Source organism: Equus przewalskii, chromosome 2 (assembly GCF_037783145.1).
Source record: "Equus przewalskii isolate Varuska chromosome 2, EquPr2, whole genome shotgun sequence".
NCBI lineage: Eukaryota > Metazoa > Chordata > Mammalia > Perissodactyla > Equidae > Equus > Equus przewalskii.
The window spans coordinates 93,205,699-93,277,787 of record NC_091832.1 but is presented as its reverse complement, the minus strand read 5'-3'; positions in this window follow the sequence as shown (position 1 = coordinate 93,277,787).

The following is a 72,089-nucleotide window of genomic DNA, read 5'->3' as shown; positions in this document are numbered from 1 at the left end:
TAAATGTTACTCACAGCACCTTCCAGTAAATCATGATTTCTGAGCTACTGGTTGACATTACACATTTATTTTCTATGATGGGTATAAATCGATAATTGGCAAATTTCTATATTACTGTGTTTTGAAATATTTGGAAATAACTATTAACTTAAAGCTTCTCAAATTACTTAAACATCAATATATTTTAATGAATAATATTTCATATACTTATATGTCAATGCTCAGAGATATGTGAGATGCCATTTACCAAAGATAAAACTGAATCAAAAGTTCTTTCTTTGTTTACAAGTGTTATTTAAGTGGCAGAACTGTGTCTTCTCATCTTTGAGAATATCGATTGGATCATAATGGCATAGTAGCAGAAGCGCCAGAATTCAAGCAGTTGGCCAGGAGCGGTGCTGCCTCATCAGCCCCTCAGAACTGACGCAGGGAACTGTCAGCAGAACTGCTCCATAGTTTGCTTTGGAAGGCAGCTAAGTGGTCCCTCAGGTAAGGAAGTCTCAGACAATAAGGCTTTACAGACTGCAAGCAACACCTTAATTGTGTTGGAATGCGAACAGGAAGTCGAAGCAGTTCTCTGCTGTAAAATGTAATCTCTTAGTAATCCAAACTGAGCATGTGCTTTATTCTGTACCCTTAAAGCTTCAGAATAGACAATAACAGGGTATCAATATTTGATCATCTTTAATATTTCAAAAACCTTAATTTGAAACAATCAAGATACACATAGAATATATTATCTTCCTGAATGTTTGTAATATTTTTATGCTATAACTGAGTTTGTGCTTATCCAGATTTAATGAGATATATTGTACGTGAGGAGGATGGCTACATATGAAAATATTCTATCTCACTTTAACACATACCATCCAAGTCCTTCCTTTGCTATATTTTCCACTGTTTTATGTTATGGAACTAGTTATAGATTTTGCTTTGTTTAAAGATCTTTCTTATCAATTGGGCTTAAGCTCTTTGACGTCAGGGTCTCTGCTTGCCTAGGTTTATTACCAAATAATCAGGAACCAGTTTAGTCTCTGGAATTGGAGGGATTAACAACTACCAGTTGAACGCATTAATGCTCTTTTAATATTTTTTTCAAAGGTGTGGGGAAGATAGTTCTGTTTGATTAAGTCCTAGAGCATACAGCACAGTGAGGAAATACACCAAGTGCTGTTTACTTTTAGCATAGAAATAGTATTAAACCAAAGATTCCTTTATAAAACCTTTTATATTCATATGATGAATAACAACAAAAATCAAAGCTATTTGTACCACACAAAATAGTACGAAAAATGTAATATAAAATAATTATATTTAATTATATTTAGAATTTCAAATATCAGCAATATTTTTCCAGAATCTATCCTAATATTCTTTGTAAACAGAAAAAAAAATGTATAGAAAAATAATACGGTTATGTCCGTTGTACAAGATAATACAATTGCTAACACATCATTATTCATGGTTTCCATACATTTACTTGTCTGGTCCTTATTGTGACAAATTCCATGGGTTTATAAAATGACTGGTCAGGGAAAGGGCCAAAATTTGCATCCGAAGGGTATAGGAGAATTAACAGACCTCCAGGGGCATTAAGCTCATAGCTTCATCGTTAGCGCAAGACTTATCCCCACAGAGCAAAGCAGCCAGGATTTGGGGTCTGTTTCTTTTCTCACGCAAAGGTCGTTATAGCTCGTCAGTGGGCTCTGCTTCTTCACAGCACTGTAGCTTGGAAATTCCACAACTTTCTGATTGTACAGCTAATGTAAACTCCAAATCACAACGGACTCCTTAGTATAAGCACATGTTCAAGAGCATTTCCTAATATAGAAAGATAGGCCACTGGTTTCCATTACATTCTGCAGCAGTTGCTTACTATCCTTTGGCCCACCCTGAACGTCATTTTAATGTGGAAAGCTCTCAAATATTTATATAGGAGTATAAATAAAAATTACGTCTGTCTTCTTTTATAAATCTATTGCTACTGTTACTCCGACCTCTTCTGCCATCAGTTTTGAAATTTCTTAGTTGACTGCAACCAAAATTCTTGATTTCTGAGTCTTCTTTTTTTCTCAGACATATAACACTTAAAATTTGCAGTTGTTTCATTAAAGATCAATTCACTTAACTCATCCACATGCTTCTTTGTTAACATTCAGTATCTCAAACAACACTTATATGTAGTAGCTGCTTAATAACTATCCCAAAACTATGTTGAAAAAATAATCATAAAAGTTAAGTTCACATATTTTCTGAAAAAATACATATATATTTAGACATATAAATATGCATACATTTATGTGTGTGTATATATATTTAGAGAGCAAGAGAAAGAGAGAGAAAGAATACTGTGGAAAACAAACATCTGTCAATGTATCTCGAAATCACCATAGTAGATGTGCTATGGAAGGCATGCATGTGACATAGTTTGATTATAGTTGGTACTTTTGAGAATAAAGATATCGATCCCTCAGTTCAAGAAAGTCTTATTGAATCTACAAGTAAAATCTAAGTGACATGTACTAAATTGAGTGTCAAATAATATTCCCAGAATAATGTATGTTATAAGCCAAGAATTGCCACAGTGTTTTGGAAAATGGTCAACAAATAACATTCAACTTCAACTTCAGTGCAAGGAAAACTCCTGGACTACTGAAAGCCACTCAATCTATACTTTGACATAAACCATTAGCAAATCATAACCAACAGAGATTTTAAAGATACATTTCAGTGCTGTAAGACTATACTTGTCATAATACTTTGTTACCAAGGAAAAGGATAGAGAAATAGGATGTGAGGATGGAGAGAGGATGAACAGAGAAATATTTTTCAGAGGAATTTTCTTTGTATTTTTATCTTTAGTGAGATACTTATAAGTTTAATATCTTTATTTTGAAAACCAAAAAGTTTTGAATATTTTGAAAACAAAAATAATAGACTCCCTGAAAAAGGGAAATAAAATAAAATCTGAGCTTTTAATATAAATCCAGTCTTCTCTAAACTCCTTTTCCAAATAAAAGACCTATTCATTCTCAGACAGAAAAAATTCCCTATTTTATTTTATATCATAAATTTAAATAATTTTTGGATATAACTATTTTGTTTAGGTGAGGTAAGGACATAAGACATTAGAGGACATGAGACTATTTTCAAATTGCTGATTGTGTTGAAAGTTAGGATATTTCTTAGATCTAAATATCAGAAGGCTCAATGTAGTCTAACTTTACAAGAGAAATCCAAGAATTAAGTTTCTATTTACAAAGCTATCAAAATCTGTTTCAGATAATTGTCATCCTCACAGTATCATGGCATCAGTTTATTGTAATCTGATTTGCTATACTTTGTTAGAAAGTCACGCATCCTGTTTTCACTGGTGTCCATTGTTCTTACTTACCAAACTGAAAATGACCAAAGATACAATTCAAGCTGAGTCAGGGAAGACTACTCTTCCTAATGGCCTTGTAGGTTGTGTGTGTGTTTCTTGTCATAATTAGCTTGACCTTAAAACAAATTCTCTTCGCCAGTTTTTTTTAACATTCCTTTACTGTTTAGGGAATTGAGGAAAATTCTTTGTGCTTTATGATATTGAGGAAACTGTGCCTTAAGTTTGGGATGAGCTTACTACTCCCCATCTTCCCTGGGCCTGGGATTGCTTGTCTCCAATTCTCTCAGAAGTCTCTTCACATCCCAGCACCAAAACCTCTTCCAGCCCTGTTGAGCTAGAGATCTTACAGTAACCACACTCCCTTCATTTCTTCCCAACAATTACTCAAGACCGTTAGTAAATTCTGGCAATTTAACCAGTTTTAGTGCTGTATGTATCATGTTTCTCAATCCACATTAACAAATCATATTTTTACCCTGGGAAAGTGAAACCATGGGATCTGTCTTTCCGTCCAAAGTCGGCACTGGCTAGAGAAGGCATCATTTGACCTGAATTACCTTCAACCTCAAGAGACAAAATTTTAGGTTGTGTCCTCAGTGACGCACGGCAAGATTTTTCAATGTGAGCATACGGCACCCTCTTCCTATAGAATGTTAATAGATGTCATGTAAAAAAAAATTATTTTCATTAAAAAAGGTCTTTTTTTTTGAACGGATGGGTTAAAGAAGTTAAGCAAGTGTCTTTTATTGCAAGGATCTTGGAGTCTTTAACATGTTAAAGCATGTTACAGCAGCAGTCTACAAAATGCACTGAACTCTATGGGAAGGTCAAGTTTAACCCACGCTCCACTGTCATGAGTCAGAATTAAAGACAACTGTCTCCACCCTGAAGGAGTGCCATGTATTGACTCAACCACATTATCTGAGCAAAATTTCCAAAGAAAATAAAAGAGTGCACATGGGCATAATCTCTATCCTATTTTTTCTTCCTATAAAGTCTATAAAGCTTTCTACCATACCAAGTGCTTACCGTGGTAAACACTAATCCTAGCAAAGTGGAGTTATGCCAAGAACTATTTTCCCAACCCCAAAAGGTGTAGCGTAGGCAGCTCTAAGAACCAAAACCAGAAAATGGCTTTCTCTTACTCTCTGTCTCTATGTAGAAGGGTGTGATTAACTCTGATGCTGGGTTCCAGGCTTTATATGGCCCAATCTAGCTTACTCAAGGTTTTGATTAGAATTTCAGAAAACGCTCTAGTTAACAGTAGTTTATCATTTTGTCTCTCTCCCTTTAAAAGGTTTTGTGAGTAAAGTTATTTTGACTGAGAGCAGAATTAAAGCACTGGGGTACTACCAGCCAAAATCACCTATTATTTGAAATCACACCTTAAGTACATTCTTTCTTCAATATTTCTTTAATATATAACATTTCTAAACTTACTTAATCGCATAGTTTTTCTTTAATTTGAACATATGGAACAGCTGCTAATTTAGTAGAGTTCAAATGTTGACTCCACTACTTACTAGCAAGGTGGTCTTCATTTCTTTTCTTGATCTCTTTGAGCCACAATTTCCTGGAAAATAAATGAAGTTATTAATGCCTACTTCATAGTGTTATTTCAAGCAATGACTGAAATGATATATGTAAAGTCATTAAGATAGTACATGGCATGTCATAAGTGCTAGATAAATTGTAATCACTACAAATTTGTCCTCTTAGAATTTCCTTGCTATCCAGCACCAGATCAAACCACATCATCCCTTTGCTTAATACCATCCACTGGGTACCAAACACTTTTAAAATAAATTCCAAACTTCCTGAAAGTCACATATGAAATCACCCCCTTCCTACCCAATTGCCCCCACTTTGTGCCACTTTTAACTTTCTGTATCTCTTTGGTCCCACTGGCCTTTAATCTATTCCTTTAACACACCAAGATTGCTCTATGTATTTGTACTTGCTCTGCTTATTTCCTAGAATTCCCATCCATAAAATTTTTCCTTGGTTGAATCCTTCCTGTCACTTTGGTTTCAATCTAAATTTTGCCTTTCTTGAATATATAAAATGCACCATTGCTTTGTTTTTTTGATGATATTTCCCCCTAGTTGAAATTCTCTTATACGTTTGTTTACTTGTTTTTGCCTATCTTCACCATCAGAATTGTGCAGGGTGTGGGGGCCTTCTCTGTTGTGTTCAACGCTATATTCAAAGTGCTTAGAATAGTGTTTGAAACAAGATAAATGCTCAATCAATTTTTGCTCAATAAAATAAATGGAGTAGACTGTGGCCATTTTAAGTAATTCTGCCATGGGTTTGGCCAGTATCAGAAGTTGTGGATATTCTGGTATCTGGCGCCAGAGGCAGTTCCCAGGAGAGAGAGCTGAGAGAGTAAGATATTTAGTCAGCAATCTTAGCCCTTCATTCTAATCATTCTTACCTTTCATAATCCATGTTATAGTTCAGAAGAAGAAGAGGATAACATTGAGACACTGTATACTTGATGCACCAATATGTATTCATAACTAAAAGTGTCAGGAAATCAAAAAACTACCATAACACTCTTGTGGATGGCATTCTGTATTTGCTCAAAGCTAGAAAGAGCCATCAGAGGGACACTTTTGGGACTTAATCAAAGTACACATGAGAGAATGGTCCCAAGAGTTTCTGCCTGTAGGATAGAGTTAGTTATCAAAATACCCCAGAGGTCCCAGCACCCAGCTCTTGGTTTCCAATATCATTCTTCAATAAAAGGAACTAAGGCTACTTGGAGAAATGACTGAGTCTAGGACTAGCCAGGAAGTATACAAGATGACTTGGAGCATCTCATAGTGCTCCAAAATAAGAAAGTGCTCAAATACCAAACAACAAAAAACCTCAGTGATGGAGATGCGTCAAAGGAACACAGGTGCCAACTGACAGAGTTTTCAATGGCCAAAGAACACTTTGAACAACAAAATAAAGTAGTACTGGATTATGGCCCAAAGTAGAAAATAAATATCCATGAATCTACACGAGTTTAAAGAAATAATTGAATAAATAAATAAATGAGAGAAAAGAGACAAATCTCTCTTGCAGAAAAATTCCAAATAATTTACGTAGATATTCTACTCTCAAGGAGGTGGGCTGTTAACTACGACCTCTTAAGTGTGGGATATTCGCAGTGACTTCCTTCTAACAAGTACAGTACGGAAAGGAGAAGAAAAGAATAACCTTGTGTTGGAGAAAACTGACAAACTCTGCTTTAGTCGACGATCAAGACTAACATCAGTAGTGGTAAATCACATTATAGCTTGTAGCCTTGATGTGACGGGATGAAAAATGGCACTTTGCCTCTGTGGTCTTCCTCTTCAAAACCATAACCCCGGTCTTATCATGAGAAAAAATATCAGACAAATCCCAATTGATGAATGTTCTATAAGATACCTACCTGATACTCCTCAAAAATGTCAAGGTTATCGAAAACAAGAAAAGTCTGAGAAGCTGTCTCAGTCAAGTGACACCTAAGGAGACAAGGTGACTAAATGTATAATGGTTTCCTGGATAGGATGTTGGAACATCAAAAGACACTAGGCAAACACTAAATAAATGTAAATAAGGTACGGACTTTAGTTAAGAATTTATCAATATTGGTTTACTAGTTGTTATAAATGTACCATACTGATGTAAATTGTTAATAATATGGGAAATTGAGTGTTCACTATATGGGAACTCTCTGTGTTACCTTTGCAAATTTTCTGTAAATCTAAAATTATTCGAAAGTAAAAAGTTAATTTTAAAAAAACCCAAGAGAAATATTTATGCTTGACTTTATACAAACAAGTAATGCATATACTGAAAGGCAGAGTTTAAATATACTTCAGAAACACTTATTTAATTTTCTACAGTTGTTAATAAATCAGCTCATGTTTATTTCTTACATGTATAAAAATGTTTGATGTACAAATGAGTGAATTGATGAAAAAAACAATAATTTTATTTTTGCCTATTTTACTATAAAAATTACTCTTTAGATATTTTAAGATTTTGAGATGAAAATAAGCAAATGAAAAATAAGTTAGGCTTACTAGATTTAAATCAACCGGAGGGAAAAATCCTTAGGTAATAGCTAAATTTAAAACAAAATAATAATAGCATACTTTTACGTCATTAGTTTCATCATATAAATCAAAAGGTTTTTACAGACATTATCTCATTCCTTCCAACATCATTGTGTAGATTAAGGTTAAAAAAAATCAAGGACATCTTTTTAGTTTAAGGATAGTTCTTTAAAAATTCAAGCTTTGACAAGCATTGTTTAACTTAGTCATTTCTAAGCCTGAGTTGACCAATTTCCTTTGGGATGAGCAGCTATTTTTAGTCCAGGGCAGATATTTATATGAAATTCACCAAGGAAACTGTCTATTCTTGTCTCTATTCTCAGAATCCTAATTAAACAAAAAAAGAAAGAAAAACTTGTAAAAATAAGACTAAAGAGCAAGAACTTATGTAAAGTTTATCATACCTAAATAAGACACTTTTTTTTAAATTGGCAAAATTTCAAAAAGAGATAATAGGATATTGGTAAAATTTAGTGAAACTGATATTCTTGTACGTCACTAATGATAATGTTGATTGATTTCTTTTTGGAAAACAACTAGAAAGTCTCTCTTATTCTTCTTGGAGCAAGTAATCTCATATCTTAAATGTATCCTAAGCAAAGAATACAAAATATTAAAAGAGGAAAACAAACCTTAATGCCTGAAAATGATTTAATATAATCTACATTTAGAAATTAAAGAAAAAGAAACAATTCAATATGCACAAGAATAAGGAACTAGATAAGAAAATAATATTACATCGTTGGAGAGATTTATGAGGTCATTAAAATACTTGCAAAGAACATAAAACAATTTAATGCCTTAATGAAAAGCCAGTATAAAAAATGGATACTCTCAAAAACTTTAGCTTAATACTGATTATTCGAAAGTTTACTTCTCAGTTTTTGACAACTATTTCCCAAAGTTCAATTGATCTCTACCTTATATAAAGCAGATTACTAGTTTTATCTCTATATACTGTATCGTAAATGATTCAGTTTGGTAGGAGTGTGGAAAGCCGTTTTGCCCAAATTGGCTATTCTTGAAAGCATCATTAATGCTTTTTTAAAGTTGTAATGGTTGACTAGTAACATGACATTAAAATTTTTCCAGGCCAAAACCATATTAGTCATGTACCACTAAGAGAAATTTGAGGAACTCAATCAATTACTCATACACTGAATTGGAAAAAAAAAAAAAAAGTACCCTGAGAAAGAAAGCTGGCTTTGCTGTTAGATATTCTGTTAGTTATAGACTTGTGAAGGAGACTAGATTAAGCTTCTAGATTTTCCATAAAGGTTTACAAACTTATCTCCTACCCATCTTGCTCCTAAAGTATATGCTCTATCAGTAAGATGACAATACAAGATTAATGTGGGAGGCAGAATTTTGGTCCCTATGATCTTCATTCCCTGGTGTTATACCTGTGAACATGTTACCTTACATGACAGAGGGAACTTTGCATATGGAATTAAGGTTGCTAATCAGCTGACTTTAAATTAAGAAGATTATCCAGGACTTTCAGTTGAGCCCAATATAATCACATGTTCCTTTATAAGCAGAAGAGGTTTATAGATTTTAAAATTTTTCCTTACAATAATCATTTAAAGAGGATAATATTGCAGACTGATTATCTTCCATTTTCTCCTCTAAACTCATGTTCCACTCTTCACCCTGAAAAGAAACAGGGAGAAAAGGAAGGCAAAAGAGTCAATGAGAGAGATGTGACAGAAGAAGAGGCTGGAGAGTAGAGGCATGGAAAGGAGCATTGACGTGTTTGAAGACAAAGAAGGCCATGAACCAAGGAAAGTGGGGCAGCCTCCAGAAGCATAGAGCAAGCCACACTGACAGTCCTACAATTGCACGGAACTGGATTTTGATAATAATCTTCAGAACCCAAGAAATGGATTGTTACCTAGGGCCTCCAGAAGGGAACACAGCCCTGCTGACACCTGGATTTTGGCCTGTGAGACTACACAGAGGAATTAGCCTGGCCCACCTGACTTCTGAAACTATGAAATATCACCCATGCCTGCAGAAACCCACGACCTACAGAAACCATGAGATAATAAATCTGGGTTGTTTTAAGGCACTAAATTTGTGGTAATTTGTTACAGCAGAAACATAAAACTGATACACTATAGACCTATGGCCTTCATCAGTGAGTAGCATTATCTCAAGACAATTTCCTTCAAAGGTCAAAGAGATCAAGAGAGGCTATTTATTAATGAGTTGGAAAGATACAAAGCACATATTCTCTTCTAGAAGCTTAAATTGAATTGGATTCATTCTGACTAAATAAACTTAGTTCTGTTACATGTGTCTTCTCTCTCTTCGTTGGATTCTAACACTGCCTATTGCCTTTATAAACTAATCTTGGAAGAAACTGACATGCGAACGCTACTACTGTATTCACTTTTAAAATTTTGAAAAATTTACTTTCTGCCTCTTTATATTGTTTCCAATTGATCAATGTCTACATTATGAGGGAAAGAAGCTTTCTTTTTTTCTGAAAGGCTGGTATTTTCTTTTATATAGTGAAAAGCTCAATAATTAATTACTGCTGATTCTCTCTCTTTTTTTTAACTGTCAGAAGTCTGATAGCCCATTCAACATTCAAATATAAATATATAGTGTTTATGGTCATAAATAGGATCAAACATATGTATGGTCAGTATATTATTTTTCCCCTTTATTGACTTTCTAGTTATATTCAAACGTCCATGTTCTGGTGTTTAATTGTTTTAATTTCCTTCACTTAAGCTTACTGCATAACTCTATTTTTGTAAGGCCTTTCAAATTCTTTGCAGGTTAAGGTGGGAATATATAAAGAATACATACTGTTTATTTCTGACAATTTATCCATGTATATTTTATTTCTGAGATTTCTAAGAATTTATCTATGTCTACTTTTTGTGTCAAGGGCTAAAAAGAGTATCTATGCTTTGGGGTTTTTGTTTCCCTGCTCTACCCATTTTCTTTTCTCCTTGAACCTCTGGGTGAAGTATGTCAAAAGTATATTTCTCCAGTGGTTCTGTTTAATGTAGCTACCGGCGTTTAAGATGTGAGAATTGTTTCAGGGAAAAATAAAAGCATAACTTGTAAAAGAGCACTTAGAAAAACCCTTACCTTTTAATATTGTTCACAGATTATGTCATTACTCTTGGTTTTGTATTGAATTGTGTTCCTTTTGCCCCCCAACCCCTGCACTCCCGCAAAAGAAAATATATGCCCGAGTCCTAACCCCCAGCATCCGTGAATGTGACCTTATTTGGAAACAGGGTCTTTGCAGATTTAAGTTAAGGATCTCAAAATGACATCATCCTGGATTTAGGGTGGGTACTAAATCCAATGACTGATGCCCTTGAAAGAAAAAGTTCACAGTAACACACACTCAGTCACACAGAGACAAGAAAGGCATGTGAAGATGGAAGTAGAGCTTGGAGTGATGCTGTCATCAGCCAAGGAAAGTTTCGGACCATAAGAAGCTGGAAAAGATTATACGCTCTGTGTAATTTCCCTCATATCCATTTCTCCATTAGTATACAACAAAAAGAAGAAAATGCAGCAGCAGGCGCAGGAAGGGGAAGAAGGACGACCAAGAGGAGGAGGGGTAAGAGGAGAAAAATGAAAAAGAGAAGGAAGAAGAAGAAGAAAAACAAATAGCAATGCATAAAAAAGAGAATCCAAAGGAGCTGGGAGATTATTTAGTTTTAAGCCACTACTTAATTACCAAGTCAAGATTTTTGACTGTCGTTACTGGATCCAGGTGAAAGGAATTATCCCTTTTCCATTTATAAAATTAAAGAGTTCTGAAGCACAGATGTTGAACAGATTGCATTTGTACTTTACCATCTCAATATTGTTTCACTAGAATGAACAGAAAAGACCCCTCTCTTCAAAATAACAGGTGTGAAATTGTACCCGCGATTCCCTCATCTTTTTCCCTTTGAGTTTAAAAGACTGGATTTGTCTATGGAGGAAAATTCTAGTATCAAGTTTTCTATGGCTTAAACCAGCCAAAGTACCTTTAATTCTGCTCTTAGACTCAATTAGAAGCATAATTATCCTGTCTCCTCTTCTTTTCCTCAGAAGGATCTTCATTATTAAGATAACTCTGGGCCTGAAGGGCAATGGTTAAGACTAGAATGCACCCCACCGCCAACACTGAAAATCCAGGGCTAAGTTAAAGCACATTTTCATATATTAAAAAGTAACAATCCATCCTGGGATTGGCTCAGGGGCAAGTTAGTTCTTGTTAATGAATTTTTTATTGTAGGGGAAAATCCCCTTTTAAAAGCTCCCCTGGTGTGGCTTTTTTTGGAGTTGGCCAGAGGAAAGAAATTTCCTAGAATGAGAAGTCTTTTGCACAGGGGAAATGTTTAAACGTAGCTGTTGAGTCTGCTCCCAAATACTTAACAGAGATCAAAGTTGCAAAAAGCAACTGTTCTAGGAGCTTAATAATACCACATTCAAGTTTCCTATACTGGAGGCTATTAATGCTAAATATTAGTCTGAGAGTCTATTCCAACGTGCTCCCTCTCCACTCTCAACCCTCCACATTTCCTCTCCATACACATAATTGTTGCAGGTGTTCCCCAAAGCCTTCTCTCCTCCAACAAATAGCTTGCAAAGAATAGTGTGTTTCTTCCAATGTGGATAGGAAAGTAGGGCTGTGAATACAGCATAGAATCGATTCAAATACATACTCTCAGAGAAAGACTAGAAAAATAATCTCTGTGGAAGTTCACTCAAGCATCAAGCTAGCCCCTTCTTGCTTTCCAAGACGGCACGATTGCCAGCATTAACTCTGAGAATCTCACAGTGAAGCTAGGCTAGCCAAATTTCTACCACAATCCCAAACCAAGTAGTCTCAAATAGAGAATTTATTGACCTGAATGATGGTGTACTTCACCAGGGTGCACCCAAAATAGATTGTGATGACTCGTGTGAAACTAAAATTTTAACAAGGGTGAATAGATACCACCAACATGCATTTGCTCTCCAAGGAGGGAGAGGAGGTGTGGACGTTGCACATGCTTTCTGAGTTTCTACTCCATGCTGTTCTTTAGGGTTCATTTCTAAATAATTTTCAGACACACACACACACACAAATCCTCCATGAGTTTTACATAAAATGTTAAAATATTTTATAATGATGCTACTTTCTCCATACTACAATTGATATTTTACCTCTATCTTTCTCATCCACCAATGCTATAAAAATTATATATTGCAAAATATCCTAATGTTTCCTAAGGCATACATGCAAACTGATAATTTTTATTTTTTGTGCATAGAATAAAGAAAATTCAAGTGTCAATTGAGTAAAGATACTTTCAAAGTAGAGACTCTATTTAATGCTAACAACAAAATTAACTTTATGTGCTTCCGACAATGTGATCCTTTTCATGTTTAATCACTTGTATTCATGTTGCATTATTAACATTATTTTTAAATGAATTAGTTTTGTAATATAATAATTTGTATATATGTAAGTTTATAAGATATGCAGGACATCCATTTCTCCTCTATCAAATGAGAAAAAGGGGGAAGGACCACACAGATAACTATTAGATCTGTTCAATCACAACAGGATAAAAGCTAGCCAGAACTAAGTGGCGAAGATCAGTCCCACACAGACAGTAGTTCTAATGCAGAGATAGATCTTCTCTTACCAAAGATAGTAATTCTGTTTTTCAGAATGCAAGCATAAATATCCACTGCTTTGAAATGCAATGACAGCACAGAATTGTTGAGAGGCTGAAGATGTTCTGTCCTCATCCACGTGAATGGGGCCTTGTCTTAATGTTCAGGAAAAGGAACAAGATACAGGTAACATCTTTCCCCCATGCATCCTAGACTTATGACTAGAACTTTTCCAAAAGTTTTTGTTTTTTTTTTTTTTTTTTTTTTAGGCTATAAGTAGTTTAAGTCTCTGTTTGAAATATATTACAAATAGGAAATAGAAAATTTTATAGCAAAGAATGTAGAACAGAAGAGTGATGGTGATAAAGGAAAACAATATCTTCCCTGAGGATCTTGGCTACCCTATTAAGATGCTTATTGATCACATTGAGAGACTTCTAAGCATGAACAGATTTGAAAATAGCAATAACAAACGTGTAAGTCACGCCATCTATCAATATTTGGCATCTATATAATAAACCATTCATTGATATTTGACAGTTATTTATGATTTTCAAGTGAAGCACTGTTGTTCATTTGGATTTTGATTTATAATTTGAAATAATCTTCCCAGGAGAATATTGAATATTGTGCTTGACACGTTAGTTGAAGTCAAGTCATCATCTATTACTGAAATATACCAATATGAAATATTAGGTGCTTTTCTGTCATCCTGAAATATTTCTGACAGTGAATTTTAAATAGATCATTAATGTTCAGACTTCTGTTGCACGATGAAAGATTCACTTGATGATGGAAGGGCCTTTTCAACTTTCAGAGTTGTGTTGAGTTTTACAGATCATAGAATCATAGAGCTGGAAGACTCCTAGTTACCATTTAGGTTTAGAACAGCTAAAAGTTCAAAGAGATTAAGTTATCGTTAATAACCTACAATGTACAATTTATATTAAATAAGATCACCATTTATGTATGAAAACTAAACAAAAATTCAATATATCACAGAAACATGCAGAAAACATTTCCAGCCTTGTGAATGACACTGTGTTTGATACTTCCAAATGAAGTAGTGCTCGGAATATTGAAGAAGTTGGAGAAGTATGTTCCATCAAAGTGCCAGAATGTCGTGCAACTAGATGGTTGAAACTCTTTTAAATAAAATTCCCATAACACTTTAGTGCCATTTGGACAACTAATTTTCTGTTCTGTCAGTAGTGAAAGGTCAGTGAAATGTTCTAATAAAATTGGGATAGTGGGACTTCAATAAATATTCTTCATCCAGTTAAAGTTTCATGCAAAAAGTAAGGATATTAGTAGGTTCTATTTATGCTGATTGAAACTATACAAATAGGAAAAGCCCAAACTACACAAACAGGAATCCGTTTGTCTTCCGGTAACTTATTTTCACTTCCTGGCCTCCAAATTAATAGTAACTAAAACGTGGCTGGAAAGAAGGCCTGATTATTACATTTCTCCTTTCCAGACGATGCAAACTAATAAATCGTAATTAACATTAGGGACACTTTAAAAAGTACCCATCTACCACTATTTCTATAAAATATAATTGCAGCTACAAATTTATGTCCCTGAATACCTGCTTAAATACTTTTTTCATAAAAAACATAATTGTTTAAATAGTAAATACTTATAAGACAGGGGAATTGTGGGACTTCTAACCTATCTAAACATATTCTTTTCTTATTCAAGTTGGTTTGCTTTTTATATTAGTAGACATTCTGCTTTTAAAGCAGCACATAATTTCTCCTTTACTTATCCATAATGCCATTTAGTTCATCAGAAGATGCATTTTATTAACATTTTGTCACTAACTTAAAGAGTTATGCATATTCCTAAACTGAACAAGTTGCTGTATTCCTACTTAAAAAAAAATAGTGCTTAGTCAAACGAAATACCTATTAGATAATGTTTCAATATTAGTAAATGCCTCCTTAACGATACTAGCTGCATTTCATTCATTACTGCAAATAATATAAGTGGACCGTAAGCATATTGGTGCAAACAAAGAGTTAAGAACTCAAATTAACTGAGACAACTGCAGTATTAAAAACAGACTGGGAACTTCAAATAAGGAATATGAAAAAGTATGATTTTCAAACTCAGATTGCTATCAAATAGGTTAATTCAGCATGCGGATTGTTATCTCTAGCTCAATATTATATATTTAAGAGACAACCTATGATTTAATAAAAGTCACTGGAGTCAGAAACGCAAAATCTCATTGGTCTTACTCAGCTGATACAAAAGTTGTCTATTTGCCTATCTGCTTAATGCGGGATTGCTTAATTTAGTTGTTAAATGATTATCTTAAGATTCTGTTTCTTGAAACATGTTTTGTTCCAGGAAATGAAATTTTTAAAAACTACTATGTTGTATGTTAATTTAAAGTTAAAAAGATTTATGTTCTGCTAGCTTAGACACTTTTTCTTATTTGAACTGCTTTATCGATACAGAAGGTTAAAAGTTAATACAAACACATGTATGCACAGACCGATGCATTTCTCAAATTTTTATAAAGAATTCATTTTTTTTTTAAATCCACGAACTTAAACACAAAGCTGAAGATTTATGCACGTGGTCACACTGTAGTGATGGTAATTGGAACCAGCTCTCACACTTTGTAGTTTCTGGAAGCCTTCGTGTTGCCTTCTAGCTACATTGACTTTGTGCAGGCCTTAATAAAAGAAATTAAAGAATGCCCAAGCCTGAATGACTTCCACGTCCTTCTTCAGAAGAGCTTTAATTCAGACCAGACACCAGAGGTATGGCTTTCCGTTGCCAATTGTCCATAACCCATATGCAGATGAAATAACGATTTCTTTATTGTCATGATTTAGTGATTTGCAAACTTAAACCACTCTTTGTGCTTCATTTAAATGTCTCTATTTATTGTAAAGCACCTTACCACATTATAGTCAAGGATTTTAAACACACTCTCCCACACGCCAATGATATCTGGCATCTCACTCGTCTTCTCTTTGTCTAAAATATTTTCTTTGTAATATATAATAAAATAAAGTAGCACATATTAAGCCAGACAAAAATTTGTATTCAAGGGAGGCATGATAGAATTGCAATATTCCAAATTCATCTTCTTTCAAAATTTCAGGCTTACATCAGTTTTTGGTTGTGGTGAGAAAAATATGATAGAACAGGAGAGAATTTTAGGAAGATGGTGGCAGCATTCTTTTTTTTTTAACTTCACTGCAACCACTCTAGTAGGCAGAATAATAATGGCTCCTTCAAAGACATCCAGATCCTCAGAACTTGTGATTATGTTACCTTATATGGCAAAGGGTTTTTGCAGATACGATTAAATTGAGGTTGCAGAGATGGTGGATTAGCATGGATTATCCAGTAAGCCCAATGTAATCACAAAGGAAAGAGAGACAGGAGTGTCAGAGTCAGAAATCTGTGAAATGAAGATGCTACACTGATGCTTTGCAGATGGAGAGAAAGGCCATGAGCCAAAGAATGCAGGCAGCCTCCAGCAGTTGGAAAAGGCAAGGAAATGAATTCTACCCTAAAGCCCTCACAAGGAACACAGCCCTGCTGATACTCTTTTTTTGCCCAGTGAGACCAACTTTGGACTTCTTACCTTCAGAAATTGAAGATGATAAATTTGTGTTATTTGAAGCCACTGCGTTTGTCACAATTTGTTACAGCAGCAACAGGAAACTAATAAACCAGTATAAAGGAGACAAAAACAACTAAATAGCAAAATCAAAATCACATGGGCAACATGTACAACAAAATTAGGTGATAAGGTATTCCCTTGAGCACCCAAATCTTAGGAGAGTGAGAACATAATCTACTTAACATCAGCATCTCTGTGAAAGCAAGAAGAAGGAAGCAACATGGTAGTGTTCGTTGCATCTGAAAGCAGGAGGAGGTCAGCACTCAGACCTGGTGGAAAGCACTCAGGGCTGAAGCTATCATGGGGTGGGGGCTCTTTAACAGCAGGTGAGCTCAAGAGGATGATGGTGAGGAGGATTCAAGGGCCTGGAACAACAGAAAAGTATTGGATCAAATCTGATACAAAATAACACTAAGAAAAAAGAGAACAATAATTTTCTAAAGACAATGATGGCATATTCTAAAGATGTATTCAAAAAACAGATCAACATATCAAAAGATTAAAAGATATTGAGAACCTGAGAATAAAAGCTGGCCAACACAAGGACAAAAGGAGTTCCTGAGTAGAAAACTAAAACAGAAGAACAGGCCAATCGCTAAAACCAATTTCAAGTAAACTTTCCAGAAATAAGAACTTTCCTGAAATAAAAGTTTTAATTTATATATTGATGGAGCACACCAAGTGCCAACATCCAGACATTCTAATAAAATTACTGCTCTTTCAGAAAAAGAAAAAAAGTCTTTTGGTATCAAGAAAGCTACATGACTTTTCATCAGACTTTTGGATAGTAATGCTTCCTGCCAGAAGAAAATGAGAAATGTATTAAAGAAAACCAAGGAAAGAAAGTGTGGGCCAAGGATTTCATATCCAGCAAAACTGACTTTCAAGTATAAAGGACACAAAAAAACTATTAACATGCAAGATGGAGAATGTTGTCCCTTGAGAACTTCCTCACAAGTTGACTAGAAAATAATCCTTCAGATAACCAAAGTGACTAGAGAGACTTCAACACTGGAACTGGTGCTGGGCTCTAGAATGGAAACTAAATGAAGGTTAAGAAGGAATGAGCATCGAATGCCGGGATTATGTGCTCTGATGGCATAGAGAAGTACAACTATTAAAAAATGAGAGAAGAACGGGGAAAGGCTATGCCAAAAAAAACTTCATGTTTTCATAATCATGTTAATGACAGTATTACTATTATCATTCTGCTACTCCTGTGTGTGATATGAGGATTAAACAAGCAAGCATTTATGGATGCCCTCGAGAACCAGGATTTTTGATATGGAAGGAAAGACACAGATGTCATTGAGAAGAGGTGAAATAATGACTCCCTAGCTTTGATTTTGCATCAGAAATATCGGTATAATTTTATGAAGTACTTTGTCTTTGCATATATATAAATATATGTTTCCTTGCTTGGTCCACTGAAAAGACCTAGAAACAATGACCAATGATCAATGCAGTAACAACCAACATCTCTACAATCCAGTTCAAATGTCTTAAACAGCATTTCCCACCAAAATAGAAGTTTCCTGGAAAAATGTCTAATTCCAGTTCTGGGGCAGGACATATTCAATATAAGCCACATCTTAACACAGCAGATAGCAAAGACTGATTACGGTTCTGCCGAAGGAACTTAGGAGTCAATTTCAAGAGGATTTCACTTGCTGAAAATGAGACAATTTGAGCTTCAGTGAAGATGATAATTGCAAGGGACTTAAACCCATCAAATATGTGTAAATCAATGTGCTTATGATTTTAGTTGGAAGAAAAACTGGTCAGTTTTAGAGAATGATAGAAACTGATTTCATAAAGTGAAAAAATCAAACATTTATACTGCTTCTCCCATATGAACTGTGCCCTTGGATCACCAAATAAATGATGCGGGGATGTGTCTCTTTATAAGAGCAACCCCAGAAATAAATAGAAAAGAGAGGTGATAGAATGAGAATACCACCATTTTGCAACCTTCAATGAATTAATAGATATAGACATGAGTATCAAGGGCTACTAACATCACAGGAAGAGAGACAATCAGATAGTATATGCTTTTTATAGATCTTCCCAAACATTACGCATAATCATGCCAAGAGATTCAAATCTCTGTATCCTGCAGCCATTTTGCATGAAGTACAGAGAAAAAGGACCGTACTGAACTAGACTATGAACATGAATTCAGCAAAATCCAGCATCTTCAACAGATAAATTGTAAGAAAAAGGAAGGGATGGAGGTATTACTTATAAACTAGGAGATAATGGCTTCTAATCTTATAAACTAAGAGGCATTGTTAAATTTAACTAAACAAAGTTAATTCTGACTACATAACTGATGTTGTGCCAAATTTTTAGATTTATTTTCTCTTTAATCCTCACCACAATCCTATAAGTTAAGCATTTTTTTTTAACCAATTTACAGAGAGGTATATAAAGTTTAAGCATTTGGTCAAGTTAAAAAAACCCACAAGTTATGATTCGAAGATTCTAATCTATACCAATTGAAATAAAAGCCTACAATCTTAATCCTAGACTATATTTAGAACTCTATTATATATTATTTAATTATGGTGAATCTTCTTTAAGGAATTGGAAACAGTGATAGATATAGAAATTTAAACAAAATATTACAATATAATATTATAATTAAAAATTTCTTTCACTCAAAATAAAGCACTTTGTGTTTCATGAATATGTCAAAATTGAGGATTTGAATCACTTTGTAAAAGAAACATAATACTTTGCCAGTGAGATTATTTGGTTCACAGATGAGACGAGTGATGTAAAACTTCTAGAATGGCCATGAATTCATTAGATGGCTGTGTGTAAGGGAGTTCCAGGCAGCATACACAGCATGTGCAAAGGCAAAGAATCTCGGTATGCTCTGGAAACAGATATTCATTAGGAGGAATAAGAACAAAGGGTATTTCAGCAGGGGAACTGTAGTATGTAAGGATCAGCTCATATTGTATACAGACTTATAGTTCAGGAAGGATATTAATGTTTTTAAATCAGAAGATGGCATAATCAGAATTGTACTGCAGTAAATTAACTCAATACTATATACAGGAAAGGAGTTCTTAATCTGTTGTATGGACACTAAGAAGATCCATAGGTAGACCTTGGACATTCTGGAAACATGAAATTGATGGTGAAATTTTGAATCGTATGTTTGTGCATCTTTCCTGGGAGAAGTTGTATATCTTTCAGTAGATTGTCAAAGCATTCCATAAAGAATTATGATGTTAGGAAAGGTTATGGATGCCACTCAGGAAATTTATTAGTTTACAAGGGCTGCTGTAACAAAGTAGTACAAACTGAGGGGCTTAAAAGAACTGAAATTTATTCTTGCACATTCCTGGAGCCTAGAAGTCTGAAATCAAGGGATCAGCAAGACCAGGGTCCCTCTGAAGGCTCTAGGGAAAAATCCTTCCTTGCTTCTTCCAGCTTCTAGCGGCCCTCGACGTTCCGTGCTTGTACAGGATAACTCAGAACTCTGCCTCTGTCTTCACATGACTTTCTTCTCTGTGAGGGTCTCTGTGTCCTCTTCCCTCCTTATAAGGACACCAGTATTTGAATTTAGGGCCCACATTAAGTCCAGAATAAGTTCTTCTTGAGATCCTTAACTAATAACGTCTGCAGACTCTATTTCCAAATAAAGTCAACTTCTGAGCTTCCAGGTGGACATGAATTTTGGGGGTCACTATTCAACCCACTACAAGAAACTACTATTTCAGTTGAGGAGAGCTATGACTCCATAGGGGTAGTGAAAAATAAAAGGGGAAGTATTTAGATTTCCAAATTTTTGTATATGACTGGATTTAATGATTGGGAGAAGAAAGAATTAGAGATGAATCCCAGGTCTCTAGCATGGGAGAAGGAGAGATTGTTTTGCTATTAGCCGAGATAGAAAATAATGGATGTAGTTTTGAGAGTAGAGCTGTATGGTATGTTTGGTTTGGACATATTGACTTGGATATGCTCTCTAGAGAGATGTTTCAGAAGCAATGGGAAATCAAACTCAATCTCAGCCTGACTTGAAAGAGAAGTTTTGTTGGAGGACAAAATTGAAGAAGTAAAGAGGGAATTCAGAAGGTGGAATTCTTATATGTGAAAATCTTTGAAAACGAAGCTGCCCGGGATGCTGAGTTGTTTCACTGAAGATTTCAGGAGAAAATCCAGACTGTGGGGGAATAAAAATTCAGTGAGAAGAGAGGAAGGCATGGCAGAAAATGTCAACAAATTTTCCAGAAACGTAAGTGGAAAGAGAGCAGAGGAAAGCAGAAGAGACTACAGGATCAAGTGAGGAGTTTGTTTTTTGGGGTGAAAGAAATACGTTTATGAGCTAAAGGAAAGAAATCAATGAAAAGGAAAGTAGTAAAGAAAAAATAGAAGGGGAGAAATTTGATGTGCAAGTTAAAGAGAATAGAAAGGGATGGAATCTTTAACACGTGGGGAAGTTTTAGCCGCAGTTAAAACCTCCCTGAGGAGAGCCAGTCTCCCTCAGCAAAAAGAGGAGGATTGGCAGCAGTTAGCTCAGGGCTAATCTTCCTCAAAAAAACCCAAAAAAACAAAACCTCCCTGCGGAGCAGAGAAGGTGCCAAGATGGTTGTATGCGAAAAAGTTTAGTGACAGAGGCAGGAAATGGAATGAGGTCACTCTCTGTGTCTTAACTTAGGAGAAATAGAAATGTTACTTGTTGAAGGTGAGATTACTAATGGCTTGAGGAGTGTGGTGACAGTTTAGAAGACCCACTGCACAGCAGAGACACCAGCAGAAACTAGAGGGTTATCGCTGAGACTCTTCATTACACTTATAGTAACCTAATCACTGAGAAGGCCCCAGAAGGGTGGCATTTCCTACTGCAGTTCTGGAGCGACCCTGAAAGACTCCTTGAGGTTATTTACCTCTGAGCTGGTAGATGACATTGCCTTCAGTGCCTGTCTACAAATACCAAAGAAAAGTCAGTTCTGTAGTTCATTATTTTCTAAAAGGCTGTTGGAAATTTATTCAGGATATCGGCTTCCACAGAGCCTACAGATTGTATTTATGTCCTGCTGACATCAAGCAATTTATGAAGCTAAATAGAAAGATCAGTCTTGGAAACAGGGTCATAATATTTCCCTGTAGCTATCACCTGAGTAAAGTGAAACGTATTAAAGAACTCATTATAAAGAAACTTATCATACAGCAGGCCCTGGAAATGAACTCAGAAAACTTCCCAACTACTTTTCAGATTGAAACCCTTTCTTAGGGTAACACTTGGTCCTCAATTTAATCTGTAACACAAGAAGAAAGTAGAATTTAATTCATCATACTACTTTTCGGAGTAAACTACTCGATGGAAGAACTGGTTGGTGATTAAGACAATGGGCATTGGAGCCAGAAGCCTGAGATTGACTTTGACCCTTGTTACTTCTGTGACCTTATGTAAGTTATTTAACTTCTCTGTGTCTGTTTTGCCATTTGTAAAATGAGGATGAGAATAGAAGCAACGTCATGCCCTATTATAAAAGATTAAATGAATTCGTATTTATAAATACATAGGTAGCACCTAGAAAATAATGTTAGAATTTTAAAGCATGCCATTAACTATAAAGCTTTAAAGATAACTCAGATTTCGTAAGATGAGAATAAGTTTACACACAGGCACATGCACTCATGTATATACAATTTCTCTCTCTCACACACACATACACTCTCACCCGTTATTGTTTTCCTTACTGTTGGATAGTTGGAGATGAACAATATCTCTTTAAGGCCAGTAGGATACAATTTAACCCCATTACAAAAGAGGACAAGTCAGATTAGCAAATTATTTTTTGCTAAATATATAGATGAGTCTCTGATATCTATAAGGAATGCGTTCTGATGTCTTTCCTTGCTCCCAAAGGCTTTTAACAAATAGTTGATTATTATGTAAATACAGGATAATAGGTTAGTTTTACTGCTGTGCTGTTTGAATTGTTTCAAGTCTTTCTAAATAGGTTACATACATTATTTCAAACAACTTCTGTTCAGATTCTTTCAAGTCTTTCTAAGTAAGTTACATATATTATTTCAAACATCTCCATATAATGGGTAGGTAGATATCGATATTTATTATATATTATAAAATATCACACACCTCAAGTCACTTAGGAAACTGAAGGGTACATTTAAATATGCTGAGAATCCATTGTGTATAAATTATAGTTTTATGTGTGTTCCCTATTCTATATGTACAGAGAATTGCACATGTATTTGCAAATGTGTACTGAAAGTCTGTGTGCAATCTGTACAATTCTCCAACATTTTTATTGGCTTCATGAAATTTTGCGTTCTTTGCAAAATGAGTATTTTTCACCTAGCAATCAGTTTGCATGGTTTTCCCCCTGGATTTTCAGCAGTGTACGATGGTCTACCATCAGCAACGTATAGAGCCACAAATATTTTGAGATCATTGGGAGGGGTAATTTTATAAATAAGCAATTAGTGAATGTGTTTGTCTTATGGGCATTTATGCCTCATTTTGTGACCTCATAACTTTAGGGACTCAGGTACAAACTCTTGCTCTTTAATCTGTCTTAGATTTCCTATGACTCCCTAAACTGAAAGCTGACCTCAAGAAGTGCAACATTGCACAGAAATGTGTACCCATTAAAGATACATCAACAGTACAACATTTACCATTACTGACTAATTCTAAAGGCACCCAAAGTTTACAACTTGATATGCTACAGTCCCCATGTGATTTAATAGTCTGTATTATCTCATAGAGCTATGTAATTGGTTTGGTTGTTCTCTTCCATACTTAAGAGATAATGTAAAATAAATTATCCAGAGTCCCTAACAGGAGAAACTCACATGATGCCCCAGCATAGACTGTTGCCTTACTCTCTTGTCTGTGTAGATACATTGTACACATGCCTTAGAATATAACTCAAATTCCACATCATCCATTAGAGTCCATATTAACCTCTCTGTTTCCTGAATTTCCACAGCAATACTCTATTCCCAGTAGTTTGCAGTTATTTTTTCAAATATTCCTCTACTGACATGTGCTCTTATTTGGAAATGCCATGTGTTTATGATTTGTTTCCCTGGTTCAGTTGTAAGCACTGTGGCATGCTTCATGTTTCTCTTGGATGGACCACAGCACTTCCTCTGGTGATTTCAATATAGCATGAAACAACAAACATTTGGAGGATCAAAATTAATACAACTTATGCACATCAAATGCAGCATCTATGTCTCATATTTCTTTTCTTCTGTATTATCCAGAATAGCTGAGGGGCCACAGTACTTTTCCCAAAAATGTGTACACGATGGGTGTTATCCAACTGATGCCCCAGAGAAAATCTGTCAAGACATTCAGCTGGTTTTAGGGAATGTGGCAGAACATAGAAAATGCAAATTGTTAATTTCAACAGTATGGTAAAATTCTCTTTAGTGATTCATAGATGGTATGTATTTACAAGGAAAGGTATGCATTTATATGGAAAGACAGCTGTCACAAAGAAGAATAAACATGGAGTTTAAAGTCTGATTGAATTTTACTCCTGGTCCTATTTCTTAATAGCTGTGTAATTTTGGACAAGTTTTTAAGAACTTTTCTGAGCCTCATTTTCTATGTAAGATAATAAAACTTACTCCACAGGGTTTTGCTTTAAATAACGAATGTGACAATGACAAAAGTGCTTTTAGCTATATGAAGTTAGACTTTTAGAACCCTTTTGATATTAAAATATGTTACTTCAACACGATTCTTTCATATTTCAGTTCTTAAAAGACTTAATTACTATCCTACCTAAATAATATGGAACCACATACAAACATTCTCCACCAAAAAAAAAGAACTGAAAATAAGAAGTAAGCAAAAAGCATCTTATATTTTTAGAATATTTTCGTTGTGACAATTTGTAATTCAACTGGAATTCTTGGGTACCCACTGGGTACAAGGCACATTGTTATCCATAAGGAAAAAGGAGCCCTGGAAGAATGAAATACCGATCACCCTTTTATGCTGCTATTCATGCATTTTTATGAATAATTTTTAAATCAACACTTGAATTGAAACTGGGGGGATTGTAAAACATTTATTGTACTCCTCCATCTCCCACAAGACTAAGAAAAGTTTGATAAATTCTTAAGGAAATCAAATCCTAACCTGTTTTCTATTGTCCATTCATGCATTCATTCAACCAAATATTTACTGAATAATTGTTTTTTGCCAAGGGTGGTGATAGATTCTAGACGTGTGGTTGCAAACTACACACATGTGGACTCCCTATGGAGTTTGTAGCCTACTGAGGAAACAAGTATACGTAGGTAAACAATTTAACACATATATAACTGCAATTTCTGATCAATGAAAAGGGAATGCGAAGAGTACAAATTTTGAGATCAGCAATATAGGACCAACTTTAAAAAGGAGGGAAGGGAAGTTTTCTGCAGTTATGTGACTTCTAACTTGAATCCTGAAGGATGGGAAGTCAGTGTTAGGAAGAGCAGACGAAGAACCTCTGCACAGCCCCTAGAGGAGGGACTCTCTTGGAGCACTTGAAGATAAGGCAAGAAGCTTATGCAGCTGGAGCAGGTAGCCAGACAGAGGTGGGGACAAGAGATGATAGTGGATAGGCAGTCAGGATTGGGATCAAGCAAGACCTTGTGAGCCACGGTAAAAATTTTGGATTTTATGGGAAGTGCAAAAGCTAGTGAAGATCTTAAACAAAGGGTAAATGAACTAATTTATACATTTAAAAAATCAGAGTTAATTTTTTTAAGTTGGAAGGAGTAAAAGGGGAAGTGGGAAGATAACAGGAAGACTCCTGCAGAAGCCTGTGTGCCTGGGCTGACAGATGACGGTGGCCTGGACTAGTGAGGTAGCAGAAAGTCACAGCATCTGTATGTAGCACATTTTACTTTAAAAGTGGAACTGGCAGTGGATGAAATTGAACTGGGGGTTCACTTAAAATTCTTGACTTACTTTGGAGAAAGGAGAGAACAGAGATTTTTATTAACTTCACTGCTGCCGGTACAAATATATTCATAGAAATCATATCTCTAGTCTGCCTGGTCCTAAAATACTTTATCTTGGAACATTCTATTACTTCAAGGAAGCTATGCTCTACAGATTGTCAAACATTATTTTTTGCACATATATTTAGCACTTTCTATATGCCAGATACAGTGATGGATGTTTTCTGTATATATTTTTATCTAATTTCCATAACAATAATATGATCTCCATTTTTGAGCTAAGGAACAAGAAGAAACTTGTCCAAGGTCATACCACTCATTAGATTCAGAGACTAAATCTAAACTTGCCTCTCCCTGACTCTAATCTCATGCTTTCTGTCCTAATTCACCAGTTACGTCTTTCCTCATTCCCTCTTTTCTTCCTTCCTTCTTTCCTTCCTTCCTTTCTTCTTTTCTTCCTTCCTTCCTCCCTCCCTTCCTTCCTTCCTTTCTCTCAACAAGGAAGATATTAGTTTATCCATATTTCAATTTTTTACATTTATTTATTTATATTATTTTATTCATAAAATTTATTTTCTCTGTTCTACAAACAATTTCCTAATTTCTTCTTACCATTCTGAAACTACAAAATACAGAGGAGAGCTATTAACTGGTAATTCATCCTGAAATAATTCTAAATTGGTGTTTTCATCCCCAAATGCTCAGGTTCTCAGAGGCTTGCCTGGCTTGGCCCCAGCACGCTGATAGAAACTTGGATAAATTTATTGCTCGTCAGTGGCCAATGGGACATATTCTGCCTATGGCTGCTTATCAAACATCTCTATGTCTGCCCTACAAATATTTCATGTACTCAAATGAAAGTGGTCAAAATGGACCCTACCACTCTAATTTCTTTAATATAAGTCATTCCTCAGAACTCGTTATATGGAAAACAAATGTATAAAGAGCTAAGCAGTACAGAAACCATATGAATCCACTTGAAGAGAATGGGGAGTCACCTAAATGAGCGGTTATAGGACAAGCAAATATTTAATGGAAAGGAATATCCTTGACTGATCTAGATCATGGTTTCTCAAACTTGGTACTACTAACATTTGGGGCTGGATAATTCTTTTGGGGTTAGTCCAGTGCATTGCAGGATGTTTAGCAGCATCTATTGCCTTTAACCACTTGATGTCAGTAGCAACGCACCCCTTCTCCACCCTGATATGATGACTAATAATCTTTCCAGATATTCTTGAATTTCCTGTGGGGGCAAAGTCAACCGTGGCTGAGAATCATTGATCTGGAGCACAGGATTCTTCTCAGAGAATAGGCTCCTGCTGTAAAAAGATATAGAGTCCCTAGAATGTTCTCAGAATGCTGAGCAAGGTCTGGGATATAGAAATGAATAAGAAATTCATTAAGCATTGGGGAAGGTGAATTAACAAGTATCAAATGGTACAATGATAAAGTTTCTGTGTTAGTTCAGAAGAAAGATAAATGAGTAACTTTGACTATAATTTGGGATGCTTCAAAAATGGCAGAGTCTAGGTGGCTGTTCTCCAGGTAAGTGGGGCAAGGGCAGTGATGGGTAGGAGAGGATGATATTCCAGATAGAAAAGAAATACTCTGCTCAAAGACATCACTTGTAAAGACGCTTGTTTTTATTTGGAGAAATGAACGTTATTTACTGTGCAGAGTAGGAAGAAGTTTCCTGACCTGCTATTGATTTAATATAAAAAGTCTTCTGTGCCTAGGAGTTTATGTCACATTCTGGAGGTAAACAGATGTTTTTAAAATGTTGAAAGCAGGGATTTTGCGAAATACTTACAGAAATGGATAGATGTATAGGTAAGAAAGTTAGAACATTTCAAAGTCTATATTAGAGGTCAGCAAACTATAGCCTGTAGGTGAAATCCAGCTCACTCACTGCCTCATTTTGTAAATAAAGTTTCATTGGAACACAGCCATACTCACTCATTCATGCTACAAAGGCAGAATTGAGTAGTTGTAATAGAGAACACATGGTCCAAGAGGCAAAAATATTTCCTATCTGCCCCTTTACCAAAAGTTTGCTGACTTTTATGGACTGAACTGTACACCCCCCATCCATGTGTTGAAGCCTTAACCCCTTTAAGGAGGTAATTAAAGTTAAGTAGTGTCATAAGGGTGGGACCCTAAAGTAACATGACTGGTGACCTTACAAGAAGAGGAAAAGACAACCCAGCCCCTGCTCTCTCTCTGCATATGCACAGAGGAAAGTCCATGTGAGGACACAGTGAGGAAGTGGCCGTCTACAAGCTAAGGAGAGAAGACTGACCAGAAATCAACCTGGTGCCTTGCTGCTGGCACCGTGATCTTAGCCTTCCAGTCTCCAGAACTGTGAGAAAATAACCTTCTGTTGCTTAAGCCACTCAGTCTGTGGTTTTTGTTATGGTAGCCTGAGCAGACTAATATACCGACCCTTGGCCTAGACCATTTATTTATTCAAGAATATTACACACTCACAGTGTGACAGGAATTTTAAAATTTTAAAATTACAAAGATGAGAAAATCATCATTTCTACCTTATCAAAGCTTATAGTCTAGTAGAGAGAGACTAGTGTACATTTGGCAGGATACTCTACATGTGCAGTTTTTAATTTTAATGTACAGATTCACCTGACTCTTCTTCTTATTTACTATAAAAGAGAATGAAAGGCAATAGATATTAGCTCAGGGCCAATCTTCCTCACAAAAATTAAATAAGTAAAAAGTTGAGAAACACTTGTCTAGGGAGATGGACCAATTCTGGGAATCCCATTGAGGCTCTCACCCTCTATGATACTCGTGTCCCAAGCTTAGCTCAGAAGCAGCAGAGGGGCCACAGCTAAGGACCATATGGACACCAAAAAGGGGTGTTTCATCAGTAGACTAAAACGACAGTTGACTGAGGGGTCTCATCACACCTTAGCTCTACGTTAAAGTCCTCAGGAAACTTGGTAATAACTTTGAGACAGAAGAGTTCCAAGAATACCTGAGGGTCAATTCCTCACCGTAGTGGAGGCTCATGTTGGAAACTTAGGAAATGGACTAACTATGGGTTTGTTGTATTGAGTTTGTAGAATGAGATTTAGACCTGTTGCTATGGAAACAATTATAAGGAGTAGAGGGTTAATAGACGCGATGAAAGTCTGGAGGAGGTGGTGCTAAGAAAATAAAAGAATAATAAATGCTACCTAAGACAGGAAGCAGAGAGAGGGGTCAGATATTATTAGAAAAAGATCCATGAGGTAGATTCCAACTAAGGGATAATGGTAGCCTAGTGGGAACAATGGTAGTCTGCGTGAAGGCGGTTTTGAGGATAGCTCCTAGAAAGAAGGTATGAAGAGAAGCTGACGTCATGGGAGAGAAAGTTTGCCAGTCTCCTTAGGACAAACTCAAATTTCTGAATGCTTTCTTAGAATCAGCTGTGGGAGGGATTGTCTGTCTTGGAGCAAAGTTTGTAAATTGATAGCTATTAGGCCAAATGTGGCCTTCAGAAGGCCTTTTTCACAACATCCTATTGGCAACACTTTCAAGAATATCAACATTCTTTAAAATAGAAAAAAAATAATTTGTCAACATTTAAAAATCATATAACATCTTCATAATAAACCAGATTTCTGAATCCTTGGGTCTTCATTTCTACCTAACAACAACAAAAACCCCAGCTGAAGCTGAGTAGTGGAAGCTTCCTTTAGATGGGGCGCGTGGTCTCCAGTTCACCAAAATCCTTCCCACTCTCTGAGGTCTTCCCCTCTGCTTTTTTCATTGCCTTACTGTCTCCACAGAACTCCAGCAAGCCCCACCACTACAGAAATGAAACTGGCAAAGACTGTAGAGAACAAACTATGCCTCCAAATCAGAGAATAAAGGATGTGTGACATGGAAATGGAAGTTTGTCTGAAGTCTTTCATTTGCAAGTCATTCCATGTAAGCAATGCTTCAAGAAAAGAGCAAGACTAGCTAGGATAAATTTACAAAAAAATAAAAAGAAACATGAAATCAGAAAATATGCATTCAGAAGAGAAGTGATAAAATAAATATTATAATTGAGAGAAAAGGTCAAGTAGGCTTTCTAATTCTGGCTCCAGAATATTAAACTTTGAAATAATTACTTGTTAATATTATTAGTTACACTTATCTCTCCCCAAGAAAATTTCCCATCACCAAATTATCCTGTGACGTTTACCTCTTCAGAAGTTTTACTGTTTCTGCTTACCCATCTTTGCCACATCCATACTTATTTAAAAGCTATTCTCCTCTTGAGCTGATTTCCTCCAGCATTAGAAAGAAAAGTGCTAAAGAACAAGTTCGTTTTATCAAAGAAAGTTCTCTGTGGTGACATTTTTCTCCTATTTCTGAAAATGCCGAACCATTTTGCACCCAGCTTGACCCAACAGCTGTAGCTCTTCTGCTCTCACTCCCTAATTTGTTTGCATTTGGCTTATACTCCTAGCTCTTTGGAGTGCTGATAATTATACTTGTCTGGGAGGCTTAGAAGCTGTAAAAAATCTGGACCTCCTCACATTTCAGCACAAGGAGACAAGGCTCAGGCTCCAATTTGGAACTGCACAGACTTAAATGGGGCATGTGAGCTCAGAGACATCAATGGGAGCCTGCCAGCTTGAAGATTCTCCTCCAAAGCCACTCACCATATGTTTGGCTACAAATTGTGGACCAAACAGGCCAAGATGTTACACAGGTTTCAAATGGACCTCTGTTAACATATGTGGTTGGCATGCGGCAGGTGAAGGATAGTTAGAACTTCATAATCCCAGTTATACTGTAACTGGGATATTTCTGTCATCTTAAAAACGCCTCAACAGTCTGATCAATTAAAAAGTATCATGAAATATAATGATCATAGAGTGCTTTCAATGGAAGGAAAAGTAAGAATAGTAAAATTTTGTAATGAAGTTTGTCTTTAAGAGATGCGGACAAGAAGCAATGTTAGATTTGTTTATGTGATTGATCATATGATGCTTACTATGCAAAATTGTTAAATCTATAGAAGAGATTATTTAGATATGCCAACAAAATTTATTTTTATTCATCACTTATTAATAGCTAATAATGAATTTAGTACTGGGGGTGAGTACATGGAGAAATTTAAAACTTAGCTCTCCCTAGATCTATAATCTAAATAGAAAACCTGAAATGTGGTTTAAGTTCAAGTTAGATCATTAAAAAATTTAAGCTGGCAACCCACAAGTTCAGAGATTTGAAGTGTGTTATAAAACATTTAAACTTTGTTTCTTCTCTTTCTCATTGACCTAGTCAATGGGGAACCAAAGATGGCCCTAACAAGGGACTCCATTATCAATATTAAGGTTATTTCTGTTCAGTTTTTGGAAAAGAAGCAGTCATATTGGTGAGAAACTTACTCATCTTAAATGTTTTCCTTGTTTAAAGAGAAATTAAAACCTTTTTTAAAAAGTCCGCCAAGAATTTGAGATTTAAAAAAAATTTTCCTAAATGGAGTCTTCTTTTTACCTGTTTGGATTTGAGATGGACTGACTCAACCATTAGGAGACGATTACATTACTTCTCCCTATTTTCAAACCCCTTCTGTGAACAAAACTATTACCTTATACTTCAGAGATGCCAACTGCTTAAAGGAGCTATTAAATTTACTTTTAAAAAGAGGTTTTACTTATTTTCCAAAGAATGTAAAAATAACCCACCTAAGAGTTGTTAATTACCACTAAACAGTGAACAGAGACATTTTTCAAGTGTTTCTCAAAGTCGTTTCATGATTCCCAGGAAGAGGGCGAATCAGAGTTCCACCAAGCATGAAACATGTGTTTTGAAAAGCAGCTTGACTCACAGGACTCGAACTTCACTTGGAAACTTAAAAGACATTTTGTTTAGTTTTAGCACTTAATGAGATAAAGTTCACGGTTTTGAAATGTGGCTGCCTTGGAAAATAACATTTGGAGCATGTGTATGAATCTATAAAAACAAACACACATTATAGAGAGCTTTTCAGCATGGCTGGAGCTGCCGGAAATCCAGATGTTCTTTTTTTGTATTCTTGGATCAGCACCAAAGAGCAAAAAATAGCATCGATCGGTGCTGACCCATATCACTTGGAGAGGAAATACTAGCCCGAAGACAGCAGGAATTACTCAACATTCTCAACAGAGGGCTGGAGATTCTCACAACTTGACACCATCATTTGCACAGTCCCAGTTCTACTTGCCTTAATGAAAATGCCTGACTATATAACATCCACCGTCCACACATAGTCAAGTCAGCTAAATTACCAATTTTAGTGAAGTTTCAGCTTTTAAAACAAACACTGAACAGATAAGGGCTCAGGCTCTTCTAAATTACCAAAAAACAACGTAAGATAAGCCTACATAAAAAGCCAAATGCTTGCCCGTCAAGAGTGTGACAATCTACTGGGGTGAAAGTTTGAACATAAATTCTAATCTTTCCATTCGCCACCCTCTTTTTCTGTGGGATCTCCAAAAGACACAATCTGAGAAAGGTACTACCTTACTTGGGCATAATTTCCTTTCTTCTTTCATTTTTTTAAAAAGTAGAATTAAGCGAAGCCCTAATTAAAAGAGTAAAATGTGTTACTAATCGTTGAGAACTACTATAAAACAAGAAAAGTGTATCTTATTAATTCAGTGAGCATGTGTGTGCCTGTGTGTGTGCATGTGTGTTAGTCATACATCATTTTCTGTAATCTATAGAGCAAGTGCAGAGCAAGTATGGAGTGTGTTGGGTGGTGGGGAGGAGACATAGGGGATCAGAAAAATGCAAAGTGTGGGAAGAAAACAAAGTCTGAAAGCTATGGGAAATCTGCTACCTTTGTCTTCACAGGGAAATAAAATGTCTACGAGAAGATAAAGGACAAAAAACTGAAAACTATATTCCCAAAGTAAAAAAAAACCAGCTGAGGGTTAAAGGTATCAATAAAGGTTAAATCAGTGAGAAGGCAAATTTTTGAGAATTAAGAATACAAGCAATCAAAAAAGAATTCAGTCAGATGCAAAGTAACCCTTCATTATCCTATGTTTTGCATTAAAATGTAAAAATATTTGTGAAACACAAAATTTCATAATAAAAATTTAGATTTATTAATTTTATTCACATATTTCAAAAGATATGTTAAGACCAATCTAAAAAAGGATATGGTCAAGTTTTGTGACACTCTTTTCATTGAAACTCATTGTTCACTTTAATACATAGAGAGGTTATTTTAAGTCGAGTATCTAAAGAAACAAAAGCACATTTAGAAAATAGAATACTGCTACAATTCCATTGAAACTAATTTTTTTGTGTAGATTTTTTTTTAACAAGAAATATCGTCACAATAAGCTTCCTATTTTTTAGTTTTCTTAAAAATCATTCCACTTTTCTTGTACTATGTAGAAAACGGTTTTGGCTAAAGTCATGTGATTTTCTTTCTTAAACTTTTTAATAGTAAACTAAGATGACAACTCTGGGAAAACGAGTGACAATTTTTTAATACATTTTAAAAGTAATGGTATTTCTAGATACCTCATAAATGCAATTTGAATACAGCAGGATGAATCAAACTGCATGCAATTCATCAAAATCCATAAAGAGAATTTTTAATATGTGGCAGTCTCTTTCGAGTTAATGAGTTGTCTGACTCTCAGGATGATGACTTCCGTATGCATCAGCTCTTGGCAGGTTGATAGGCAAGCATTTAACTGGATCTCTAAAACTTGATCCTGTCAGCTAATGACAAAAACAACCTGATGGTATGCAATTATTTCAATCAATCAATCAACAAGGATTTTGAGCACACATCACTTTCTAATCATTGTGCTAGATATAAGGGAAATGTGTAAAAGATGAATAAAGGAAGTGTAAGACATAGACTCAAACTTAAAAAGTATGCAAATTGGCCTGAGGAGGTAAAAACAATCAACAAAGTTAACAGAATATTCTTAAAGGGTGATTTACGTTGAAGGGCCAAAAATGCTATAGAATGTTAAGGATGGTAAGTTAAATGAATGTCAACAGGATCAGAAGCTCTTTGAATGGGACAAAATTTGGAAGGGAGTAACATTTAGCCAAGTAAAAGAGGAAGAAACGCTTTATGAATGGACATGCATAACATAAGCATGAGGGGCAAAGGAAAATAAATACAAATTTCAGCTGGGAATGTGGGATCAACAAATTGATCGTGCGGATGTGTCAGACAGCAAAGTGAGATAAAGATTGACAACACGTAGGACGGACACGGGGAACCTTGGAAAGCAGGCAGGATTTGCATTTCATATGATAAGAAACTAGGAGACGGTAGTAATTTTAATGCAGAGGGAAAGTTGATGAAAATGTAAATGTGACAGAGAATGCTGATGAAATGAAAAGGAGAGGAAAGCAACATTTAGTCTAGGCTAGTGTTCTTAATGAAGACAGAATACAAATTAATATTACGATTAATATAATCAATATTATTCAAAATTTTCTAAGTAAATTTGGTTTTTAGCAATCAACCAAGCTATGGTAGAGGAAAGCATTTAACTACAGACTTGACTTCAGAAACCATTCTGTGCTCATTTGCACTATTAGGTGATGGTGGTGTTACCATGGCTCAGAGGATGGCGATAAAAAGGATCAGCTGAAAGAAACACTAATATGGCAGAAAATGAGCAATATGGGGCCACACCCTTACTCAGGCTTCAATTAATTTCACAGCTCCCTGTAAGTAGGCCTTGTTTTTTGTGTGTGCTTTTTGTTTTGTTTTTTAAAAACTATTTTCCAATGCCCAAAGTGAGAGAATAGTTACAATTTTCTCCATCTACCAAGTAAATTCTTCCTGGTTTAGGCAAAACCTTTTGATGTCATAAGACGATACAACAAAGCTCTTTGCATGAAGATATAGTATGCAATTATTTCAATCAATTTCATTAGATTTGGGGGGCCCATATTAATTTGGTACAGCACTTTTTGAAAAGCCGCTTGGCAGAATATTCAGGTTAGTTGTTGCTTTGACTATTTCTGACCTTTCATTCTTTTAAATGTTCCTGCCCAATTAAGACATTTCTAAGAAATAGCCACAAGGAAGAAATTCTATGTATGTTCCCTCTGTTGACATCAGATAGTCACATGAAACTAAATGTTGTGAGTGTGTGAGTATAACTGGTTGTTCTTTCATAGCACCCACATTTATGACAACCTTGAGAACATTTTACACTGCAGCATATGTTCATAAGATCCTAAAATCTTTTAGAAGGTCAGAACGACAGTAATCTGACGGAAGTCCATTAACAACATTTCACAACTTGTCATCTAGTCTTAATGAGAAAAGACTTATCAAATTGACTCTTTCTTCCCCAAGAGATGAAATGAGGAATTAATACATGCAAATGATCAGTTCATGAATACTTATAAGAACTTATTATCACAAAATAATAGTATATTTTATTGGTATTGATTACGACTGTATATTGATACAACCTTATTTATTCAATTCAAATATAGGTGAATATTCTACTAAAATCAGTATCTAAATGCATCAAGATAAAACATGTTACTAATATATTACAGAATGAGAGCAAGGGAGTAAGGCCATCCTGTTTCTAATAGTGGTTATGACACTAGATATGCATATCTTGGGAAATTATTTAACTTCCAAGGATCATGTAATTTTCATCTACCAATTGATATAATTGGGCTAGATCAAAGTGTCAAAACTGTATTACAGCAAATAAAATAATTCTGCTGTATATAAATATTTATTAAGAAAGCAAGGTAAATTACATTAGCTTTGTAAACAGCTTTGTAAAAAACTTAAAGAAAATTAAAACTTTTTTTACTGCAGAAATACCCAAGGACTTTGATATACTCAGGTGTCTTAATGAGTTTTTGCTTATTTTGATTTTCCAAACAAGATGAGTAGAGAGTTGGGTATAAAATCAACATGACTTTCTAAACTTATTCTGTGGTGAATAATCTTTTACAGTGACACTTTAGGAAATGTCAGACTAGACCCTACTCTTACATTTTACACAATACTGAAAAATCTTTTGATACTATCTTTTCCTTACCCAATAAGGTTGACTTCTCTAGTGATCTGCATTTCTTAAGGGGGTCTGCTCCCCAGGTCTCCTGGATCACTTCTTTCTAAGTACATGTCCCAGCAGGTTATGATTGAGTATCAACTAGAATAATCAAAGCCTAATATATTTAAACAACAACAAAAAGAGAAACAATTTTTTAAAAATCTGGCACATGACTCAATCACGATTTTTAAATCAGTATATTACAATAATATAATAATATGTTATATTATTATAGTAATACCACATTATTAATAACTTCTAAAACCATTTTGAGAATGAATTGTTCTTTATATTGCTCTCATTTGACAATTATTATTTGTCTTCTTTTATTTGTCAAGTTTATGTTTTCAAGTAATTTTACTCTAATCTTAATGTCAAATGAATCCAACTGGCCTTATTGTTTAATATTGGTGAGCATCTAATCCTGCAACTTGAAGTGACACTTTCTCAGATACACTCTTTGTCCCACCAGACCAGGTTAGGTCCCCTGGATATATGATGCTATACCACCCTCCATTGGTCGTCACGTCACTTAGGGCAGTTTGCAAACACATACATACATAAGTCTGTGTGTATATGTGTCTGTTGGTGATTATTTGATTAATTTTGTTTATTTGATTAATTTAATCCCCTCTGCTCTCATCTCAGATTATAAACTATATGAGGCTGAACCTAATGGGCTCTGCTCACTGTTATTTTTGCTGGGTCTAGCGCCATGCCTCACCCATAATAATTCCTAAACAAACGTTGAATGTTGAATTTCAAAGGCAGTTAGTTAATATACTTCAGCACATGTGTACTTGCTCTTAGGTACAACTATTCAAATTTAGCAAATAGATAGAAGCTAATCCATTTCTTTAACTTAAAATTGTTGATTCTTACGAAAATAGAATTTTTCCTTCCAGGAGTAATGTTTTAAACCATCATTAGTTATTCTTATCTTAGCTGAGAATAAAGTATCTGAGAACAGTATGACATGAGAAAGAGACTGGAGACAAGAGATAGGAAAATGATAAATAATGGATATTTCCCTTAAACTAACTCTACCACAAAATAGTTGAGTCTAAATCTGGCTCTGGATTCATAGTTCTCAAACAATTCTCTACTAAAAAAGAAACCTCAAATACACTCTCTTGCTCTTTCATTTTAAAAATTGGCATGTCATCACTACTTTGTAAGGACAGTATGTTTTTTAAGAGGAAATAAAGCACTTCTTGGTGCTGTTTAGCAAGTCAATAGAGGAATGGGAATCAAACCAAGACTTCAGAATACCTCTGTAGAACTAAGAAGGATTCTGCCCATATTCTTTGTAAAACACACTGCCAAAAGATGCATGGGGAAAATCTATCCCCATCTGTATAGAACATATTTTGTTTTTGAAGTGTAAGCGTTAGTTCTTTTAAATGAAACCCAAAATAGGAGATAATTATTATGTACATAACCCTACCTCAGAGTAGTATAAATGTTGAACTATTAAATATGTATTATGAATTTGAAATTATAGTCCCCTCAGTGACCATAACCTAGTTGTCAGGTAAATATGTAGGAGTTTGTGATATTTTATACAATGCAATGCTGTGTGCCGTAAAAGAATATAATGTTGCTTACTAGTGGCTTTTGGAGTTATTTTAGTTTGAAAGTTTAAAGTTTATGCCACCACAATCTGAATTGATTTGCTTTTAATAATAAATTCACAGCTCTATTTTGCTTTATGATCATAATTATTTATGCTAAACTTTTGTCCAATGAAAAGGACAAGACAAGCAAGTAAAAGAGGTCATATATTTTTACTAATTTTTTAATTGAAATTAATACTTTGTTACTCTCCAGTATACCATCAAAATGAAATCCAAATTTAATTTCATAATAATGCATCTATAATGTGGAAGAAATTGTGCTAGTGACTGTAGGAAAGGAAAAAATGAATAAATTACAAATGTTGCTGCTTTAGGAATTAATGCCCTAGGAATTAATAATCAAGCAGCTAAATAATATGATTACATGCATGAAACAAGAGAGCCTTAGGGAAGAGCCCCAAGAGAATACAGAAGAGGGAATAGTCACATCAACCTGGGGGCTTAGAAAAGGCTAGATTTAAGAGGGTGAACTGATCTGAGTTTACAGGAATTAGTAAAATTTCGACATGAGATTTCTATATAGAGAGATTGTATTTTATTTTATTTTTTTATTTTTTTTTGAGGAAGATTAGCCCTGAGCTAACATCTGCCACCCATCCTCCTGTTTTTGCTGAGGACGACTGGCCCTGATCTAACATCCGTGCCCATCTTCCTCTACTTTATATGTGGGACGCCTACCACAGCATAGCTTGCCAAGCGGTGCCATGTCTACACTGGGCTCCAAACCGGCGAACCCCAGGCCGTCGAAGCGGAAAGTGCCAACTTAACCGCTGGACCACCAGGCCTGCTCCAGATAGATTGTATTTTAGCATATCACAATTACATTAGGAACTAGGATGTGGTTTCAAAATGGCTTTTCTATGCAATCAGCTCCTTTGATTCTAAATCCAGGTAGGACTCTCTCTATAATGATGTTGGTAAAAATTTAAAAGTAGCTACCTTCTTAACATCAGTGTTTCAGTTCGGAATCATGAGGAACCATGAATAAACGCACATTCCAAACCCATATATCTTTGCCATCAGTGTATATCCATGCAGATACAAACAGACACACACATACGTATATGGGACTAGGCTGCAAGCTCTCTTAAAGACAGGGACAGGCCTATGGTAGTTCATCTCTCTACTATTTACAAAGCTCGTATATAGCAAAGTGCTAAGTGTAGGGATTCAAAAGTTGAAAAAGACAGGAACCTTCAAGAGAAATAACTCTAAGTGCTCTTTTCTTCAAAGTACAGGCAGTTCCAAGAGACATCATCAGTACATCCACTCCAGTGGGACTGGGAAGGAAGAATGGATCTCTTAGTTGAGAGATAAAAAATGCTTAAATATTGACCAGATAACGTGTGTAAAGTGGTGGGGAGGTGTATTCTAATCTGCATAAAAAGGAAATCATTTTAAGTTAGAAAATACACAAATTTGAGAAACTGACATTAGCCATATATTCTGGTACTTTATAATTTATTTTAAGGATACCAGATATTGGATGGAAAACTTCTAAGCCTCATTACATAGAACAAAATTGAAAGAATGTAAGAAGAAATTTATAAACCCATCATATCTGGGAGATCATAATATAATTCTTTCAGAAATTGATATATCAAGCAGAATAGAAGTAACATGAATACAGAAGTTTTAAACACAACACAGTAAAAGGTTGATCTAATGGTCTTGTGTAGATCACTATATCCACAAATAGGAATATACGTTATTTTCAATCACACATGGAATCTTTTTTAAACATGATAAAATCCAAAAATAAAACAGTGATTTAAAAAAGCATGTTGTTAAAGGATAGATAGGAAGTTAATGAAACGGGATCAAAGCAGGATACACAGGAGAGTTGAACTGTGTATTTATTGTTTTAATTCTTTAATTTTTTTTTTGGAAAAAGAAACAAAATGTTGAGGGTTGATAAAGCTTGGTCATAAGCGCATGGGTTTTCATTATATTTTTTATAGTTTCTTATGAACATGAACTATTTAATAATTGAAATAAAAAGGGTTGGATATAATGGGAAAAGCATGTAAGAAAACAAAGATGAAGGAAGCAGAGAGAAGGTAGATTTCCAGAAGAATGTGGTTATGGAATCTATGAGAAGGAAGGAAGTGTTCTAAAGAGGAAATGATCACTAATAAAATAATATGAAATTTTTGTGAACTATCCAGTAAGATAATTAACACACTCATACAACACATATGCAATTAAGCTGTAGATGAAGACGATTTTGTTGAGAGATGTTTAATATATTGATGTGGGCAAATGCCAGATTTCCATGCATTGCAGAATGACTGGGCAGTGAAGAAAGGTCATATGCACAGCTCTTCACACAAGACTAACTGTAGGAAAGGAGGAGACTGGAGATTAGCTAGTGGGAGCTAAGCAAGGTTGTTTTTTAATTTTTTTAAGTGATTGGAAAATCCTTGAAATCATTTAAATGTTGATGAAATGAAACTAACAGAAAGATGAGATGATTATAGTTGTTGGATGAGGTAAAAAATAGAGTGGAGTCATTAAGAAGAAAGAGTTTAACGAGATCTAGAGTATCATTACAGAGACTGACCTGGGGCTGGTAGTTCCTGTCAGTACATGGTAATATATGTTTCATTACTTTATCACACATCAATAAGAATATTTATTTGCACTTCTCTGAACAAACATATTTTAAAAGATTTTTTAAAAAATCACTGTATTACCCTATTCATTGTTGAAAGCTACTAGAATATTTCTAGTTTCATTGGTCAAGATTTTATTTCAAAAGTGTCAAGTAATTGCCTACTAAAAAATAGTCAAGGAAGATAATTTATGTTGGTTTCAGTATTATAAAATGTCACAGTTTATCTCTGCTAATATTTTTTGCTTTAAAGTCTGTGGCTAGGACTATGCCACTATTCTTTTGGCTAGTATTTGTATGGTAAACTGTTACTCATATTTTCCTTTCACGTTCTGTATTCTTATATTTACCGTAGGTTTCCTATTAGCATGGTACAGTTGGTTTTCTTGTTCTTTTTTGGTGGTGTTGTTTTTGTTTTTTCTCTGATCTAGTCCTGTGTCTTTTAATCGTAACATTTAGCCTAGTGACATTAACATAATAAATATAGTTGGTTTTAAATCTACCATCTCCAGTTTCCATCTACAGATCTACCATCCACAATTATATCAGCTCTTCTTTCTTCTTCTTTCTTGCCTTCTTTTGGGTTAATCATTACTTTTTATTTGATTTCTCCTCCACTATTAGCTTACTAGTTATAATTCTTTTGTTATTATTTTCGTAAGTTATTATATTAATTTATTATTATTTCAATTTATTATTATTTCATCTTTACTGTATTCAAAACTAAGGTACAGACTACCTTAAATTATACTTTTACCATATTCTGGACAATACAAGAACATTACAACACTTTGCTTCCATTTATCCTCTCCCTTATTTCACACTATTTTGTCATTTGAAAAAGTCTACATACATTTTAAATCCCATGTAGCCAACACCATCCAACAGAGGGCTTCCAACAGCAAGCATCTGCAAGTAGTTGCCTAATGACTTTTTTTACCTCCGCCAAACCTACTTCACCTGCACACAGAGAAGGCTAAAATGCCACGGAGTTAACAATTCAACCAAAGAATAAAGCATTGATGGATAAAGAACCCAGCTTTCAGCGACTGCGCTGTTTGCTTGGGAAATCTCTGAGATATGCTCTGTACTGTCTCTCAGAGTTGTCTCATAGGACTGAGCTCCAATTGTACCGTATTTTTGAAGAGTAAGCTATCAGTTCTATTGTTGCCCTTTGAAGGAAACATGTCTTTTATCTCTGTCTGCTATTAAATTTTTCTTCTTGTCTTAGGTTTCAGTAGTTTCACGCTGCCGTGCCTGGATGTGGTTTTCTTTGTGTTTATTCCTCTTAGGGTTCACTGAGTTTCTTGAATGTGTGGAGTGGTATCTTTCATCAGTTTTAGAAATTCTCAAACGTTCTCTCTTTAAATCCTACTTCAACCCCATTGTCTTTTTCCTCTTTTTGTAGGACTCCAATTACATATTAGACTTTTCCATTATAGTCCATATATTCCTAATGTACTTTCTTGTATTTTTCATCCTTCTTTTTTCTTTTCATCTTGCTTCAGTTTGGAGAGCTTCTTCAGACTTATCTTCTAGTTTATTACATTTCTCTTCTGCTATATGTTATATAGAATTCTTAATTTCATTTATTGTATTTTTCACCTTGATGACTTACAGTTGATTACTTCCATAAAGCACACTAGCAAAATACTCTTTTTAATCATATTTTTAAAAAACCATACCCAACACCCCAATATTTTTATATTTATAGGATTTTTAATAAATATTTTTTCTTGTTACGCAGTCCTTTTTCCTGTTTTGCAGCATATTTCACATTTTTTATTTGAATGATGGATGGACATTTTGTATGAAACATATATGGCCTCTGAATGTTATTGTCTTCCTCTGAGAGGACTTAATTTTCATCCGGCTTGCAAATCAAGTATGAGCCGCAGATAGAGGACTACAATTTCATCAGTGATCATAGGCATTATACATCTAAAATCCTATTTAAGCATATGATATCCATGAATATTTCTTGAATACAACTTTAATAAATCATGGAAAGGATTTTCAAGCAAAAAACTTCAGACACTTGCATAAGTTGTAAAAATCTTACAAATACTTACTGTAAACACATTAGTTCATTCTAGTACAGCAGCATTATGTACAGAGATCTGGAAAACTGTATTTAAGAACAGGTTGGCTTTTCTTGGGTGTGTTTATGGGCCAATGTGGCTCCTGAGAAATAGGATTATAACGGGTCTACAGGAGAAGTTATGCAATAGTCCTTAGGAGTGAATGTATAGTGTGGATAGGATTCCTAGTGCACTACGTGCTATAATGTTTTATATGTGTATATACACACACACACACATATATATACACATATATATGATATGTTTTATATTTATGTACATATTTATAAGGGATATGATATATCTATCTAGTTTATATTATATATTTTATACATGAAATATTTTCATATATGAACTTATATGATTAAAATTATTTTTATAGATTAAAACATGTTCAAAACCCTCTCTTCCATTTCAATATCTTTTAGGAATCTGCTTTAGGAAGCAAACTGTTGTAAAATAGATTGTACCTTCCTCCCACAGAAACATCGTTAAAACTAGAGGCTGATACCAAAGAATTGGTATAAATTATCAATATAAAAATCTATGTACTAAAAGAAAAGAAAAAAGATATTTTTATAAAATTGAATGTAATGAAATCGTGTCCTTGGTCCCAGAACATTGACATAAGAGTGTACCTTTATAAGAGATTTCAACTTACAAGATGGAAAGTGATTATAAAAGTGTACTACAGGGGCTGGCCTAGTGGCACAGTGGTTAAGTTTGCATGTTCTGCTTCAGTGGCCCAGTGTTCGCTGGTTCATATCCTGGGTGTGGACCTACACACTTGCTTGTCCAGCCATGCTGTGGCAGACGTCCCACATATAAATGAGAGGAAGATGGACATGGATGTTAGCTCAGGGCCAGTCTTCCTCAGCAAAAAAGAGGAGGATGGTGGCAGGTGTTAGCTCAGGGCTAATCTTCCTCAAAAAATAAATAAATAAATAAGTGTACTACAGATGCCAAAGGACCATCCCCTCCAAAGAACAAGAGCCATGTAATAGAGACATTGCAGATTTGGGAGGTAAAGAGTAGATTTCTTCCTCAAGTATCAGGAACTTCCCTAAAAGGTCTGCAGTGTTGAAAACTTAGAAAAATTAACTTTATAAGAAAACATGAGTGGGCAAGAATAAAATTAAAGAATTTTTCCAGAGTCTAGAATAATTGGACTGACTCCTCTTGCCTTGCCATTGGTCCTGAAAAATCAGAATCTCACCAGAAAGACCATTTTTAAATGCCCTGCCCTGATATACAAAATCTATATGTTTAACATTAAAAAAATTAAATCTCTGCTTGACTGCTGCAGGCTATTTGGAGTAGCTTGTATCAAAAAAGGCCCCACCTGAGAAAAACAAAGACAGCTAGATTTTTTTTAAAGGGAGACATTGGAAAACAAGCAAAGCATCCAGGAAGGGAGAACTTGAGGGACCAGGATCTCTGAGAGAAAGAAATCAGAGGGATGAGTCTAACATTCTAGGTGAAATTACTCCTCTAGGCATTTGCCAAATGCTGGGCATACGAAAGACAAGGGCAGAAGACCAAGCAGAAAGCCCTTACTAAGAGGCTGAAAATGCTGAGTAGAGCTTTATAATCTCGTTCTCCTGGGGAGACAACACCTGAATTTGAGGCTCGACAAGAAAGAGGGGCCCTTGTAAACATTACTAGGTCTCAGTTCAGGGGCTTAAAAAGACCTTTTAAAAATGTTTTCCATGTTTAATTCCCTATATATGTATAGATATAAAACCCTGGAGCACCAACAGGCCTATTCAGATTACACCGACATAACAGTCATTTAAACTTTTTCTAACAAGCCAATTGCTAGAACTCTGTTTCATAAAAGTCCCCCTGGTCCACAATCAACCTATACTTAACATGATTTATCACAACCATGTGTACGGTGCTGCCAGGGTATTCAAAATAATATGACTAGAGTATCAAAAATTTCTCAAAATACTTTATCAAACTTTTGTTTAAGAACTATTCATGCCTGTCATATTTTCCAATAGACTTCTAGATATCTTTTGTCTGTATGCAGTCAGCAAATATAAGATAATACATTTTTTAAAATCTTTGAACTAATGTGTAAAATAACAACTTTCTTCATTATTTCCAAACATCACATATCCTGGAAAAAGCAATCTACCAAAGGTGAGACAGTGGTTGTTCAGTTCTTTTAATAAAAATAGCTTTATCTTTTTTGAAATATTGGTGGTTATTCCTAGAATCACAATGACTAGATCCGTGCTACCCTGAGTTCTTCCTGAGAGGATGGAAATCTTTCTACGTCCAGCTCTAGAATCTAGGAGATACAAAGCAATTTGGGCGCTATTATTCACTTGCACAAATGTTTATTAAATATCTATAATGTGCCAAAAATATACTTGACATTATGGGGATACAAAGTACACACATGATAATACTCTTCTCCCAGAATCTTAGATTCCTATAAAAAATTGTTCCCAAAATGATTTGAGAGAGTTTTAAAAGCTATGATAAAACAGTCACAACAAGAAGCTATAAAAATAACTTCCATTGAGTATTATTTTTTTATTATGTGCTGGGCCTTATGCTCAGTTGTTTAAATCTAATCCTCACAATTATGAGATAGATACTTTGCATGCCAATTTAAAAATTGTGGATCCTGAGACATTATGTGTAAATAATTTAGAAAAGTTCACAAGGCTATTTTCTTGCAACGATCCTAACCATTATCCTGGAAATTGAAAAGTTAAAAATAAAAGTAATGAAAACAAGATGATGATTTTGAAAAGCAGGATATTTCTACTGTGTGCCTGGACTTCTGCTAATATATGCTGGATTATTCCAACTTCCACCTCCATAATCAACCACATTCAGTCGACTCAGGTTACACAAATCTCAGCAGAGATCTGATCATTTTGATAAAGCAGAAAAACATCTGGGCTCTCCTTATGGCTGCCTCCGTGTCCTCGGAAGTATTCAGCAATGTATTTGTTCATTTGAAGAAAAAAAGCTCCTTCCCCTAAATTAGAGTAATCCAGCAATGTAATATAATGTGTGAGATTCTATCATCATTCATAGCAAATACACACGCATACCACTGTGAGATTGAGACAGCCATGATACTAGATTTGAGCTCCAAGTTCAAATATTTAATCAGGGATTGTTCTTTTAATCCTTAAGATAAAACAAAAAACATGTAAAACAAAAGTTTCACTGCTTCATTATACGAAGTCACAATGCAGAGTCATAATGCATCATAATGCAGTGTTGCATGAGAATATCCTTTCTTTAAAACTCAAAAGTCCTATAGCGCTCTCTTTTGAGAGTGAGAGACAGGGTTACCAAGAGTAAGCTACCTACCACAACCATTTATTGTACTATTGATTGACATGACTAAATGTATTAATTTACAGGTTAATGACTCCAACTTAAAAATGATCTCTCAACTAGAGAGAAAATTTTGAAAACAAGTTAGTTAACATCTGCCTTTCACATCTGGTTAGATTCTTCAAATAAGTTTTTCAAAGTGCTTAGTGGTGACTTTTCTGTTTTCAATTGCTTTCTCTGTCTGAAGGGAAAAAAACCCATCTAAGTGTTTTCAAACATGTAGCGGTGGTAGATACAAGAAATGGAATGAGGTACTTTAAATTAATAATTTGGAACTAGAGTAAATTTGGGCAGGCATCTGACTAGAAAGGTTTGACAGATAGAAAGTTCGCTATATTTGACATTCAAACAAGCAGTCAATATTTAAAAAGAAGAGAAGTTCTTTCCCTTGTTTTTGAAATATTGATTTGGGGAGAAAATAAGTTGTTAGGAGGAGCTCCAGCTTCTTGAAGTTCAAATCTGTGCGCATTTCAAAGCTGTCTCAAGGAACACAGATATCAGTCGCCCTGTATAGATAAAAAGCATAAATACATTAGAAATGAGAAATAATTATCTTGCACTTCAGGCCCAATATAAACATGAAAAAGCTTAATTGATATGGATAACTCCCAGAAAGTAAAGAATACGAACGTGCTTATGATTATAGAAATATCTAGGCATGAGCAAAAACCAAAACAAAACATGGATTTTTTTTCTTGTTAATAAAGTAAACATTACCCTTTGTCCACTATTCAATATTGTTTATATATAAATGCACACTATGCATGTAGATATTTTCCTCAATTTGAAAAATAGTTTCTTTTGTCCAGAATTCATAAACAAGAGGAAAAACATTGTTTACTTTGTAGTTTAATCCTAAAGCTCAAAATTCATTTTATTTTCAAAGTAGAGCTAAAAGAATCAGTAAGAATAATTTAAAGAAAGATTTTTTTTCCTCAACTTTCTGAATAACTTTTTGAGCTTGTAGAATATTCCAAAAGATGTAAGTAATCGTGACCTAATCTCTAAGAACTCTGCACACTTTAAAAATCACACATTTTTCATAGCGTGGTTATTACACCTGCATGTAATCAGAAGCTTTTCTGTTTCCTTTGTAGAAGTTCTTTCTACCTTTCCTCAAATATGCAAGTTCACCAGGTGTTTGGAATGTTAGTTTCGTAGCAGAGTTATGAAATCTTAATGGTGCTTTTTCTCCCTGTCACTTTGAACTAACTTCTTCATCTGTGCTGAAACAGACTTGTGGGTAGTGCATTTGTTATATTCATGGTAATCTAAAATATCTTCCATTTACTTCAAACATGACTATCTTTTCTTTGAGAAAAAAAGAATGAAAGGAAATAATTGTCCTCAGCCCAGAGCCATGGTTTCAATTTTCTTCTTCTTTAGAAACCATAGTCATTTTTGCTGTAGTTTTTATTTTTTCATCCTATCATTGGTTCTCCCTGATTTTTCTTTTGAAAGTTCAGTAAGGACTTTCAAAAAATAGTTTTAATAAGCAACAGATAAAGACTTGTTGAGAAATATATCAAGTCTATAATCCAAAATTGGAATGAACTTATAAAAGTGATCCTAAAAAGGAAAGTAGGATCATGTATAAGGAGTAGCCTTTAAAAAAAAAAAAATCAACTTTCCCTATATCTCTTAATCAACCAGCTGGAAATTTCAATTAAAGATGATGAATGATGTGGATAGCAAAGAACATGATCTACCTATCTGATCCAGTAATGGGAAAAAGAGAGACGACACAAAAGGTGACTCAATGATACCTGAGAGTTGTCCCAATAATAGTGTAAATATATCTGTGGCCAAGTTAACACAGAATTCAATGAAAGCATGATACCGATTGTTACACTCCAGGTTGTATCTATTTAATGGATAATTTTGAATATTTCTTTATAGTTTTCTTTATAAATCTATATTTTATATATACATAATTATGTAAAAATATTTGCAAGGGAGTAGGAGATTTTGGGAAGATGACAATAGTTGTTTACAGAAGAGAATCATGAAGAATAGATTACTATGGCTATGCAGGAGGGTGAAAAATCTTTGTGAGGAGTCATTGTTTTGAGAAACAAGGAGCCAAAATATTTATTCAAGAAGGTTTTAGTGAGCATCTGTCAAGGCATGGCGTAAGTTGAGCGTTTGAGATCAAAGTGAAAGTCTCTATCCTCTCAAGAAGCTTCTAAGAAGTTGGGGATACAAGATAACAATAGCTTTAGAAAGCACCAATGATGCAGATACATCTCTCAAACACGATATCAAGTGAGAAAAGCCAGACACAAAAGAAGTACTTATATCAAAGGTTTAATTAACATAATGTATAAAATAGGCAAAACCAGTCTATCCTTTAGAAAGTTACAATAGTAGGTACTTTTGAAGGATGTCATTACAGAAGATGACACAAGGAAGGGTGTTGGCAATATTCTGTTTCTTGATCTGGGTTCACAGTTATGTGCATTTCTGTATAATTCATCAAAGTATGTGCTTATTTATATGATGAGATTTTTATTCTGTAAATTATAGTTCAAAATAGTGCTAGATGTATTAAATGACAAAAAATTAGCTTAGGATTAAGCACAGCACTCTTTTTTTTAATTGATACCCTTTTTTGGTAAAGAAGATTGGCTCTGAGCTAACATCTGCAACTTACCTCGGTAACATAGGGAGACCACATTATTCAAGAAAAAAATAATTATGTACAGTTAAAGGAATAAAGATAGAGGCTGTGCAGATACATAGGATAGAATAAAACCAGGCATGCGCAGGCGGCTGTGTTCATGTCTTGAGGAGCAATGTGGCTAGTTCTCAGGAACTGAAAATCTGTGTAGCTTTGGCTTTCACTTGCGCCACTAGAAGCTGGAGGCTGGCATTCCCCTCGCCCATTGACTGAGGTTTGTCCTGGGCACGTAGCGAGCCAGAAAGGCCTCAGGAAGAGAAGATGAAGGCCCGTGCTTCGCGTGGGAAGCCATGAGGGTGCTGGGGATCGTCCACAGCTATCATTTCCTTCAGGGCTGAGAAATAAAGGGAAACTTTACAAAGAGTACAAACTGGCAAAAATGAGCTCTGAGGCCACAACTGGCTCTGGAAAGACAAGAGCAGATGTTCCAGAAAATTACTGGCTTGAAAAGCCCAACGACTTGAAACTGACTTCAACCTGGTCTGTTTCACCCAAATCTTCCTGGTGTCCCACTCCCCTTCTGAAACGCATGCCCCGAAATCACTCAGGTTCCAACCTTAGCCTTATCTCTATGAAAAACAGCAAAATAAACAAAACAAAACTTTCTCAAGTCTCCTTTATCGGATGTTGTTTGGAACTCTGTTCTTAGCAGTGTTTTTCCCTTGCCAGGCAACAATATAAATAAATTCCGTGTGTTTGACGTAGGTTTTTCTGGTGTTGGGATGAGGAATGAATGGAACCAGGCCCTCCTCTCTCTCTGTCTCTGAAGTATATTCTATTGCTTAAATTTGCATAATTCACATATGAATAATGCTTCTTGCCATTAGTATTTTTCATATCATGATCTCTTTATCCTCTTTGTTTTCCTGCCATTTGAAATCCTATTTTCTTATATTGTTGTACAAATTCTTCATTGTAAAGAATGTTACCCCTTTTTTCTAGTGTATTCAGCTCAGGTACACTCTTAGTTTATTGCTAACTTTTAAATTTTTTCTATATTATTGGATATAGAAAATTATTTAATTTAATTTTGTTCCATCTATTTAATTTTCCTTTGTTGCTTTGTTATTTTCTAAAATTTTTCTAAAATTTCTAAAGTTCTCTTTGTTTAGTTTTGGCACATGTCTTTATAGTTTACCATAGATCTTACGATTGCATCACAGGTTTTTAAATAAAACTTTTTATTTTTGATTTATAAAAATTATATGTAATACTTAAATGCGTTCTTATCTTAAACAGTGGGTAAGTATAGTTAAATTTCCAGTTTTTCCAATACTATTATCCTGAATGTTTCTCAAATACTACTGTTTCCAGAGGCAATTACAGATAAAAGATTGATGTTTATCCTTTTCTAACATGTTCCATGAAATAAGTTATATAGTTATGTTTTTTAAGTTTGTTTTATTTAGTATAAATGAACATATGTCTTATATATTGTTCTTTCATTTGGTTTCTTATTTACTAATACACTCTGAAGTTGATTCCACGTGAGTACACAGACCAGCCTTGTTCTGCTGTTGTGTAGGTGCACTGTAATTTATTTAACCACACACTCATGATGGAAAGATATTTCCTTTACAATCATTTTCACGTGTCAAGAATTAGAATTTTGCTATATATATTTTTACATAGAGAACAGAAATTTTGTAGGATACCTAGGAATGGAATTGCTAAATCAATGTATTTGAACACATTAAATTTGCAGGAAACTGCTAAATAGTTCAGTGAAAAGGCTGTTCCAATTTATAATTTTGTGAACGATGCAGTATCTTATTTATTTCATGATTAATGTTTAAATATCTAAGTGAAAAAAATTGATATTTCAGTGTTGCGATATTTAAATTTCCCTGAATAATTGGTTTAGATCATACTTTTGTAAATATGTGTCATATTTTATTTGGGGAGCAGGCTGTTTATCTTTTTAAAATTTTTTATTGATTTATAGAAGACCTTTCAACATTGAATATAATAGTACTTACAATACAGAATTATTTATGTAGCCACCTTTATTATCTTTTCTATGATTTCTGGGTTTGGTGTTTACTTAGAAAGACTTCTCCACTCCAAAATTATTTTTCTAACTTATATCCTTCTGAACAAATGCCTTTGTATCTATATTCAACATTTATATACATTTATGTATATTAAACCATACAACAATTCTAAATGAATTGAAATTTACTTTTCAATCCATCTGAAATTTTCTATATGGTTTGAATAACTAGAAGAACATTTACTGAATAACTTACAGTTTTCCGTCTGGCTGGAATCCTGCCTTTGTCAGTAAGTAAATTTTCGGAAATAGACAAGTCAATTTTTAGGATTGGATTCTGTTCCCTTGTGTGCTTATTGCAGTTACTGACTCTTTTACTCCTATCATTTCACAGTAATCTTTGATCCTTGGAAAAGATGTCTCCTTCACTGTTCACTTTTTGCAAAACTGTTTAGGATATTTATCTTCACTTTCTCTTTCAAATATAATTACTTTCATAAAAATTCCTTTCGTGGTATTGTTCAGAAGTACATTGAAATATATGGATTTATTTGGGTAAACTGGCATCTTTAGAATTTTTAGTCTTTTCATCCAGGGTTTTGGCATGTCTCTCCCTCTATGAGATCTTTTAGGGCCTTTGGTGAAGTAGTATTGTTTTCATCTAATTAAGCTTGCATCCTTCTGCTAGTTTTATTCTTAAATATTCTATATATTTTTGTGACTAGACTTTACATTTTCTAATTGCATATACTTATACATTATTTAATAGTGATATCTAGGAAAGTTACTTATTTGAGTGCAGCAGACTACTTTTCACATACCTTAGTAAAAAATTGCTTTTAAGTAGCTAACCAAAGAGTGCCAACATCATTTCATTTTTTAAGTAATTGCCCTTTTCCCAATTGACCCAGTTGCTTCCTTAATCGTATGTGTCAATATTATTAATTCCCAAAACATAAATTATTTTCTGCTTATTGTATCTTTATAATATGTTATGGGATTATGACCCCTTTGTTTTATTTTTAGCTATATGATTTTTAAAAGGAATTTAAGATAACTTTTCCAAATTTCTAAAATAAATAAAAAATTATAATTCAGGTTGGAATTGTGTTATTTTTTAAGAACTTATATTTCCAATGTTCAAACTTTCCAGTCCATAACCTCTAAATGCTAATCTTCTAATTTCTTTCTTTTTAATATATTTGATATTTGAAGTTTTAATTTCTTTTTTCATATATGACCCATACTTTTATTCCCAGATTATCCCAATTATTTTTATGACTATATATGCCATTGTGAATGAGGGAGTTTTCCATTATATATTTCTAACTAATCTTTGCAGATTATAAAAATTATTGATTTCCATGTCAGGATTTTTCTTGTACCCATCTATCCACATAAACTTTAAACTAATCCTTTTTTATAAATCTAATTATTTATCATTTAAATATTGAGCAGAATGTTATACTTTCTATAAATAAAGACACTTCCCTCCTCATTTAACTTTTTTCTCTTTTATGTCTTCATACATAAGCTATAATGTTTAGAATAATACAGATAATGCAGGTGATGTTGGGTATCATCTCTTTGTTCTGGAATTGGGAAGAACGCCTCTGATGTGGTAGTTATTCTTATACTAGGGTCACAAACCCCTTTAAATATCTTGTAAGAACTATAAATCTTGTTTTTTATGATGACATAAAAATTCTTGGACAAATTCACAAAATCCAAGTGTTTATTAAAGACTCTCAAAACCATTTACCCTAAATTACTAGATATGGACATTTTTCATACCTGATAGTTATGTATTTTTATTTGAACTTACAAATATGTGAAGTGATGAAGCAGATTCATTCTATTATTATCAGTATATGTACACGATGTGTTTAGATTTATCATAACAAGAATAGTATTGTTAATATTAAAACATAATGAAAATCTACTGTGGGTGACCTCGAGTTAGAAAATGGTTATGCATCTGTTAATATAGCTTGTATTTTAAGTCACTGTTTCACTTGCCAATTTTGATACAGAATCCAAATTTGATCAAGTAATTTTGAAGTGACATTATTTAAACTGCATGAGAAAGTAGCATATTCTTGAATAGAAAGTATTTAAGAACACACTTGACTCCATTGGCACTATTTTTAGTACCATAAACATGCATAATCATATTGATAATTCTACTTGGGGAAAAATCAACTCAATAGTCACCTTTACCCAGAATAGAGGCCCCACACAGCAGGAAGATACTAAATAGGGATAAAATAAATATGGCTAATTGGCTGGTCAACTTTCTGAGTTCTCTGAAGTTGATAGCAGGATATTACATAAAGTCCTTAAGCTATCCCATGATTTCTTTATTTTCAGAGTCCTTAGACTTTTTTAAACTACCATCCTTATTTTCTCATCAGAGATAAAGCAATATTATACTGGTACCAATGTCTTGAAAGCAGTATCTTTGTCTTTTGGATATTTATAATCTGGTGCAAATACAGCTGCTGAAGCAGAACGTGTGACAATTAAGTGATACTCTGTTTTCATATTTCTATAATCTCTGACCTGGGAGTATGTTTATTGTGCTTATCTGAGAAATGAGCTTCATCTCTGTCATGTCCCATCCAGCTCTGCTTCCTATCTCCAAATCAATAGAACTTAAAAGTGCCTTGTAATAGTTACAGTATGTTTCTCCAGGGAGAAAGTGTTGTGTTAGGGTTTTGATGGTTTTTAACACTACACCAAGTTCATTTGACAATGAATTGAAAGCTGAACAGTGCACTAAGCCATGCTGGTAATTTAATACTAGCCTTGGAATATTGGCTTTCAATCTCGGACAGGAAGCTGTTATTTGTGAAAACTGGCCTAAGCTTGTTCTCATATTATCAGTTTATTTCCTTCATGAGAAAGAGATTAAGAAGTAATACCTTACTATAAACATGTTAGGGTCTTATCATTGTTACTGTTGATAACGTTTTTGAGATTTAATTTCTAAGACGACTAGTGGATAATAATTCTTCATTAACACCATTCACCCTACTTCTACCTCTCTCACAATTGCTTTAATTCTCTAGTATTAAAACTGGCCAGAAGACATTGCCTCAAATCTCACTTCTTCCCTATTACCCTTAGGAGCACAAATAGGTCATTTCAATGATCTAAGAAGCCGTTCCTTCAACTATAAGAGGAAATAATGATGAAATGATTTTGGTCAAATCTAACTTGCTGTAAAAATGCCATTGTCTTGATTTTGTTGTCCTTATCTGTAAGAACCCTGTACTGTAGCATCTCACATGGGCAGCTTACTGGAATCTTTCCTGACCTTATAAGTTTCCATTTCTAATAGACAACATTTCTGTCTCAGGAAATCCTATACAGTAAACCTATAACAAGAGAAGTTCGAGGTCAACGTAGTGCATAGTTAAGATGATCTAATTGGAGGAACTGATGAAAAATTTTTAATTTCTAATATTAAATATGTCATAATAATTATAGAAATAAGAAGAACTATTATGGAAATCCAGGGATGCCAAGAACCCTTCCAGAATTGAGCGATACCCTAGGGATGAAAATATGGAATGTCCACTGATAGAAGTAGAAAAGAGAACTTACAAGGATTCCTTCCTCAGGAGCTTTCCTATGGGTCTTGGAGCTCTGCTGAAGAGGCAAGAGTGCGGGAAGCACGCTGTGAACGCTGAGGGTCCTTTACACTGCAGAAAGCTTTTCATGACCAGTTCCTTGATGAGAACCAATCTGTCTGATAAATCACAAAGTGACAATTTAAAATTACCATAGTGGATATTAACTAGATACTAGAGGTGCTTTGGGGAAGTAATAATTTGGATTTAACTCCTGCTAATTTTATATATGTTGGGAAATTTACCGGAAAATAATTTGCATGAAGTCTAGATTTGGTGCCCCTCTGATACATTTATATCTGCTTCAGTTTACTAATCTAAGGATAAAATGGTGATAAAACACAAACCAAGCAAGCAGCAAACATAAAAACAAATGCCACCTCATTATGCTTGAGAGTTTATTGTCCTCATCTTTGTTTAGTCGTGTTTCGGTTAATGAAGGGAATGGTTAAACAGTTTGAACATCTTTGCTCACTGTTAGGAAGAAATGTTTTTAAAATTTAGAATCCAAAATATAAGAAAAAAGACTTGAAATAAATATTTCAACAGGTTAAATTCTCATGGGGAAATAAAAGGTCAAAGGAATTTTCTGACCTATTTCAACGGATAAGAAGATATAAATATTTCCCATCCTTAAACCTAGGGGAAGAAATATTGGGTAGATAAATAGTTGCTTAATGTGAAAAAATTGTGCAAGTCTCAGTAAACACATTAAGAAGATGGAGTGGGATAGAGTAGAAAAATATTTAAAATAAGCAAGAAGTACTTCATGAACTACCTTAAGATTAGAGGCCTCATTTAGAAAATTGTAAATTTCTAAATATAGCCAGGCAGAAAATTGTTACTGTTTAGAAGGGAGTGGTTAAGAAGCTGTGTCATTTTAATGAGACCAATCAGGGGAAAGCAGACTAGCTAAATTCCTTATACAAGGGAAATCTTGGTCAGAAAGTGTATGCACACATGTACATTTTTATATAGTCAGGGAGTTTAAAATATCTATTTATTATTTTGATTCTGCTAGGAAATTAGAGGGAAGCAGTTTTCCAAGGAAAGAGGTAAAAGTCCTTAGATCTAGAGAGACACAGGCTTTCCTAAATATCCAGGAGTTATTTCTCAAAGTACCTGTGAACTTTATAATATAAGAACTTGTATAATGTACATTGAAAAATCGATAAATACCCACCACAGAATTCTGTACAGATATACAATCGATACACAATACCATCACTTATAATGTATAAAATTCCATGATGCTCATACTTAAGGTTTCCAAATAAAATGCCAAAGAATAAATGAGTTTCTTAGATTTGAGAGGACAAGAAATGATGTTTTGAGAAGTTCCCTAGATGAGTCCCTGGTGTATATCTTGATTAGTGGAGCCTGGCATCATCTTTGGCCTGAATTGTGTTCCTTCACAATTTATACGTGGCAGTCCTGACCGCCAGAACCTCAGAATGTGACTTTATTTGAATATAGGGCCTTTAAAGATGTACTTAAGTTAAAATGAGGTCATTAGGGTGAGCTCTAATCCCCTAAGACTGCTGTCCTTATAAAAAGAAACAATTTGGACGGAGATGTGTACAGAGGGAAGTCCCAGTGAAGACAGAGGGATAAGATGGCCATCTACAAGCCAAGGAGAGAGGCAGAAGAAATCGATCCTGCTGACACTTTGATCCCGAATTTTAGTCTCCAGAATTGAGATTATATATATAGTGAGAAATAAATTTTCTGTTGCTGAAGCCGTCTACTCTATGGTACTTTGTTAGGGCAGCCTGAGCAGACTCATACAGCATCCTCAGAAGAAAAAGGCCATCCTGTTTGGGAATGTTAGTTGTCCGCTGTCTTGTGTCACAGACTGGAATTAATGTAATAAGTTGGATAGGGGAGATATTTCCAAAACATGAGATAATTTTTCCACACTCGGGTGGTGTGCCATAAGGTAGGAAAATTATCCTGGGCTGAAATTTTGTATTTAGTAAAGTGGATGAAGTTTTCCATGAAGATCATAGCAAATGTAAGTAGGGATGCTAAGTAGCCAGATTTCCAAGAACTCTTGGTAATCTTTTATATTCATTGGTTAAAATAATGTTTGAAATAAATGATTTCATGAAATTCTCAAGAATGTTGGCTTTTTTTTTGGAAGTTGCTGACACAAATACTTACTGATCCATTACTTTCTATACCTCTATTTGTTGATGTGGTGGCTTAGCAGAGCACTGAGGTTCTGAGCAGTACTGTCACATGACAGGCAATCAATACATATTAGTCAAATGAATTTACACAATGGACAATGCCAACTTTCTCACACATTTTTTACTAGTCAAATTTCATTGAAAAAAATTTGATTATGTTCTGCGGAAAAGATGGCCAAGAAAATTTTATTTGCAAATTGGCTAAAATTATTCCTCTTTCAAGTGTTTACTAAATATTATAAAAATGTTTATTTTACTTTTATAATTCTAAACATCCTACTAAATTATATGTTTAAAAGTTCTTGGCTTTATGTGATTATAGTTGTATAGAGGACAAGTTTGTTCAAAGAGACTATTATATCAATTATATAAATAAATTATAGCATCATAAAAAATGTAGAAGTAAAAGTGTATCAACAATTACATTCATTGACAGGTATTATGAGTTACAATAAATAGCATTGTGTTTTGATTTCTTTATAGTATCATGTTCTCTTTTTCATTTCAAAGAAGCATACAAGATTAGCATTTACAGAACTGGGAACTCAGACATAGAATTATATTTTATAATTTATTTACTATAAATCAAAGGACTTACACTTTATCTTGAAAACAGAATTTCCATTTATTTTTTGACCAAGGAATATTAAGAATCAATTTGAACTGTGACTATTCCATTTTAGCTATTTCTTTTGGACATTTCTTGGAACATATCATGTTATCTAAATAAATATTTTCATACTAATTTCAGATTTCTTAAGATATTGAAGAATTAGCCATGATTTTGTGATAACTAATAGAAAAGGCACTATGACTTTTCTTTTAACCTTTCTCAGCCTCAGCCTTGATCTATGAAATGGGAAGAGCATACTGACCTACTTTAGAAGATGTTTTAAAAGTCGAATAAATTGATGTATGTATAAGGTGTTTACATCAATGCACCATTTCAGTACAAGTAAGATTATTGCTAACTAGGCTGCCAAGATTTTGTGAATTGCTGAGTAGTATCAAGGTTTTCTTGGGCATAATCTAAACCAAGATCTTTTCAGCTCAATCTCATCACTACCAGAACAGAGAATATATTATATGTGAATCAAGGAAATCTTCAGAGTTCCTTCATGGATAGGTAATGCAGTGGTGGAAATTAACAGAAAAAACTGGATGAAAACTACAGGGAAAGGGCTGGCAGCAACAAGAGAGCGCGTGGTACAAAGGTGAAACCAGGAACAAGCGCTTCAGATGAAAGTGTGTCTTCTCCCAGAATTGTTCCCATTGTAAGTTTGTAATAATCCTGGAAATGACTACATTGTATGAACCAAACCAGACAATTGAAGCAGGTGTCTGGCATTAGGAGAGATGAAAATGGTTTCTCTTCTCTCTGCTATCAAGATGGGGGAGAGACATAATAGGAATATAGATCGATTCCAAGGTGAGCACCATGCCAGCTCTGTATAGCAGATGGAATTGTGCAAGGCATCCCACACGATTAAGAATGAAAAACAGTCAAAACAAGGAGGCATGATGTACAATAAAATAAAATAATTCTGTTTTCCTCTTGAATGTCTATTATGTTTCACAGATGTTGAGACCAGAAAGTGCCTATGTTTCCATTGCTAATGACCACCAAAATAAAATGTATGGTAAATTGAGACAGAACGAATAGTTTTAGATTGCTTATACATAAAATGGATGGAACTAGTGTGAAGGATAACTTTGCACACGATATTTCCTTCATCAGATGATGGAGATGAGAATGTGGAGACATTGTCTAAGTGATACAAAAATATATGATTCAACTTATGGTCAAATCTGAAAATTTTCAAAAACTTCTGGCATTTGAAAAGGTTACTGAAAATTAAACACATTGATGAAATATTTCACTGTCTCCTAATAGATTTGTAATAAGAGTCATTGCAACAATCATTCAAATTCATCATTGATGTCATATAGCCAAAATCAAATATTAATACTAAGCACAAGATTTAAGAAATAATGTTGGATCATATTTTCTCAGGATATTAATTTCATTCTTCTTGACAAAGATAAAACAGATACTTATTTTTACTAAGGATTATATAATTTAAATATAGTTTGTTTGTTTTTTTTTCTTGACCCTGTTTTGAAGCCCTGACTAGAGGCCAGTCAATTCTTCTTGAGCAGCTGATTAAATCCACATCCCAACAACTTCCCTTATCAGGCTCTCACACGCCAGGCCACCATGCACCTGCCCTAATTGCTCCAGGCCAGGTACCAGAAACCTAGAGACAGTCTCTATTCCCTGGAGCCTGCAAATTATTCAAATTAGCCAATCTGTAGGGAGCTCTGCAAACCTAGCTAACCCATCCCTCTTGCTAGATACAAGCTTCCCTCGAGAGCTCCAGATTGCTAACAGTCCTCCAGGGCGAGTGCTGTGTGGCCTTGCATGGCAGCCTTCTTTTGTTTGGAGATGTATAACCAAATGTTTACCTACTTGAATGTCATTGTGTTGTGTTCACTATCACAAGAGTCTTTAAATCTTGTAAAACAGGTATGGTGGACACAAAGGTGACAAAAAAATACACATTGTCTTTAAGCGTGTCTTGGTCTAGGTAGGAACCAAATAATGAGGAATCTGATGATGAGCAGCTACCATTTATTAAATACTATTATATGCAAGGAATGTTACATGGATCTTCTTTATTCCTTAAATAACCTTGAAATTCTGACAATATTATCATTCCATTTTATAGACCAATCAAGAGCCCATCATAATTGTTCAGAAAAAGGAGAGAGAGAAACCCTTAAAAGTAAATAAAGACCTTTGGAAACGGACTGGGGAGATTTTGAAGAAGATTCTGATGATAGAGTAGACACTTCTATGTAATCACCAAAATCCATTTTATTTTCCTTCTGAACACACAGGTAGCCTAAATTTTCCAGCTTCCATGAAGTTAGTTATAGCCATGCACAGAGATCTAGTTAATAAGTTATGACAGAAAAGGTATATGTTCTTCTAGCCTTGGCTCATAAAAGTCACTGAAGAATAAATCTCTATGCTTTCTAACCCTGTTGACTTCCTGGATGGAGATGACCCCCACAGTGAACTTGGGAGCCAAAGATTAAAGTTAAAGACAAAAGATATAGGGAAGACAAAAGATATAAGGAATCTGCATTTCTGAGTCAATATTGCAGAAAGACTACCAACTGGGAATACCTGTTTTTAATTGTGATGAGAGCGAGAAATAGATTGTATTGAATTAAGCCATTAAGTTTAAGGGGCTTGTCAATTACATCAACTAATTTATAAACTAACAGCCTCAATAAGATAAACGATTTCCAGTAGTTTGGCTTTGTGACCAGTGATTGTGGTTGGGCTACAAATCAAAATGAGAAATACTGGGAGAAATAGAGGTTCAATACAGTTTGGGGAAGGTCATGGATTTAGTTTTGGACATGTGGAGAGTAAAAAGGTTTGCGATTTCTAAGTAGAGGTCTTGTAAGGCAACTGGATGTACGCCGAGGGAGAAGTAAGACACCATTGCAGAGATTTCAATTTGAGTATCAGTGACACTAAGTCCACAGCTCAGCAAAAGACAAGTAGAATATAAGATGACCTAAAGAGAATACTGTGAAATAAAAGCCGAGGAAAAGATCTAAGTTACCACCAAGAGCAATGGCAATAAACTATTCAGTTAATTTCCTTTAAAAATAGTCCCTACCTTTATGATATTTAAACAACAGCAAAATAAACAAAAAAGCAGTATGAATATCAAGATATCAAGTTAAATGGAGTAGAAATAAAGCATTGGGATTTCTATTATAATAAAAGTATCCAATCCATTAAATGAGAGATAACCATGTTGGAGGAAAAGTAACACTGAGCATTGTCCACATTAGAATTTTAAATACTGATCATGAGAGATTGTATTCTGGTCAGACATTAGTAGGTTTGAAAATACTCACACGGCTTGTAGTAATTGGTTCATCTACTATGAAACAAAACTGGCTGGTACATTTATATCCTGTCCGTATAGCTACTTCCATAACCCAAGTGGATACCATTCTTTTAAATGTGTTGTCATGGTTTGATACTGTGTGTAAACATCTTTAATTATATAAAACAAAACAGATCCAAAAGAAGTCACTCCAGTAGGAATTTCATGGCAAATTCATCAGAGGGTCTTAACTTTATTTTTTAAATTATTATTATTTTGTAAAACTGATGATATGCCATACTTCATAACGAAACAAAATGGAAAGTGACTTCAGGAAAATAATGGATAAAAAATGTTATTCTTTAATGTTAATGAATCAAGAAATAGGTTTACATTTGACTAACAATCCAATTTCTAATCATTTATAGAAAAATTTATCTTAATGCCACTATCAACAAATGGAAAATCTTTGTGATTTACTATATTTTTATTGCATCATTCATTTATTTACGTTATCAACAATATAGACACATTCTTATTCTCTAAGTTTTATTACTAGAGAATGTATGTACCCACACAGTGTCTGAAACCTAGCAGAGTTCACCAAATATCCGTTAAATAAATTAATATATGACAAAGTATAAAAGAACTATTATGTCTTTGTACCCAAAAATCCAGTTCTTGTTTCCTTTAAGCTTGAGTTTCTTCTTCTTATTGATCCCTTGAATTCTCTGTAATCTTAGCAGACATTCTGGCTTTCCTAGGTTCTAAAGCAGAAAATATCTGAGAAACATCTCTTAGCTTACTTTGATTTCAAAATGTGTTTTATTGGCCAAAGCCAATTTAATCCAGGGCATCTGTCCTGGTAGGAATTAAAAAATAATGATACAATGTCATACAGCTCTAAGAATAAAATTGGCAGCATAAAAATTTTAAACTCTTTTCAAAAGGAAAGAGCAGAAATATTTTAAAAGACAAACAATTTATCTTTTAAAAAGTTGCATTTTAGAAAAAGGGAGAAAGAGAAGTTTTAAACATTATGGCTTTTTTGCATCCCTTCTTCACTGGTAATAATATAGCTCAAAATATAATTGGTAGGTGTTGAAAATGGCAAGCCATAAAAATTTGGGAAGTTTTATTTTCAAGTACCTAGGGAAGAAGTGGGGTTTGGCAGGCAATGGCTAAACCTTTAGAGTTTTTATTCTAGTGGCTAAACAGGACACAGTGAAGGTGAAACAAGAAACAATGATACCTTGACAATAGCGGACAACCCTGTTTGAAATACTCTATAATCTACATTTGAAGTGGCAGAATACACATCTGGGTCTCACTATTAGGCATTTTTCCAAATAGTGCTTGATTCGTATTTGACGTTTAAGAATAAATGTCTGGGGGTGGGCCCCATGGCCGAGTGGTTAAGTTCGAGTGCTCTGCTTTAGCGGCCCAGGGTTTCGCTAGTTTGGATCCTGGGCTCCGACCTATCACCTCTCATCAAGCCATGCTGAGGCAGCGTCCCACATAATACAACCAGAAGGACCTACAATTAGAACATACAACCATGTACTGGGGGGGCTTTGGAGACAAAAAGAAGAGGAAAAAAATAATAAAAGTCTAATCACAGTAGCATTTAAATAAGAACATGTTAGTTTATACCTCAAATGTGAGACAGAGTAAGAATACATTCCTCAAAATCAAAGCATTTTTATCCCTCCATTCTAGCCAATGTCTCTGTCCATATTCTGCTATTGCTCTGCCTGTCCTTATGGTTATTTAATGTTCCTAATAGCTGAAATTTTTAGATAACTTAACTTGACTTTCTAAAACTCATTCCAGTAAGGTTTATGAGAGAATACATTTACAAGATACACAAATCCACAAAATTCCCTAAATTTCATTTTTGTAGATCATTTCAGCCAACATTCTAATCAAATATTTTTCATTTTTTTTCATGGCCACCTCCAACTTCCATACAAGTTACTCAATGTCATGGTAAAGCCTATTTTGGAAAGACGTCTTAAAAAAAAAAAAAAAAAACTTCACAGGGTATGAATCATCGTCAACTGAACTTTGTTGTCCTGATCTTCAAACAAAAATTGACGCAGAGCATCACAGACATTGAGAGTCAAAGAAAAAAGTCACACTACTTGCGATACATAAAAGACCTCAGTAAAGAGAAACATGTGAGTGAAGTCATTTCCATTCAAAAAATTTCATTTCCTAGACATGAAAGGCCTCTAATTTTCTCCAAATGAATGTCAGTTCTAGTACATTTTGTGAGTAACTTCAGTGCTGTTAGATCCTGAAATATAATAAAATGACCCTAATATGGAATTCCTCAAAACATTTACTGGACTCTCCAGGAAGCTGTATCAGCCCCAAACTGGAAGTACTCCAAGATTGTTGCTTAGTAACTCTTTAAGGATATTTATTTAAAAGAATTACATCTAAATAAGTGAATCTATCTCATTTTTAATGATTATTTGAAATAGCATTCTTTCATGTCAGAGTTTTTCCCTCTTGAACCCATATTAGTCATTCTTTGAAGATGAATTGGGTTCTAGCAACTTCCCTGAACACCTGAGAGGAGTAAACCTTGGCTCCTTGCCATTGCTGCAAATACATTTATCTTCTCTCCACCTAATTAATGAGTCCTTATCCAGAGATCCCAATGTGATATAAGGTGTTAAATGACTGTGGACCACCTTGCGTAAAATAATGTCTACAATCATCACCATGGGACATGGTGTGCAAGTAAAACAGAAAAAGAAACTTGTTTCACCAGAGAAGCTGTCATCTTAAATTAATATAGTGTAAAATGGCAGAGCACAGATGTTTTGGTGTCTTTTCATTAAATTAAACCTATGAGCATAACACTGGGTCTCTGTTTTCATGTTGTGGCAGTGACTTCAACTCGACAGAGAAAGGTTGCTTACATAACATGTTTGGAATAAAAAGTGCCTATCACTCTTATTCCTGTAACTGTGAAGAACGGCTCGAGACTTGGTTATGGATCAATTTACTACTGCTACCAGGGACAAGTAGCTTCACTCACACCCTAGCATTGGCATAGAGCTTTTCCCTCCCTTTCTTACCCTACACCCACTCCCATCCCTTTTGACTGCTCCAAAACCACACTTAAAAGAATGAAAAGAGAACTGTTTCCACTACAAAGCAAGAGAAAGAATATTTAGAATAGGATTATACCTCAGCAGGTTAGGTAGGTCTAGATTGCATTTAGAACTACTACACTAAAAGCTACCCAACAGTGTCACTTGTCAATTTCCATCTATCGAACTCCATTTTCTATAAAGTTCACCCATATACACTTGTACTGGGACCATCATAGATGTCTCCAGCAGTCTTATCTCCAGAATGGCAGGCTGCTACCTGCTGTCCCATATAAACAATCATGTGTTTAATCTTGGAGTTCCTTGTTTCTCCTTCCTTGTCATTGGATTCTATCATAACTCTAATTCTCCAATGACACTTTGACTTTAGCCCTTATTTTTATTTTTCGTAGCCACTTTGTTTTGAACTTGCTGACCTTCACACTTTTCCAGGATGCAACCAACAAAAGGTGAGAGGTATCCTCCTGAAGGCATGAAGATGCACCACTCATCTCCTGCTGTGGAGAGCACAAGTGATGCAGGGCCCAAGCTGCTATGGTCTGAATCTACCACCAAGTTCACACGGAGGCCATCCTTCCAATGGGTTAATCTCAGGCAACAACTGAGCCTGTCAAGGATACTGAGGCAGGCCCATTTCCACAAGCTGTAGGACTCCATGGAAGGCAATACATTTCCTTGAAGGCAGAGGGCAGCAGATGGTGTCCAAGCTTTGCCGACAATCTCCACTGAAGACCAATAGAAGACCGAAATGAAATATTCTGCTTCTCTTCAGGTTCTGTTAGCAATTCAAGGAAATTAAATAGTTACTTTTATTCAAGTAACAGGAGAAATCAGTTTTTCAAGAGAAGTTTGCCTAACTCCAGTTTAGAATTACTTATATTCATATATTCAACACCTAATACGTTTCTAAGGAAAGGCCAGTGCTCAATAAATGCTTTTTAACAAATGAATGGGGGCCAGCCCGGTGGCGCAGCAGTTAAGTTCGCACGTTGCTCTTCAGTGGCCCAGGGTTCGCTGCCCGGGATCTGGGCTGTGGACATGGCACCGCTTGGCATGCCCACGCTGTGGTAGGCATCCCACATATGAAGTAGAGGAAGATGGGCATGGATGTTAGCTCAGGGCCAGTCTTCCTTAGCAAAAAGAGGAGGATTGGCAGCAGTTAGCTCAGGGCTAATCATCCTCAAAAAAAAAAAAAAAATGAATGTTCATTGAATTAACTGATATCAAATTTTCCATCATCCACTTTCAGTGAAACATGAACAGCATTGTGTATATCAGATCAAATTTTATGTAGAAAATAAGAGAGTCAGGGTTTCATTTTTAAAATAAATGCACTTTGAAAAAAGATAAAAATAAACAATTCATGAAAGAAATCAATATTAAGTAAGCACATGAAAAGATCCCCAGTTTTAAAATAATATAAGAGATAGAAATAAATGTATGAAAGATATATTTGAGATATTTATCACCTATCAGATTAGCACATGTGAAAAAGGGTCAATGCAGAGTGGTTAGGAAGATATATAGAAGTCAGCTGTTTTATACATTTCTGAAGTCATACAACCTCTTTTAGGAGGGTAATTTGACAATATCAAGATTTCAAATATATTTTCCTTTACATATATAGCAACTCTTAAAATAAAAATTTACAGGACCTGAATTGCCACTAATACTAATTAAGTAATTTGCATATCAGCCACAAAATGGAACACAATACAACCTAAAACATTAGGACGCTATCCATGTACTGATGAAGATAACATCATATATTGTACATGAGTATATAAATATCTTCCTAACTTTTAAAACTGGTTATTGACATGTGTGCATGCATGTGCGTGTGTGTATGTATGTTTGGTTATGGTTTTTTTAAAGTTTCTGGGAACCATTATTTATAGTATGATTTCATTTGGTGTTAAAATAATAATATGCATGCTTGTGTGCTAACGAAAAAATCAGGAAAGATCTGAATCACATTATTAACAGTGATTTACTTGAGGCAGAGAAGATTATTGGGGATTTTCACTATGTAGTTTATAAGATTCTGTATTATTGGAATGTTTTGGTAATAAGCATGAATAACTTTCATAATCAGGAAAGTAAAACCATTATTTCTAAATTCATTATAATTATGTAATATTATACATTCATAATTATAATATAATTCTTATATACATTTATACTTTTATAATTATGATTATACTTATTATGTCATTATACTTATGTTTATAGTTTTGGTCCCATTATGAGAGCTAATTCTCTTATTTCTATTTTAATAATTTTTGGCTCTGTCATTGAGCAGAAAACGCACTTGAATAACAAATAAAACTGGTGACTCATACAATCAAATCGTGTCACACTTGGCTGATATATATCTATATATTGTTAATCTAGTGTTTGTGTGTGTGTGTACATGCACACATGTATATATGTATATGATTCAAATATTTTCAACTATTTGGTTTTATAACAGACAAGTAGTTTCCTATGAACACAAAACTATTCTAAAAATTGTTGCTTCACGCTTTTATGCTCTTTGTAAGTAATGCCTTATCATGATGAAATAAAAATTTACTACCACTCTGTCTAGAGTTCATTCAGCCTATGAGCATTTATAGAGTCAAGGGATCTACTGAAACAGTCATTCCTTAGGGTCAATTTTCAACCTTTGCTTCCCTTTTAATGATTAAGACAATTTCATTGCCACCTATGTTTCCAATTTACACAGGGATACCTCAGAAGACCTCAAGGGCCCTGTTGACAGTCACTCAATCTGAAGGCAGAGGTAAATGGTCCATTGTGTTTCATTGAAGAGTTCTAACCAGGAACCGACAGGCTGTGGGAGTTGCTGCGGTATTAGATCATTTCACAGAGAAAGTACTATACTCTTTCGCACGTCTCCTTTTTTCCTCTACAAAAATGATGACTCATACATAATTGAAGGAATGTCATTTCAACACTACGGCTAGAATTTTGAAAATCTCAAACAGCTTGTATTTTTTTCATCAGACTATAATTCTTCCTTTTTTAAAATGTCTGGGTGTGGGGGAGGGATGAGTATTTTGGCTTTTTCTGTCATGAATCTTCTTGAACAGAAAGGCTCTCTAACTTCCCATGCCAGATGGAGGAGTAGCAGCATACTGAAGTGATTGGCAAAAGAGGGAAGAAGAATATTATAAATCATCCCAAAGAGGAGGCATATCGGGGGGCATCCTTGGAGAATTAGCCAAGCACGTGTGTAGAAGAAAATGGAACCAGGGTATTTATGAGTTGTTTTTACTCAGTAGATAAAAAGAAAGGCAGATATTCAAAGACAAAAGGAACTGTATGCAAGTCTGGTTAATATTATGAGGAACTATACAAACTAAACTGCATTCTTTTAATAATTATGAAACCTGGACAAAAAGTATAGACATTTGAAAATCCCTGTGTTGAAACTGCATTCACTATTGCCATACTCCTTACCAATACAAAAATATAGTGGATTTCTCTTCACAAAGAATAAAACAATTTATTGATGGCACTACAGCGGAAGTTGCTTGCTATGTATACTGTGATGAAGAAAACATGTTTGTCTTACTTTATTTTCAAATTGACTTCTTTTTAAAGGAATAATATAATTTTTTATCGCTGGTCAATATGATATTCCCAAATAATTGTCTGTGCTGTGTCATGAAAGATGCTAATATACCCAGCCTCTAGTATCAGTTAATATAGCTATAAGTAACCTCAGAAAATAATGAGCATTAAAACAGGAAAAAAGAAACTGGTAATAGCAGTTATCAAAATTCTCACTTTGAGAATGAGCTATCTGAAATTCAAACAAGCTAAGAAATGACATAGCCCAAGTTCACATAACTAATAAATAATATATCTGGGACTTAAATCTATATCTGTTTGGTTCTAAAGCCTATGTGTTTTATAACCATAATACTTTGCCTTTCCAATGGAACTGCTAAAATTCATTTTTTCTAGAATGTTGCAAAAGTGCTTTCTACACTGTATGAGAGAGAAATTATGTTATCACTTACGTCCTTTCATATTTTTGGACATTTTTAAATTTGAGTTCCTGTAACATTACTTTAAATTATTTACTTATTTATCTTCTACTTTGTACCCAAATTGATTTAATGAATTTAAAATCTAAAAATGACAAGTTCTGATTTACATGACTTTTACTCCTTCATTTTTTTGTAAAGTTTCCCTACGTAATAAAGAAATTAGAAGTGTATTTAAAAAATAATGTATTCAATGACTGCTGGGTTCACTACATATTAAATGAAGAATATAACAAATACAAATCAGTCACCTGAATGTGCTGATCAAAATTAAATGTTGCTGGGACAAGGAGATGCGTTTCCCAGTCAACATAAGAGATGGTGAATTTTCTACGCAATTTGCTCATATCCTATATTTATTTTATGGACTGCTACTTTTAATCCCTCATAGTAATTTCTTTGAGTTCTACTTCTCTGCTGATTTTCCTAATTTTTCTATTCATTGCAAGCATATTATTCTTTATGTCATGAGCATAGCTATAATAGATACTTTAAAGTCTTTGTGAATTCAAAAATCTTTATCTTGACATTGGTTCCCTTGAAGGTCAAATTTTGTATTGTCTCCTAGACATTGTGAAAATTTTGGATTCTATCATATTCCTCCAAAGAGTGTTGACTTTTGTTGTTCGTTTAGCCATCAATTAACTTGGTTGGAATCAAATTGCAGACTCTCTTGGACGTCATCTCAAATCTCCGTTCAGCACTTCGGTTCTTGCCTGGGCTGCTTGATGTCTACCCCAGAGATGCATGGTTCACGAGTCAGCCAGAGATTTGAGCAATAGTTTATGCACAGAATGTAAGACTCCCTAACTATGACTCCATCTTTTCTGAGATTTTCCCCTCATTTTCCAGCAGTTGTGATTGCCTGAAACCAGAAAGTTTGTGGGCTTTTCATCAGAGATTTAGCCACCCCATACGGCATAAACCAGAAACCTTCAGGCTAAAAGTGCCAAATTAAGAAATTTTACCTATGCTACTCTTCATCCAATTGTTGATTTCCCTCCTAAATCTTACTTCTTGTTACAAATGCCTTAGATATTTTTCTTTGGATTTCATTTTTTGCTTTTCTAGGAAGAAATTTGTATAATTTTAACCTTACATCATTCGTATCAGTTCTATGGTACATTAACATAATTCTTGGGTTACAAGTAACAAAAATACAACTCAGTCTATCTTAAACAAAAAAGGGAGGCGAATGGCTCACAGTACTAAAATATTCAGAGTTAACTTCCAGCAAGCTGGATTAAGATTCTCAAACAATATCACCAGAAATTTGCTTTTCTTACATATGCTATATTTTGGCTTTCATCTTCTTCACTGCCTTTGTTCTGAAGGATCCTCACCCCGTGTGGTTTTCAGAACTCCAGACCTGTATGCTACCAGATTAAGGACCTCAGCAGAAAGAGAAAGCCTGATATCCACTGGTTCCAAGAAAACTCTTGGAACTATCTTCTGTGTTTTTGGCTGGTTGACTAATTCCTAAACTAATCCTTATGACTGTGACTGACCAAAGGTGGGTCATGTGTTTGACCCCTGGACCTAGCTGTGAGTTCAGTCCCAATAAAGCCACATAGCCTGAGGCTGGAGGAGAGTGGTTCCCTAAAGGAAAATCAGACAGTTATACTAAACAAAAGAGAGGATGGTAGATAGGTCAAACAATAGAATCTTTCTACTGGCACAGACAGCAAAAGAAAAACACGTCACACTGAGAGAAGGGAAATAACCAGTAACAGATGTGACAAAAGCAGGCTCTTGTTCATTGTTAGCTCTCTCTTTAGTCCTCTTAAGCGCCAAGTCTGAGGTCTCCTCTTGAGCACATTTCCATTCTTTGATTCTTTCCATTAGAGTTCTGATCTCCTTTACCTTTGCCAACAGAAACAGAGATCTAGTTCAGTTTCATTTTACCAACATAATCAAATTATTTTCCCTTTGCTGCACCGCAACAGCTAGCCACACATATCCAGCAAAAACTTCTGCCCTTCTAAAAGACTTCGAATACTACAACACCTTTGTTGACAACAATGACTATAATACACTAAGAAAATAAAACAGTTTCCACGTAACAAAAAATCAGTAAATACAAACATTTTGTAAATAAGAATACGTAAATAAAAGAATAGTTCTTTTGGATTACAAGATAATTTTTTTTTTTTTTGAGGAAGATTAGCCCTGAGCTAACTGCTGCCAATCTTCCTCTTTTTTCTGAGGAAGACTGGCCCTGAGCCAACATCTGTGCCCATCTTCCTCTACTTTTATATGTGGGACGCCCACCACAGCATGGCTTTACCAAGCGGTGCCATGTCCACACCTGGGATCCCAACCGGCGAACCCCAGGCTGCCGAGAAGCGGGACGTGCGAACTTTGCTGCGCCACCGGGCCGGCCCCTAATTTTTGTTCTTTATGTGATTCATACAGATATGTAAAGAGAATATACAATTTTAGTAGCTTGGGGTAAAAATAAATTCACGTTTGTTTTAATGTGGGCATCATGATGGCTCTCCATCCCCAACTAGTCATCAGGGAGTCTATTTTTTTTCAGGTTGATCTTTCCTAGGTACTGTGCATTCATTAGACATCTTTGCAATATTCGAACTCCATCCAGTGAACACACTTTTAATACTATTACTGCTTATTTTCTCTCTACTAATCATCCCTACAGGGAGAGAGCCTTTAATTGTTTTCACTGATCTTTGAAAGTTCTTTTTTGTCTCCTATTTGGAAAGAGCCACCTCACATCTGTAGGTTGACCTCCAGTAGTCTGTTAAGACCCTCAGCCTTCTAATTCCCCTCTCTTACCCATGTCATAGTTCATTACATGCAGAGGTCCATTGTAGTAAGCAGAAATGCTGGTTCTTACTTTTCTACCATAAGAGGCTGTCCATTAAACAGAAGATTTCCTTGAGATTTTATATTAGCGTAACTAGGTATGTTTTTTCCACTTTCAGATGCTTGCTCTGTAAATAGAGGCAGAATCCCAAAGCAAGAATTGGAAATGGGAAGCTGTTGTCTCATTCATACACCTTCTGATAGACATGCTTTCTGCTTTCCCTATAAACGAGACTATCACCCCATAAGAACTATTGGTGTCATACTCTATCATATCAATTGGCCTTTACTATTTTCTCCTATCATTGAGTGAAAAAAAGATGTAAATTATGATTGGGCCAGATATATAAAGCCAAAGTATAAACTCAGTTTCAAAAGATGGACTACTTTACTCATTCACAAGAGGAAATAAACTATAGCAGATGTTTATTTTTCTACTTGTCTATGAATCACCATACGAGAATTAACAGAACACTGCCTCATGGCACATATGGCAAGTGTGTATATGTATGTGTGTGTATGTGTTTCCACTCATTTGTACACTCATATGGATAGATTGATGTTTATATAATATATATCATATTTCTTGGTACAGTCTTGCATCAGCAATTTATTCATCTAACCCGGGAACGGTGTTAATTGCTCTATTATACTAATGGTTTATATAGAATCCAGCCTTCAAATGAGCTTCATTTAAAGTTGGCAATGCTAGTTCACACCTGCAAAAAGGTGAGTCTTTTCCTCCTAGCTTGGGAATAGAGGATGCTGTTTCTCATCACTTGGTATATACATAAAGAATAATATTTTTGGTTGCTTTGATTATTATGCACAGCCACAAGGCAGACTTTGTGTTAAAAGAAATTTACTAAAGAACTTCAGGGGAAAATCGTGGCTCTCACAAAGTAACCACATGCTGGGCAGGATGTTTATTTAAAACATTTGTTTGAATACATATGAGGCAGAGTGAATAGGATTACAGAATTATCCTGCTTGTAAATTCATCATTGCATTATTTAGATAGAATTTGTCAACTCAAAAAGTACATAATTTTTACCTTTATTAAGATATTTTATTAATACAGATTATATTTTCTGGCTTTGTATAACATGAATAGACAACATTCAGCTATTTATGGGTAATCTCATTCTCACACTTAGTTTATTTGAGTACCATAGATTAAGTAATTTACAGATATGAGGGATAATCTAACTCTAGCTCACAAAGTGTGACAGTTGAAGTATTAGCTAGTAGCAACCTCCGTTGATCCAAGATGAAACAACATCAATGATTTGGAGGCTTTGAACCATTCCACCACTTTCAATGTGACACTTTTGTTTCCCACCCCAATACGAGGGTCATCTTACAGCTCCCTACCAAAGCATAAGCTCTGTGAGGGCAAGGGCCTTGCTCATCTTATGCATGTCCTAGTCCAGAGTATTTAGAATGCTATCTGGTTCAAGACATACCCGTTTTAACAGGCGAGTGAGTGAAAAAAGAAAACCCAAATGTTTATTTAGAATTTCAAAGTGTATGTGTGTGCACATATATGTGCATGTATGTTTGTGTGTATGGGCGTGTATGAGAGAGAGAAAGAGAAAGCAAGACTGAGTATGCACTGAGACTCTATTTCTAACATTAAAAGCTATTCTGACCTCAGAGGTTCTGCAAATCTGGGCCTTTCGTGGGAATTATTGAGTTGATAATTTGAAGTGATGAATTCTTTGTTGAATAGCTATGCCTTCCCAGAGTTCACATCCACATTGTGTTTATTGAGCATCTGCTGTATGCCTACAGGGACTCTCAGAGGGACTGGGGATATAAGGAGGGAAAGCTTATGTTTATCTCACTATTTTCATAATATGATAAATAATTGTTGTCTTTAACTGCTTCAGCAAGTAGTAATATCTTAAGGCATTTCCTCAGGAGTTAAAAAAAAAAAAAAAGAGCCTAGAATAAGAAGCACTACTGTGAGATTCAGTTCATTCTTTTCCATTAGAATAGTTTAACTTTCTTTTCCAGGCCTCTAAACAATTAAGAAAATAATAGGTGAGATAGAAGAAATGTCGTTTTGATCTCATCCCCACTCTTGGTCTTATAAATGCTATCATCAGTTATTTAGTATTACTGTTGAGACAAACCTAGATACAGAAAAAATGCCTCCTTTCTATATATAAACCCAATCAA